The 71883-nt window shown below is 46.1% G+C and overlaps 2 protein-coding genes and 1 long non-coding RNA gene across 3 annotated transcripts; 2 read left to right on the forward strand and 1 right to left on the reverse strand.

Moving 5' to 3' along the window:
* Window positions 1-4462: 4462 nt before the first annotated feature.
* On the reverse strand, window positions 4463-16862 carry LOC126525750 (UBA-like domain-containing protein 2). The gene is made up of 3 exons (XM_050173673.3): window positions 15949-16862; window positions 15755-15823; window positions 4463-9603 (listed from the first exon to the last, which is right to left on the reverse strand). The coding sequence occupies exons 1-3, from the start codon at window positions 16054-16056 to the stop codon at window positions 9331-9333; spliced, it is 450 nt and encodes a 149-aa protein (XP_050029630.1). The 5' UTR covers window positions 16057-16862; the 3' UTR covers window positions 4463-9330.
* Window positions 16863-16978: 116 nt separating this feature from the next.
* DCTN5-p25 (Dynactin 5, p25 subunit) lies at window positions 16979-26861 on the forward strand. The gene is made up of 6 exons (XM_050173669.3): window positions 16979-17161; window positions 17261-17329; window positions 17415-17533; window positions 20333-20444; window positions 21665-21767; window positions 26703-26861. Exons 1-6 carry the CDS (start codon window positions 17114-17116, stop codon window positions 26804-26806), a joined length of 555 nt encoding a protein of 184 aa, XP_050029626.1. The 5' UTR covers window positions 16979-17113; the 3' UTR covers window positions 26807-26861.
* Window positions 26862-35036: 8175 nt separating this feature from the next.
* On the forward strand, window positions 35037-39203 carry LOC126525761 (uncharacterized). The gene is made up of 2 exons (XR_011889946.1): window positions 35037-35209; window positions 38933-39203. It is a non-coding gene; the product is annotated as an uncharacterized lncRNA (long non-coding RNA).
* The last annotated feature ends 32680 nt before the right edge of the window (window positions 39204-71883 follow it).

Consider the following 71883-nt stretch of genomic DNA (forward strand, 5'->3'; position numbering starts at 1 on the left):
TGTTGTTAGATCATGCAGCATGGTGCTGGTAGGGTAATACGTTTTATACGTCTTGTCAGCTTTGCGTAAATCACTATGCCGCGAATGCGTTTTTAAAGAATACTAACTGGCTTTAACCAGCTGCGCTGTATCGACACACGCATGTTAAACTTGGGCCTTACGTTCTAGCCTGCGCCAAAGCACCAGCCGTCGAGTTTCCACAGTCTATCGCTTGCTGCTTCTGCTTGATCGTCGTGCTTGAACGAAAAGGCGCTGAATTATAGTTTGCTTTGCAGACATGTGCTGCTTGGTCGACCGAGTTCATTGATCGCACACAACAAAACTGTCGTGGTGCAACAAGTGAAAGTTAACTTATGCTCAGTTCATACTGCCGACAGTTCGAGGAAGAATTGCGCTGTAGTTCGCGTTCACCGACACTCGCAAAAGATCAAGAACGCGTCAATTAAACAATATGTGCAGCGTTTGAGCTCAACATGTCAGGCCCACAGATGCAAATTCGAAGTTACAGCTGTGTGTCGACGTGCCTGATCCCCGAGGTACTCGAGTGCTGCGGTTACGGCAGTCCTGAGAAAATAACTGCCACGGCCGTCTTCACATTCAATTTCATTTTTAATATTCGAAGGGAAAACGTGCTTCCTCGTAAGAAACCCAGCTGATTGACTGCACTGTTGATCGACTGCATTTGGCAGTGCGTCGGAATTACCGGAACTTACCGGAATTACCGATATTTTGACAGGAACGGAAACGTAACCAGAACCTTACTTATCATTTTCCTTTGGAGTGAAACCGAAATATTTTTTGATCGGTTCATGGAGGAAAGTCGGCCATCCCAAACAACCACCATCAGGCAACGTATATAAACACATGTATAAGCATTTGTATGTATCTCAGGGGTCCGCATATGCGCGTATCTCAGGCAGGGATAGTGCGGGCGATAGCCGGTCGAGCGCTCCACTAATCTAAGCCTTCCGCTCGATGCACTATAGCAGTTCGGCATCGTTGCAAAACACAGGGCTTGCGCGCTGTAGAGCTTATCATTTCGTTTTCTACGGGGGACAACGCTTTGTTACCGAAGTTTTATCGTTCAAGTTGGTTTTATCGGGACAACCACCTCGCCTTTCGCCGCGGGTACACTCATGCTTCCGAGATCATGCTCGGTGCCTTAACATGTATACAATTTTTTTTCTCTATGTAGAATAAAGAACCGCCTTCACGGCACTGAGCATGGTGATCTCAGAATTCATAATCCACTTATTGAGAGAAAAAAAAGCTATATTTTCACCGTTACCTTGATTCTAAATTTTTTTACATGCGAACCAAAACCGTTAACCGTTACGGATCATTGTTTTTTTTTTTTTTTTCGTTCCAGAGCATAATCGGAACTGAACGTTTTTCAGTGGAACAAAACTGAAACCAGAACGAAAAACATTTCGTTTCGACAGCCCCGCCTTTCCATCCTGTAGAACATTTTGACATACTTAGATGAAGTTTCCTTGTTTTCACCAAATTTCGTGGCCAGGAATTGAGACCTGAACGCGCTCTTTATAACGTGGCTCTGACGAGATGCGCAGAATATATCCATCGGTGGATCTGCCGGATGTGGAGCCCGCGTTTTCGCTTCTCCTCTGCTCAGAATTTCCATAGCGGTTACGTTGATTTTGTGGTTCTCGGTTACAACTCTGATGATCTCAAAACCAATGCTGGCCGTTTTGATGACGATCGACGCGGCGAACGACCTCGGCGAGCTGGTGCGCAGTGCAACCTTTGGTGAAGAAATAACCGACAGCTGGTATCATATATCTATATATAGGCTACAAAGACGAAAACACAGCAGTGAGTTCGCCAGATGTTCACCTCCAGCTGCAGGAGCAATTGGTACTCGAGGTCAGGACCTAGATCGACATCACCACCGAACGCGTCCCTTTGTTTGTGGTATAGTGCAGTTTTCGTTTAATTCTCATCTCGTCATCAAGGATATAGGAGGTGGTGTGTCCAGACTCTCAAGCTCTAGCTGCTTCCAGGCGGGGGCTAACCAACTCGCTAAAACCGACTTCACCGGACGCAGTACCGAAGTATTTTTGTTGCGCTGTTCTGGCGCAAGGTAGCTTGAGAAACTCTTCGCACCTCAAGTATTCGTCCACTTTTGTTGAGAGGTATCGCAGAAGTATCACGAGCACCCGAGCACGAACTTCCAAATTTTTGAAAATCATTTTAACAAAATTTAGGATCTAAATCGAAATTCCGCTTCCACACAGTCACTAGAATTTGACTTTTCTCTCTCAAATGCGACAAATTCCATTAAAAGCGGTCCAGGGGGTTATCTCAGAAAAACGTTCTTGCGTTTTACATGTGTTTGAATAGGCCGCGTCGGAGGTGGGCTCAAGCTAAAGCTTCCTCTTAAGTCGACGTCCTATTTTGCAGCTTTCTCTGAAATCGTACTACTCCTGAAAGTGCAAATTAACTGCCGAGAGTTTGAAGTTAGCGCGTGGGCGCATCCAGTTCTAGGAATTACCTCAAGCCATGTTTCCCGCAAACTGCCGTCGACAGGTATTTCATGAAAGGATAGGACGGGATGTTTGCATTACATTTTGGCACGCAGCAATAAGGCATGATGACATGCAGTCTTTGTTGGACACGACAAGTAGAAGGATTCACATTTAGGAGGTCTTGAATTGATGCAAAATGAAAGATAAACGGCGCTGGAACTACGAGCCGCCATACAACTAAACAAATCTTGCCCCGATCGAAGTACGGCTGTCAACTCGAAATCCTTCACGAACAAACTGACGCAAAGGAGCACGTCTGCTAACTCCAACTGTTTGTCGCAATATTGGCAAAGCGCGTTTAAGAACTGTGTGGACCACTTCCGAAAACTTAAAAACATGTTTCACGACATTTCTTGCCACAAATTGAGATTTCATTTCTTTATGCTAACATTCAAACAAAAAATGTCGCATAGCCTGTCGTCGCTCGGCTCCGCGCGACGCGCTTCCCACCTCCCGCAGCCGACGTCGTCTGCTCCGCAACCATTCCGCTGCCTCCGAGATGGTAACAGATACCACGGTAATCTCGGAGGCCGCTGCAAGTGTTAGATGCAGCCGTGTTACGAGAGAGACGGTTAATTAGATGCACAGAATGGAAACGAAAAAGAACGTCGAGATTTACAAGAATGATAAGAAAGAAATTAGCAGGGAAAAATCTATACAATAACACAAATGGCAGCTATACTATACCATATAACACAAAGGCCTTAGCTATTTGAGGCTCGAGCCGCGGTTGCCTACGGACAAAAACATGCCGGAGCAAATATTCGGAGACCACTCATACTAAGCACATCCTAATGAAATGCGAAGTGATTCGCCCAGTGAGAACCGTAGGTAACGTAAACCTTCCAGAAGCGCTTGGGTTTAAAGTGGACGGAAGCGTCAACCGGTCAGCAGTCGAGATAAGCAAGTTTAGGAAAAAAAAGCAGGGAAGAGATTGATATGATCGGATCTCGTAGTCATGGCTAGCGGTACGAGGCAGATTTTGAAGGGAAAAAAGATTAAGTGATGTGTACAAAAACGCTAGATAAGAAACATGTATTGCATATACCTGATTAAGTCAACCAGGCCAGGTGATATGACTAGACGCTCGTGTTTGTTTCCTTTCTTGTCCCATCCTCGCGCAGTTCACCCAAAAGTTGACAATCTTTCTCCGCCCCATTTCAAAGGGGTACTATTAGCTCATCATCATCATCGGAGACGAGAGAAGATAACTTTTCTGCCACGGAGAAAACGATTCTCGGCATTTTTTAGTGAACCAGCCTTATGATAGAGAAAACAATAAAAGTTCGTTGCCGTGCTTTGTTTCTGGTGCTCCCCGTTGCACACATTGTTGCCATGGCTGGAGAACTTGCAAAACGCGTGGGGAGAAAAAAAAAAAAGCGCGCGAGCATGCACGCACGCGCACACACACACACACACACATACAAGACAAGCAGAAGCCACTCCCCCAGTCATTTTGCATAGTTAGAACGGCCGAATTTACTGTTCATGGCAGGAACATGCACTGTTCTTGCATTTCTACCAAGCTTCGGAAACCGTGTGCTTGAATCACATCCCAACATCCTTGTGCTGCCAAGTTTGCACAAAGTACAGGCACCAGGTGCAAATGTCCAATGGGATTCACTACGCAATTCTGTTTGGTCAGCATGTACATGCTATCCCAGACAACTTGCCACTAGTAAATTCAGCCACAATTTACTGGTTCCACAATTTACGGTATCATTTCCTGACAGCAGACTTCAGAATATGGCTAAGGTCGATTGCAATTCGGCACTTGCTGTTGCAGTCATTATGAACATTCCACAGTATACTGAGAGACATTTTAAGGGCAATAAAATATTCTTTTGAAGACAAGTCGCTTCATGTAACAGGCTGCCCTGGAAGCATTGCCAAAAGAATTACTCATGATCTTCAAGTTCATGGTGACAAGACACTGTCTTTATTCAGTCAATGAACACTCATGCATACGTCAGTCCCAGCACAACAAACCCTTGTCCTATGACAGACTCTTGAGAGTCAATAACAAAAACAAAATAAAAAAAGGGGTTAAAACAGACAAACTGCCAAGCAGCAGTCTTTTTTTAAGGGTATGACTATGTTTCACTGGACACAAAATAGAGTTCAGCTCAATAAAATATCTGCATCATTGAGGTGGTGGTCACTTAATCACTCTTTATAACTGAATTGCGCCATGTTACACTATGTGTATATATAATATGTATAATATCAATATCGAGACACACAATATTGCTTCTCACATATATCCATGGTTGTAACATCCGCTCGTGCAAGTAATCTATTGTTACCGCAGACGCCAACGTACGCACAATTTCCCCCAGACAAGGTTATGACGTCGCGACAAACCCAGTTAAGAGAAGATTTGTTGGCAACACAACGACAGTTCCTGCAAAAAGCTGTGCGAGACATGGTTGTCAATTGCTCCAAGGCACATAAGCACACTGAAATACTGAGAGAGAAAAGAACTGACAGTGTGACGACAATTGCACATTTGCGAGGGGAGCCGGTCGGTCTATCTACAAGCCAGCCGATGCAGTTACATCACTTCGACAACACACAAATCGCACTGATACCAATTTTTTTTTTTTTTTTTCAGTCCACAACTCCTGCCACAAGGGTCTCTCCAGGGGCTCCAAAAGGTTCGAGGCTTTTCAAGTTGCCCAATGTCATTGTCTGTGAGGCCGGTACTTGATGATCAGACTTCAAGGTCATCGTTCATGCAATAATGATAAGGCCGAAGAACTCTTTTTGAGAAGTTTCCAGCAAAAGCACAGAGTCAATCAACTGGACATGCTGAATTTCATTAAGATGCGTTTGTATTATCTCCATGCAAAGAATGCTCCTCCACTCCTGGGAAGTGTAGAGACCAGCCAAGTATGGTGCCAATACGATATGCCAGTAAAAGCGGCATCTCTCACATCAAAGACGCATGTCTGAAAGGAGCGTCCAGAGTTACAATTGCACACCCAATAGGACGTTGTTCTAAACAACATCAACATGCTGTTGCAGGTTTGCTGCTGACATGAGGAATATGCACTTCATGGGACCGAGTTGCAGAAAACTTGCAAATGGCATGAACACTTGAGGCAGCAAGCAGCCGCATGCACCCCGTGTGGCACGAGCAGAAGCAAAATCGCCAACACTGGAGCACCACACAAACACCAGCATGCGACGAGTCATTGGGATTCTCTGGAAACCCTCTTCTAGTACAAGACAAGCTCCCGCTAGCACAGAGTGGAAGAGACAACACCAGCGGGTTTGGGAGCGGCATGCATATGCAGCAGTCTGTAGAAAACCACGAGAGAACAATCCCTACAGGAAAAAACTAAAATAGTAACACTACTGAGCAACTCCGTGGGTGAACAGCAAATGACCCCCCTAGGCTAATTGTTCACCACTCTTCGCATGCTATGGAATAGAGGGGGAAAAAACTTTAGTAAGAAAAGTTCCTGCCTCCTGTCGTGCCTTCCGTTGGAAAAGAGCTGGATTTACCTCGCTTTGCATTCACAACTCTGCCAATACCACTGTCGTCCTAGCAATACACAAAGCCGCGTTGATGCCACATTGAGCCAGAGCCAAATATGTTGCAGGGCCAAGCAAGTTTATCAAGCCACACAAGCAAGTCTGGTGAAACAAAGCCCCATGCCAAGGGCTAAATGGCCACAATGATGCAGGCATTTGCCATCATCTGAAGTTAAGCTCGCAGAACAACATTGAAAAGAGAGGAATGAATCGTGCAGCTAGCAGGCACTGCAAATGTGGACTGAAATTCTGGCAAATAATCTGGCTGGCAATAACCAAGAAACTTTAAAGGCACACTAAAAAAAAAAATACATTACATCGAGCTAAACTTATACAGTATTCGTCTAGAAGTCTACCATCATTTTCTGTGTGCTTTGTTGCGCAGAAAATTGCCGCTGTTGCTCAATTTAAGCCGCCCATGTCAAAATGAGCAAGTTGACTTGACCTTTCCGTGACCTCCCTCTAAGTTGCTGTTGTCTTCTAGAAACTCTTTGGCATTTCACTTGCGTGAGGCGCTGAAGCTATCCACGCTCTGCAGCTTGGCTTGGATTCAGGTTGCTGGCGCCCTTGCAGTGGTGGGGACGTAACAGCTGCCCTCTGTGAATCAGCCAGAGTGATGTCCCACGAGAGGTACCATAGTCCACCACAGATGGCGCCACTCCAATTTTCCATTATTGCCATTTTCTCCCTTACAAAAGCTCCGTTTTCAATACGAATGGCGAATTTGTTATGACAACAGCCTGATCTTTTAATCGAGCTCGACCCAATATATTCCTTTGGCATCTCAAGTCAAGAAAGAAAGTGGCCTCAGCGTGGCGACAAACTGACCTTGGCGAGCAATAATTCACCATTCTGCTCCACACATCCTCGTTTGGCTTGTTCCAAGTTAGTGCAAACAACTGAGCTCCCATCACCTTTCTGCAAGGTAGCATACTTTAAAAGGCTGCACTTATCAGCTCATAAACATGTAGCAATAGATTACGAGCCAACTTGTTATCACAATTCCAGTCATGCTTTGGCATATAAGCTATGAAAGGCAAGTTTCCCCGACAGCCATGCACTACGAGAAGAATGTTCAAAGACTGACATGCTAATACAATGAAATCGTGCCACCCAATAATCCCTCCACAACGGCTCTTACAAACACGACTGCCTAATCAACATAGTGTGCTCTCATCTCGGTGAAAAGGAATTAAAAAAAAAAAAGGGAACGCTAGAAACAACACTTCTTGCTTGCTTTCATTGCGCGTGCATGCCAGCTCGAAACGCTTCTTCGGTATATCACGATACAAAAGTTGAAAATGGGTTCACTTTAGGCAATGCAATCACTTCCACAATATTTTGCTTAATTATCACCAAATGCATCGGCACCTATGGGGGACATTATTCTTGACATGTTGCAGAGCACAACATTGGGAATGCTGTCACCTACAGACGCCACGTCCAGTGCTGGTCGGTTGAAGTGATAGTATCCCCGAAAGTGATCCAACTGAGAATACAGCTACAGTTGTCTTGTCACTTGAGAAACGAAACGCACCAGTGGATGAAAAAAAAGGTGATGTGCATCGTCATCCTGCTGCAGGTTTCCAAACTAGAGACTCATCTCGACCAACCACGTGTGCAGCAACGAACTTAGGGAAAAAAAAAAAAAAAGAAAACGACGTCGGGCACTGTGCATCCACGGTTCTTTTTCGAGCACTCCACGATACCACCACGTTCACAAGATCCTTCAAGTGATGAACAAAAGATAGTTTTTAAAAAGGGGCGAGAAAGGGAGGGGGGGAGTTTGCTTTCTGCAGAACTTTCAAACAAGCAAATGTGTCGTGGGTACATGCAATTTTCTAAGAAAAACTCTTACAAGTGTTCTCAACAGCTCTAGCTTCCACATCTAACACACCACACTCCACATCTGGCCTTTTAAGTCTCTGGGTAATGAGAAGGGGAAATAGGGCATTGAGTGATAGAAGATTTGGTTCTACAACTGCAGCATGTCACAGTCCACATTTCTGCTGTCAGTGACGTCCGGGGGTTGTGCGTGCTACTTCGCAGGTTGTGCAAAAGTGGGACTCTTCGATTTGTCATCCCAAACTGCCCAGGACTCCCCAAAACACTGCCCCATGCCAACGCTCCCCATCTGAAAGCAGTGCTTTTGGGCAGCCTGGGACAAAAAATTTAAGGGACTTAGGGCGGAAGCAAATGTTGCCCTGAGTCACCAATTCTGCGATGCCAACTACTACACTTTGACTGCGCTAGTTTAAACACCATAGGTGGCTGTGATACCCTTACAAACTCGCTGAGAGTAGCTGCATGAAAGAACCAAACTTCTTCCTCAGCTTCTGACCCTATTCGAGCAACCCATCTAGTCCAGAAACAAGCGCGCTTTCAAGGGACACGTCGACATCAGCACTCCGAAGCAGCGGGTGCACGTTTGCAGAATACAGAGTGTTCGGCCGTAAAAATAACATAAGTAGAAAGCGCCTTGGCTTACGACGTTATTTTCAAAAGTTTGAGAGAAACATCCCACAGTACCCAGGGAATTAGTGCATCATAGCACTTTTAAGAGTCCCTTGAAAGCACAGATTTTTCTGACCTGTTGAATTTGGCATCCAATTTAGGTAAAAGGCGTTTAGAATGTTACAACAGTTCAAGTAATTTGCTGCAGCCCATATCATAACATTACAAATACCAAATCGGCTATTATAAACCAGCAGCGTTGAATCGCTAAAATGATGTACAATCTCAACGTGCCGCCAAAAGGAATCCATGCATTGAGGGCTCCGAATACCTTTGGTTGTAAAATGGCAATAATAAAAGGTTTGACTCAGGTGTTGCATCTAATACGCAAGCCTCTGGTGTTGGGAGACTAAGAAGTACCCTCTTCTAATTGAGCCAATCGAAGAAGACTGGATGGTAATACAATAAAAGCCAACAAAATGTGCCCAGGGGGCACAGCTGCCCATCAACACGCTTTACACACACGCACACACCTCTCCAAACTGAACGCCACCTTCAGCAATTACCATTCCAACATCCGTACCTCAGCGAGTGCCAATCCCCCGCGTTCACAACCCCACCCTTCCTCGAGCCTGCGGCATCGCCGATCGAATGTCCGGACACGTGCTCTGCCGCTCATGCAACCACGACGAAGCAATGCTGCACAGAGCGCATCCCGTCGGCGCACAGGCCCGTTCTCTCCCCGCTCCTGTGTTGTCGAAGGGACAAGCCACTTCCTCCACGCTGAAGTTTACCGTTGAGCTTCCATGGACGACGAGGAAGGCGAGGTGCTCGCCTGATAGCAGCGGCCCTGGGAAGAATGGGGAGGCATGCCGCCGCCGCCACTCCGCTGCGGAGCGTACTGGCTTGGCGCACCCATGCAGCCCTGGTAGCCGCCCTGCAGCGCCGAGCCCTGCATGGGGCTAGGCACCGTTGGAGGGGTGGCGGCCGAGAGCTTGGACAGGGACAGCAGGGTCTCGGGAAAGTTGGGTGGCGTTGCCGGCGTATTGGCGGGCGTGCACATCTGCGAAGAGGCAAGAAAGTGGCATTCACACCTTTGAGTGTTGCCTTGGAAAGCGCATACCAAAAAAGCTAAATTGGTGCGCACCAGAGTCGTGGAGTAGGGCCCTCCATTCCACTCTATTATGGGGAATGGAGATCCTCCATAATGCCACTCCTTTCAACTCCCCCTAATGGTGACTCTCCCACCGCCATCACGTAGTGAGACTAAGTTACCCCCTCGTATGTGAGAAATCTGGCGAGGAGCGTCGGGCGGGGGCTCGGCGTTTGCAGCTGCACACTTGATAGGGGAGTGTACAGGGCGCGCAGATGCGGACACAGTTATAAAGAAATTCAGTGCACGAATGGAAAACATGGAAAAGTGAATGCAGGACGAAACCATGAAAACGGAATCTTGCATGCTACGAAGTCTACAGGCTAGCGTAGACAGAACTGAAGAGCCGCTAAGATTAAAAAAAAAAAGAAAAAAGAAAAGCAGAACTTACAAGGCATGGAAGAGCAGACAATACATAAAACCTTAGAGCCGCGTCTGTCAGAACTCGAAGCTTACGAGATTAGGATCAACCGTAAGTTACAGGAATTCGCTGAATGCTCGTGGACTAAGACAACCAGATTGACAGACAAGATGGGCCCCAGTCAGATTGCTTTTAATGACACACTTGACCTGAGCATAGAACAACAAGGACTGACCTCTCCCAGTTTGCAACATGGCTCGTCAAACTAAGTTGACAATATTACAATGGAACTACAGGGGTTTTAAACAAAAGCTGGAATCCTTGCAACAGTTTGTGGACTCTCTAGATCTGAGGCCGAATGTAATCATGTCAGCTGCCACAATTACAGGACGTAAATGTGGCAGCAGGTCCCACAGTACGCATCAAACTAACGCTTCGACCTGCTTACTTGTATACAAGGACACTACGGATTTAATAGAGCTCGAACTAAATGCTGAAATATAATGTGTTTATTTCTATTCTCCCTAACACACGTTCCAGTAAAGGCGCATACATGCTTAATATATACAGCCATCCGAACCACAGGACAGCAGCCTGACGAAACCTTTCAGAAAACGGCGCAAGCTGCAAAATCCAAGTCTCTCATTATAGTGGGGGATTTTAATGCATACAGCTTTCTCTGGGGTTGCAACAATGAGAACATAAAAGGCAGGAAATTGGCAGCATCAATATCAGATATGGATCTTAATATTCTGACGGACCCGCAGCATCCTACGAGAATAGGCAATAGAGTTTCAAGAGACACATTCCCCAATTTAACGCTAGTCAAGAATGTTAAAATTGGGAGTGGCAAAATACGCAGGAAGCCTTAGGCAGTGATCACTATATACTCCGAATTTGCCTAGACCACAACAACCATATTAAACACAGGGGACAAGCCCGGCTTGCGGATTGGTCGCTTTTTCTAGTCTCCAAAAATCCTGAACTCGCCGATAGAAAAATATGAGGAATAGGCTGAGTCATCACTAGCTGCCAGAGAGAGAGAGAGTCGCGAGAATGCTGCAGACCTCAGACGATGCGGACACCCACCTGTTCCACCTCTGGGAGTCCAGGAGAGGCCTAACCAGTAGATGGAAGCAAAAACAACTGCAAGCTTAAAATCAACATCACTGAAATCACAAGACAAGCAGAGGAATACATGTGGACCTTGACCAAGAATGACTGGCTAGTCAAGTGCGAATCACTGAGAGGCGGGCATGGCATCAAGTCCATGCGGAGCCTCCTGCGATGCCTCATCGAGCCCAGCAAGACTAGGGGAGAGCAGCTGGTGGCAGCCCTGACGAGCAAATACCCCTGTACGACCAAAGATGATGTGCCTGTGTTGCAGCATCAAGGCAAGGATAATCCAGAACTCGACAGAGACTTCCAAGTAGAAGAAATACAGGCGGCACTAGTACTGACCATTAGAGGAGGTATGGCGCCAGGACATGACAAAATTAGCCTGCTTGCTTGCCAACATTAACAAGTAGATGCTAGGCCACCTGACTGATTACATCAACGAGTGCTGGAGAGCTGGCGAACTGCCCCTGGCGTGGAAAGTGGCAGACGTCAGCATTATCCCTAAACCAAGGAAAGAGGTAAATATTAACAACATTTGCCCAATTTCGCTCACTTCATGCGCTGGCAAGGTGATAAAGCAATTTATGCCAGGCTTCAGCATATTTGGAGTAATACCATTGCATGCCCCACACCATGTTTGGCTTCAGGGAGCACCTATCCATGCATGATGCACTGTTGCAGCTAAGATGGATGTTACAGACCCACCCAACAAATGCAATAGTATAGCCATCTTAGCCCTGGATCTCAAGGGTGTTTTCAATAATGTGAAGAACTCAAAGATCATGGGCAACCTGCGGAAGGAGGACTTTTAAATGCGCCAGACTTTCTACGAGACGGCCAACCTCATGTAAAAATTGGAGATGTTAGGTCCCAACCAATCCCTATGGTCACTAAGGGTATGCCACAAGGGGCAGTCCTCTCTCCTCTGCTCTTTGATATTGCCCTTATGAATTTGCCAGAACAACTCGATCGCCTAGAGGAAATTTGGCATGCCCTCTATGCAGATGACATCCCTGTCCGGGTGACGAAGGGCAATTTGGGGCAGATGGAAGAGGCGCCGCAAATGGCTGCCTTGACGGTCTAAAAATATGCTGAGTAGTGTGGACTGCGCATGCTCTCCAAAAAAAATCTACACTTCTAATCATGCGCAGATGAGAAGATGAAGCCTTGGTCGAAATTAGGGTGCATGAAGCCGCAATCCCTTAAGTAGAGACAGTGCATATCCTGTGACTACTGGTTAACAACAAGGGTGTCAATGCAGCAATGATTACTAAACTCCGTACAGCATGCGAACAAGTAATGTGAATGATCACTCGTATCACCAATAAGATGAGAGGGATGATGGAGAACGACACTCTTCAGTTGGTCCAAGCCTATATACTCAGCCGAATAGTGTACGTTGCTCCGTACCTTCGGGTGGGGAGGTACAAGTTAAACCATTTCTATGTCATGCTTAGAACAGGATACAAGGTGCTAGGACTGTCGGTCAAAACACCTACAGGGCGCTTGTTGCAGTTGGGGTGCACATTACAGCAGATAACTAATTGAGGCCCACCTATTAAGTCAATATGCCAGATTGGCAGGAACGAAAATGAGATGCAAGGCGCTGGAGGCCTTGAGTATCAGCTGTCCTTACTATACGGCAACAAGACAAGACATTCCGAAGGAGTGGCGGAGCAAAGTTTGCGACACTGCCCCTTCCTAAAAACATGCACCCAGAACACGGCCAAGCAAGCAGGAGGGCAAGAACCAAGAAGACAGACCAGATCTATTCTAAATTACAGTGATCCTTTGTTGTGGATTCTGCGGGTCTGGTAGGAGGGATCCCCCTCAAGGGCAGACGATCAATGGACATTGTGTTCGGCACAGGGAAGATGCAGAATTGGAAGAGGTGGCGATCGCCATCACAGCTTTGCATCCCAATTTCGAATGCATTTGTAGCAGTGTCGATGTCGAGGACGGTGCGGGGAATTGCGGATGGTTAGGTTTGCCAGGGCATTGCCTAGGAAGTGAACGCGGCCCGTGGCTCAGACCATGAGCAACTGGCGTGAGGTGGCCGGGAGATTGATCCGCCAAGGAATGACCGTCAGCTAGTGCCTTCTACTCAGTAAAAATATACTCCCGTTTATTGTGGCTCATCATCCTAACTGATTTTGCATGCCACACATCATTGTGGACTCAAATTGCATATAGAAATTACATGCAGGGCCGAGCTGCACCGCTAGCTTGCAGGATCCTAAAACAATCTGGAGTCTTCGCTTTGCGCAAGGAGCTGATTTGGGCGCCAGGACACAAGGGCGTGGAGGGAAATCAGCATGCACAGGCTGCTGCCCGAGCTTTTCTCCCCTGGGGTCCCTCCTCCTCCCTCCCCAAATACTCGGACTTCTCATTGCCATTAGTAACTTATGCATATGTATTGCAGCACTTGCGCTTATTGCGACGAAAATACCTGGGCCCGCCAAGGGATTAGATAAAGCAGAACGTCCTTTACAGAGACGACAAACTATGTCATTTAATAATCCAGTCAAGCTACATGCTATCGAGCCACAATTCTTGTCAGCCAAATGGTAGATTTTGCGGGTAGAAAGCAGATTTGTACGATATGGTGTGGGCCTTTCAGGCTAATAGTGCCTTACGACACCGCACAACAGCCAACGTGGGAAGGATGGGAGGTAGCCCTGTCCAGCTAAACCCTCGAGAACCAGCAAGCCCTCATGAATGGAGCCAAGGCGGCGGCCTTAGCCAACGGAATTCCGGAATGAGAATCCGACCACCATTCTCCCAACTCCCCTTTTCCTATCAATGAAACATCTTCACCATCATCATCAAACGTCCTAAACATCTTTCAATTTAATAAGTGTCTGCAGTGCTTGGCACTGTGTATGAGCCTTTCAAACACTGAGCTAACAGCCAAATATGAACGCACTTTCTGTCAAACATACGAGGACACCGCTGGACGATCTAAACCCTTTACTGGCTCATTACAGAATTCTCTATTTGTCCTGTAATAACAGTCAAATATCAAAGACTGGCATTGAAATATGAGAATGGAAGCCGACAAGACCTTCACAGCCAGTCAAGTGGCATACGACAGCAACCAGCATGCATAAAGGAAAACAAAACAAACAGGAAGGTGCTTATTTTTTTATTTATTTTCTGCATTAGGCGCTGCTAGCATAGCCACTGACGGGAAATGCTACGTAAACGCTGACATATGGACAAACGAAACCTCTAACACGTCTACACCGATAACACACACGAGCATCTTCCAAGCGACAGACAGACGACCAAACAGCAAATACGCTTTTCCTGTCAGGGCACGCAGAGAACACTCTTGTGAGTCACCTATCTGCCGCCCTTCGGGGGGGGGGGGGGGGGCGCAAACACTGCAGCAACAAACAGCTGCATGGATGCGGCGGGTTTCAGTTTAATTTCCAGCTGCGGGGCAACAACACATCCACAGCTCAAGGCACCTAGATAGCAGACTCAGCCGAGCAATCTCGACACCGCAGTTCGCAACACACTTGTTTCCTGTTTGTGTATTCATTGCGACAACCACGACGGAGCCGCTTAGCCAAATGCAGCAGCTCCATCGAGGTAGATAGCATCGAAACCGTCTGGTAAACGTTGCGTAACATACGCTCCCCCCTACCTCTCTCCCGGCGAGTGAGCTTTGCAAGGTCATGAAAGCACGCCGTCTAGGCGTGAAAGACGCCTCGTCAATGAAAGAAAATGACAAAGAGCACGTTGGTAACAGTGCGCTGTGCCTAAGCGAACAGCGCGAAGGAACGGTTTCGACGACTCGACTACCGTTGGCATCGCTTTTTCGAAGGCCTCAGCTTCGTCGACCGTCTGTTTATACACGAGTCGAAGTTGCATGCAGACGCACCGTTGTTGGCCAACCGTCATTGCAAAACCGAAAACGCCAGCAGCAGCAGGAAAGCGACGGTACACCGACATCAGACGCATGCGCGTCGGCGTGCTGCTCGTTTTTGCTTTTGTTTTTCTCTTTTTACCGCTGCGCTCCTTACATTTGGTCCGTTTTGCGGTGCGACGACCACCGGCGGCAGTTAGAACTTGCCAGCTAGCGTATGAGAAAGGGAGATCCCTACAGTAAACGCTGACACACACGAATAAAGTAAAAACAAGAAACGCCGGCGTAGCGCCGTTGATTATCAGCGAGCTGGCGAATGACAGCGCGCGACGGTGGCTGTCGCAAACAGCCACATTTTCCTTTTTTTTCACCGCACGCGTCACTGATAACAAAATCGGAGCGTGGAAAAAAAAAAGATATCCGCCGAAAGGCCAGGCACGCTTGTGTAGTCTGGCTAGCTCCTAACGGCAGCTGGTGACCGAGTGAAGGTTCGATGGTGACTGGCAAGGGTTGAAAAAACGGCGAGCCATACATTCGCAGGCGACGCGAAGCTGCGGCTTGTACGTCGATAGTAGGAGGCGAGGGCAAGTAAGAGGAGGTGGGTAGTCTGCCGTCGACTGTCCACGGGGGAACTCGTGGTGTGAAGACAGCGCAAGAGAGTTGCGTCATCGAAAAGTTCGCAAAGACAGAGTTTCCACGATGCTTACCGAGCTAAAGTGGCCCGCTGGGTGACAGCCAGGTACAGCCGCGTCTTGGAAGAAAATGCTGAGCGCCGTCTGCGAAATGAAAGGGTCGGGGCGAGTTGTGAAGGAAGCGTTCCCGTGGCCATGTTGATATGGGAGGGAGGGGGGGGTAGCAGAGCAACGATTGATTCTTCAGACACACGACTACACCGACTTACCTCGAACTGCCAGTGGGCAGCTTGAAGTAGCTGTTTGGCCTGGTCCCTCGCGCATCCAGCTGCCTGCGCGAACTGATTGATCATCACCTGCTCCCGAAGGGAATCCATAACTGCGGAATCCCCGTACGAGACGACCCCCACCGCCGCCTCCTGCGCCGTTTTTCGCCTCGCTCGAGGGTCTTCGAGGTGACGTCAGGCAGCTACGCGGGCTCCCATTGGTGGCGTGCGATCACTGGCTGCGTCGCTATTGGGTCGCCTCGGCGGGACCGTTTCCGCTTCCGTCTTCGGGCTCAAAACACAGCTTGGAAGTGGGCTCTGTTTGTAAACAAACCCCAAGCAGGTGCTTCGGAAGTTTTGTGCCCGCGTCCGTTGAGCGTTCGTTGAAACGCACAACTGCTACTCTGCGTTTTAGCAATTCACCCTTGTAAGACGGGTTGAACACGCACGTGGCATTAAGGGTATTTAATGCTCGATCGCGTTGCTCTCATCAGTTGTGCCCCAGCGGCGTTTTTCCTGAATGCGCTCGCGAGGTTAACGCACCGGAACGTAGTACTCGCGTGATGCACTCTTTATTAAGCCTAATACAGGCTGACCACGAGAACGCGCGCCAACAGTACCATTCGGCTGGCTGGTAACTTACCTATATTATTCGTTCAGTGACGCTCATTTTGACCCACTTAGTTTTTCGAGCAGTAGTTTGACGCATAATCACCATGCTAAACATAGCGGAAAAATTCGGTCATATGCGACTGTTCATAGTTTGCAAGGTTATGGTTATTGAGAACGCGCTCCCGTATAGTTTCTACTTTTTTTACAGCGTCGTAAACATCCAATAACGTTCAAGAAAGCTGATGTGCATCATCTTGCATGTTTGATTCTTTTTTCCTTATTCAACAGCGTCTTGTAATGCAGCTGTAGAGAAATGACAAGTTTGCCCCCTGAATCAGTACAATGAACAGCGCCATCGGTACAGTCGCTATATTATTTTTCGGCTTTGGCTCGGATTGGACGGCCATCAATGAATCCCAACATGGCCGCCTAGAGTTGTTTTCGCTTCCCAAGCAGATGGGCGGCGGTTTGTTCCACGGTTAATTCACGCCGATTCCTAACTCATTTTCGTTAATAGTTTCTCTCAAAAAACAAGCATCAAAGACGCAAGCTTGAAATGGATGTCGTTGACGTCTGGTACAACAAGCAAGACTACATAGAAACCGTGAGCACCCAATGCTTTTCTGTGGCGTGTACTGAGCTACATGTATTAATTTCTTCTTTCTCTGTATTAAATCATTGCCTCATTTCGTGCGTGTTTCAGGCTTCCGGAAACAAAGTGAGCAGGAACTCTGTTCTTTGCGGCAGTCACAACATAGTCCTCAACGGAAAGGTGCTCTTTGCTTTTGCTTTTTATTGATGCTTCGACTTCGTAATGGTTGGTTAGCCGGAGAGCTCACTTTGTCGTCCGCTCGCAGACAATCATTCAGTCGGAATCCATCATACGCGGGGACCTGGCAAACGTCAGGATCGGCCGGCACTGTGTCATAAGCAGCCGGTCAGTCATCAGGCCGCCTTTCAAGAAGTTCAGCAAAGGGTAGGTTTCTGGCAGTTTCGATTTGGCATGGTGTACTGTGCGATTCACTTAAAAAAAAAAAAAAAAAAAAGGGAACACATGAGCGTACAGCATGTGCAAATTTTTCTTTGCGGGAAGTGTCTGCAATCCCCAGCAGACGACTTTGGGGTTGTTGGCGTTGACACCTTTCTGCGCACTTCGGCGGCAGTGCGTCGACATATAGCTTCGGCCGGCTCCTTCAGAAGGACTTTGCTCTACAAAGTACCGGCTTTGTAGAGCAAAGTGTACCCTTTAACAGGTGTATCCATTAGCGGTGCACAGCGCCCTAGCTCTTGCTGTGTTATTACTTTCAGCAGAAAGTGTTTCGTGTTGATAACCCAGCAGATTGTCCGGCCCTCGAAGTCGCAGTTAGGTCGTGCAGTCTACTGTATTTTGTGCAGATTGACCTTTTAACATGTGCGCCGAAACACACCGCGCTGCTAGCGATCGCTGTAGGTCGGTGATGTGTCTTTTTGAGGGATCAGTGACGTAGAGTAGAGGGGACAGGGTATTTATCGCACGTTGGTAGTAAAAGAAGAAGAAGAAAAAAAAATATCTTGCATCTATGAAATTGCAACTCAGTAATTATGGGTCATGACTAATCTTACATTATGTTGCGAAAAGCCTTTGAGCTCTCCGCATGCTTACATATTTTAATTGTAAATCAACATGTTGCACATCTGTAATGACTCGTGCGGTTTGACCTTAGATTGTTAATAATAAACAGCGGAAAAAAGAAAAAGACTCATGCTTTGATATTATAGACAGATATCAAGTACAAGTTCATTTGCTGTATGACCGATCTCGCATTTTCATGAGCATAATGTTCTTTGCATCGTTACGTACAATTATTCACCAAAGTACCTCATCCTAATTGGGCAGCTTCCATATAGAAATTGAGTGCCACCTAATTTTATGAATGCATGAATTTTAAAGCTGCCCATGTATGTTATGGGGACATCACACCGCCTTTGAACACTTGTCTAATTATCACATCGGTCACCATCTTTGATTTCTTTTTCTTGCATCGTGTTCCTCTTCCCCTCCCTAAACACACACCTACTGTGTGTAAGACCTGACTAATTTGTATTGTCCAATATTGAACCATTGCTGAACTGAAAAAGAAAAACCCAGGGACGGTGCGAGAAAGTGCGCCTTTGTCTGCTGGCTACTGTACTGAATTCTATAGCAATATGCTTTTCTCGCTATTGATCATGCCAGTTGGGAGTCACTCAACGCTCGGGTGTGGCTGTTGTTGTCAGTTCATTTGCATAATGGTCCTCAAGGAAAGGTCATTTTTGCACGTTACCCACTGTTGGGGCTCAGCAGACATGGCGATCTCCTGCCGAGCACGAGTTCAATCATTCGTACTATCAGTCTATCAAATCATTTATCTTCTATCCATATAGTAACAGATAGAGCAGCTGTACGAGCCCAGACAGCTTGACGAAGCCAGATCCCCCCCTTATTTCTTTCTTTCAGCAGTAGGACAAGCATATACACATGACACACTTGTTAAGAAAGATTTGTAAAAGACAAATAACTGTAATAAAACAAAGAGAAAAACTAGTATAGGCACAAAGAAATGTCACAAGGAACCTAATGATGATAACAAAGTGATAATGAACAAGTGTCACAGTATGCGTAAGGGTACAGTGCTACCGTGCAACATGATAATTGCCTCGCACTTATGTGATGGGGTTGATGCCCAGCCATGGCGGCCACATTTCGACGCGAGCGAAATGCAAAAACGTTTGTGTGCTGCACTTTAAACACATGTTAGAGAATCCCAGGTCGTCGAAATTAACCTGTACACTGCCTCTCCCTAGATAACTTGGGCACGCGACCTCGCACGGCCCCTGCCACTCCCAGGTATACTCACTTTGTGTCAGTGCACTCTCTGCCTCTCCAGAAGCACGTCGCTCACAAAACGAAAAAGAAAGAAACACTGCTTAGGTTTTCCGCGGCATCTAAACAGACGAAAACTTGTAAGTTAAATTTCCGACAGCAGGTGGAGCAAATGCCTGCGTGCTCTAGCGCCCCATTTTGGCAGGGCAACCACGGTGAGCCAGTGTGGCAGGTCCCTCTACACCTTGACAGGTGGAAGAACTTATGAGCAGTTTACAAAGTCTGAATTGGGAGCAAGTAACAACAAAGGATTAACTTTTATGTAGCATGAAAGTCTACTGAACCAGCACACGAAACAAAAAAATGAGCAGTGAAAGGATTTTTCTGGGGCCTTCTACTGTGGCATATCTCATAGCTTCACTGTTGCTTAGTGACATGACATTTAACCTTGCATATTAATTAACTAGGTTTTGCACATTATTTATTTATTAATAAAAGATACCTTACAGGTGCCTGGAGTCTGTGTTTAAGGGAGATGTACAGGAAATGTCAAGGGTAAATTATTCAATAGCATAAAAATCACAGTTCCAGTAGCATTTTTGTTTATTTATATGTTGGGCCTATTCGAAATCAGACAGCTGTGTTCCAAGAGTAGGTTGCTTGGCATTTTTTCTTGTGGTGCGGTTAGCTTCAATGTAGCAGTCATCGAACACGCTGGTTGAAGCAAGAGCTTAGATTTACATATCACTAATTGCTGCTTCACTAGTTGGTCCGCACTTTGTTATGACATGAAAGATTTGAAGAAACGACAGGACAGGTTTCTTGTCCTGTCGCTTATGCACATAGTTTTAGTGTCTTTCTACGCCCAAACTCAAGTTCACACTTCACCTTTATGACACTACCACTTACGGTTTCTCCTTACTTTTCTTACAGTGTTGCCTTCTTCCCACTTCACATTGGTGACCACGTCTTCATTGGCGAAGGCACCGTTGTCAATGCTGGTCACGTCGGTTCCTTCGTCTACATTGGGAAGAACTGCGTCATTGTGAGTCATTTGGCCATGCTGTCTGGCATACGAAGTTTTTTTTTTTTCAAGTTCAGACATTGAATCAAAGCGTCATGTAAAGTACAGGTCATCAACTTTAACGGAAACACAGCATTTTCTTTCTCTTCTTTATTTATTTTACTTCAGTCGGGGATAGTGCACTATTATGGTGGGTTACATGACAGATGAAATTGTATGGAACAAATTCGATTCACGGATAGGCAAGGAAACATAAGACAGCGGTAAAATATACGAATTCAACTCGCATCCTTGGCAATCCACGTGCAGTGCTTTACCAATCAAGCTATCACAGCACTGTCTTTTCATTCACATTTTCTTGAGTGCAGTTAAAACTTGATCAAGTGAAACCCACTTTTGCGAAGTTCTCGATCTAACGAAGCAGTTTCCATTCTCTGGCAGGTACCCATAGGGTTCAATGTTGTCATCAACCTGAATCAACCAAGCTCTGGCCACAAAATCGGACTGCATGTAGCTGCAGAGAGGCACCAGTATCAAAAAAATGTTCACCTCTCTGTGACATCAGGGAAATTGGCTAACATGATTGGCTGCTGCATTTATGCAAAAACTCTTTGAGCTGCACAGTAGCATAATGTTTCCTACAGAAACTATTAGAGCAATATCTGGTGTCAGTGTCTATGAGAGCTGCAATAATGATGATTAAGCCATCAGGGAAATTATGGGTATAGTACATGGATTTGCCTTAACTGCGTCCTGCTGGCTTCAGGTGGCTTTGTGACTTTGAAAATTGATCAGAACCAGGAAAACATTGCGCTCTAAATGCGACAGGTTGCAATGGTTGTTCACGTGAACAGTGCTTTACTGCTTTGGTCTATTTAGAAAGGTATGATTGCTTGGAAATATAGACAAGTAAAGGCAGGTGAAGCTCTGCCCTCGAGCGAGGCATTTATGATGCAGGCTTTATATAATCGTTTTTGATACAGTAGTAAATAAGGAGACAAGAACATCTGAAGTAAAAGCATGAAAATTATACAAATTCATGTACTAATCATAATTCTCCATGGTAGCTGAATAATCACAGTGGTAGTCACAGCAGCGTATTTTCTACTTTGTTTTTAAGCTGTCACCAACTATGGGTACCGTTGGCTTGCTTGTGTGGCCTTTTATTGTCTCGCACTTGGGAATGCTGGCAAGGAGAGTGAAGCGCCAGCAAGTTGTATCTGTTCTGCGTTTTTGTCCAGGGACGGCGAAGCGTGCTCAAGGACTGCTGCATGATCGAGGACAACACTGTGCTGGCACCCGAGACTGTCGTGCCGGCGTTTGCCGTGTTCTCTGGATCACCGGGCAAGTTGTGTCTCGTTCTTCTGCAGCGCCGTCTTGCTGGTTGGTTCCGAAAGTGCTCGGCTCCAGACGTCGAGGTGGACAATGATGCTCAAACTAGCTCCTCTCCCGACTTTCATGAGAACTATAAAAAAATACAAGCTGTGTTCTTTTTGTCCCAGTCTGGCTTCTTGATGTTGATCTTGCTGTGAAGTTGCGAGGGACACAGCAGTGCTTACAAGTTGTTCATGGTCCCTCGTAACACATTGTGGTGGCTTAGGGACGGTGGTGGGCTGCTGTTGGAGAACGACGTTGCGGCTTGATTCCTGGCCGCGGCTGCATTTCACTCACGCGCTTAGACTTAGGTGCACGTTAAAGGTTGGTTGGATATTGGTTGTGCAATCGGTATAAGGGAAAACAAACAAACACACAACATCACTGCTAACAGTGCGATGTCACGTGCTGCACAGGTATGTGACTTCATGGCGACGTAGCGATGTCAAAGCAACGGCAACAAAATTTTCACCACTTTAATAGACGGTGAAGGCTTCGAAGATTTTGTGTTCGACTTGCTCAAGATAATTATCTAAAGATGCTTGCTCAGCAAGCGTGGGTTTACAGTTACATTTTTTTCGGTGTTTGGCTCGATGACTGCTAACCGAACCTCTCACTGAGTACACATGCTCTCGAAGTCTATCACGAATACATTGGTCCCTTTGGCCGACGTGGCGACGGCTTCAGAACAGTGGTATTCTGTAGATCAATGCACTTGTACTTCCAACAAATTGTTGCTCATGCATCTTTTTTCTTTAGGTTTTGGCAGATGTTAAAGAAACTCAGGTGGCTAAATTCTGAAAAATCTGGTACACTACATGGGGGCGTCGGATGGCGCTCAAGGGTTTAATATTGGCCACTTGCCTGCTCCCGAGTTCACATACTACGTGAGGCCTGCGGTAATAGTGTGGTCCCCATCCACCGCAGTCCACGCTCCCACGGACAAATCTAGGAGCACATGTACAGAGATACCTAAAAAAATTGATGAGAAAGCAACCACCGCAGTAGCCCAATTGGTAGGGCACCCTTCGCATAATGTGCAGGTTGTGGGTTTGGCTCCTGCTGGAGGCAAGCTTTGTTTTCATCCTAGTTCATTTCACTTTCTCTCATCGTTTTTACATTTTCATAAGGAAAAAGGAAGGCGGTTAAATCTATCTATGCTTTCTTTCCTGTCCTCTTTGTAGGTTGGTTTCATTTTGTTGGGACCAACATAAATCAAGTTCCTCGGTTCCTGTTTTTTTTTCCATTTATTTCATACAGGGAGGTGATAGATGAATAGATGCTTTTCTTGAAACACATGTTTGAAGGACTAGTGCATGAAGAGGGTTTTTTTTTTAAAAGCCAATGTGCGCATGGTAGATCTGCAGCTGAGGTGTCACAGTACAGACTCATTAGAACTGAAAAAAAGAAGAAACAAAGCAAAAAGTAGTAAGTGCAATATCCAAGGGAGGGAGCAGATGGCAATGTTAGTAGCCACACCGAGGATCTTTTACAGTGGCATTATGTGAATTTTATAACCTCCTCAGTAAAAATGAGTGGTCTTGTTTGTGTTCCGAATCCCATTATTAATGTTGAAATAAATATGAATCATCGATCCTTAGAATACCGCATACATAACAGCTTATCAAAAATCATAGCACAAAATTAAAGCGATTTTACACTAACGGGATTGAAAGCAGTTTCATGGATGCTTGGCTTTCTCTAGTTGCGGCTTAGTCCAATCAACAGTGTTGGGCAGTCAGAATGTGGATCTGAAAACGTATTAATGTGAGCAATAACGGCTGCTTTGATGCTCTTCATCTTCAAGACACACATTAATGTCATTAAGGGTTCATGCAAATGCTTGTAAAAGCTTCGTTCTATTTTGAGGTAGTGCAATTACGTAGTACTGTAGTCTCCGATTCCTCTGCAACATCTTTCAAGCTTGGGTGCAACTGCAATTTTTTTTCTGTGCTTGTAGCCGTGCTCATGGCAGCGCGTGCTGCTGTTACTGCCATTGCGTAGCCTGTACAAGCTTATTTGACTCAAAGCCTCATTTCTTGCTGAAAATAGCTTGGAAAATATGCCCGTTTTCACGTACAAGTGTGTAACCAATTTGATATCGGTGTTGTAGAAGCTACATTAATATAATATTGACTTGTTAAATTGGAAGTAATGCATAGTCTTATGCAAATTGGGCTTTAGCAAAAGTCAGGTCACCAATGTAGCTATCTTGTGTAGTGCGTTAGTGAACATTAATTTAATAGCTTTAAGTGCATTAGCTTGTGTTGTTTCTGTAACTTTTGTACCTGCTTCTACAAAGCTGTAAGCTTGGCATTACACTGTCATCCAAGTTCACAGGTGTAAAAACCTTTTTTGTTAAATGTGGGACTCCAAATCAGTAGTTCTGCTTTCGTAAATCGCAAGTATCTAACTTGATTTTCTAAACCCGAGAATTGTCATCTGAATCAGTGTAATGACTATCCAAGTACTTCTGCTTTCCCATTAGTATATATACCTGAGTTGAAAAGCCAATGTAGCATTGGTGGTAAAAGAAAGAGGCCTATGGTGGATAGTAAGAAATTAAGGATGAAGTGACAAATACACACTGCTGTTAAACTCAAAGAGAATTTGCAAAGATGTGCCAGCCAGCGATGTTCACTAATTCCTGTGAAATTGCGGGGGAGGCGAACTTTTTTAGCATCGCCGTCCTCCCTCGGGAACTGAATTTCAGAGCCTGGAGGCGTGGACAGCAGGTGCAGTACAGTTTTGTGGGCAGAGCTTGTACTGAATTCTTAAAGTCCTTTTCACATTTAGCAGGCAACGTTGTGGAGGCTATGCAAGCACTAGTGGAATCATACAAATGCTAGTCTGCACGTTTCACTGTGCAGCCTGTTTTTTTCCTTGTGAGGCCTTCTAAGGAATAACTATGTCATATAGTACATTACAACTTCAACTTCTCGACATCAGATTGCATATGATTTGTGCACTTCCGTGCTTCCGGTATGCGATGTTACATACCATGTCTGGGTCGTGACTGCAAGAGGCTGTGCTATGGCTGCTGATTGCAACAATACGTCTTTTGGTGGTAAATAGATTCAGATCTGCAATGCTTTCTATACAATAAACACGTCATATTCTGCGAGGTAAAAGTGTGCGACTTACCCCTGTACTCAGCAATGCATCTCAACTTGAAGTCCATACTTGACTTGATCTAAACGACGCCTGGTGTATGTGCCCGAGACACTCATTGCGTTTACTTGGCACATTCACGATAGGCATCATTCAGATCAAGTCAAGCATGGGATTGAAGTTACGGTTCATTTCTGAACACGGGGTTAAGAGGAAGCCTTACCTTGTGAACAACTCTTATACTGTCTATTCCAATGCATACAAACGCAGAAATTATTTTGTTATTGACTGATTTGATTGAAATTAATATAGCTTTAGAGAGCAAGTTAGATGCTAGTCCCTGTAGGAAGCAGAACTTTAATTTAGGGCCTGCAATTTTTTTAACAAGAATTGCCCGACATTGGTAAATTTCTGAATACTAGAAGTCTGAAGTTTACGAACTCATACCTCGGCACCAAAAACAGATAATGCAGTTCTCTAAACTGTATCTGTCAGAGCAGCTAAAGCGGACCTATTTGACATATGAATTTACAGCTTAAGGGGACACGCTTCTCGAAACCAACTTTTTTTTTTATTACTTGCACTAGAGGTTTCAAAATTCAGCCAATTATAGCGTTTTCTATGCAGATTTCAAATATGTCATTACTTTTTGTGTAGCTGTTACAGTGTTTATGTGATGCACAATGGCAAAATATAGTCATCCTTGTCGGCACTTTTTTGTATACGTACTAAATTTTTACAAAAAGCATTGCGCTGTAGCTTGTTTAGCTCTTTGCAGATCATTAAGTGCCAATATCTAGCCAAACAGCATATACATTTACTAGAACTATACAAAAGATTATTACACAATAAAATGCCCACAAAATCACTCTATTTTGCCATTGCGTGGGACATACCACAAGAACTATAGCTTAGCGGCTACACAGAAACAAATCACATATTTGAAATCTGCTTGTAATGCTCTATAGGTGGGTGGATTTTCAAATCTCTGGTACAGATATTTAAAAAAAAATGTTTTTTCAAAGAGCGTCTCCCCTTAAGTGAAATAATTAGTCTATAAAAGTTTTGCAATAGTCTGACTTTAAAGTTAGTTGTATACTTCAGAGAGATGTACTATACTGTATATAAATTTTGTATGCTTCAGTTATTTTATTAGGTGCAGTTTAAATAATTGTGACATCATCCCTCATTGCGAAGTTGTAAACTCAATTGTTTTTTGCAATTTTCAGTAATGTGTATCAGAAAAATTGACAATGTAAACAATAAAACCACGTCCTACAGCCTTTAGATTTTAACGTTTTCTTTTACATGCAACAAACCTCATCAAATTCGGTGCAGTTGTTGCTGAGAAAAACAATATCTCTGTTCCGATGCATTTAAATAGAAGCCCCCAAGCTAAGGCTCGCTCTTAGTAATGTTGCACCGAATTACGTGATGCACACTTACAGTGTCTTTCTTTCATACGTGGTGCTCTATATTTTGGTCGCAAGTGCGAGCAGTGAGAGAGGGGTTATAGTGCTGCCTGCTGTGTATGAGACACGTTATCAAGCACATTCTCATTGTAAACATTTTTAGCTCTCATGTATCGGTTTTCTGTTATCATTTGTTCAGTGACGCCCCCCCCTTACTCAATGCTTCCCTTGGGGCCTGTAAGGTACTTTCAAATAAATAAATAAATAAATAAATAAATAAATAAATAAATAAATAAATAAATAAATAAGCATAGAGTAGTCTGTTGTGGAGTATTAGTTGTTGCCCCGCTAACTCTGTGAATGTTGTTATTGTTCCTTGTAGGGCTGTTCACTGGTGAACTCCCGGAGTGTACACAAGACCTGATGACTGACTTCACCAAGGCGTACTACCACCATTTCAGGCCGTCAGAGAATGCAGCCAGCTAGTGCCAGATACAATTGTATTTTACATATTTAAGAATAAAAGAAATAATTCTGCAAAGTTTTGCTTTCTGTGCTGCATCCATCTTGTGTAGTCATTGTGTAGCTGTACCTATATGTTTGTCTTTCTTTTTGTACATTTCTTGTTTTACACACTGTTATGGAATGATTATGAGTGATTCTCTAACCCAAATTTTTACTGTGGTAGTGATACTGCGGGATGTAGAACAACTTGATGTGTGTTCGGCCCTTTATGTTGCCAACTGTACGGTAATACCACTGTTGAGAATGGATGTAGTTAGTGGGCTTCATTGGCTGGTGAACAAGCTTACGTTGACATATTGGAACTTGACCTGCAATGCATAGCTTCGATCTGCATCTACGTCCACCACCTGGCCTACCATGAGCTGAATCGGCACTTTATGTACTGCCTGCGGCTTGGCGTGGCATTCATGAATGTCTATTCATTCTGAATCTGTAATGGCCGACGGCCAGGCTTGTGACATACGTGACCCCACGTGGACAAGCGTCTGTTTTTGTGTCTGCCCTTGCTGTGCTATGCAAAATGCTCTTGAATAGCTTAGTATAGGCAGAACAAACAATGCTCTTTGTTGGAGGAAAAACTTATGGAGTGGCACTCCGGACCGACGTGCACAGGTTGATGTCAACCAGGTTGTGCTTCTTGAGGACATATGGACTAAGTGACAGGCTACAATATTTTCTCCATTTTCATTTGCATTTATCTTTTTTTCTATCTTCTTTCTTAATTTCCTGGCCTGCTATCACAAGGCCACTGAAAAACTTGAATTGCAAAACAACCTTGTGATACGAAGTGCTTGATCTGAAAACCAGATAGCATGCTGTGTTTAAGTAGTATACAGCTGGTAAAGGAAATATGGAAGGACGAGCAATTTGGGCATTTGCCTCTCAAGGCTGTGCGGCTATACCTCGCGCATTTTAATAATGAAAGTCAGTCGGTTGAAAGTTCAAAGTCGGCTCTGTGAGATGCTATATTGTGAAGGGGCAACCATGATAGCGTTGCGCACGTTGACATGTCGCACTATACTTTGTCCGCAACAAATCCATGCCAAAGCCAAGATACTACATATGGAAGCCTGCATCATTTGATGTATGCTTGTTTGAAAGCTCCTACCATGAACGCCATATGAGGCATGGATGATAGTATGTGAAGGTTTATACTTATATATTTCATGGCATAAACATTCACTTATGACATTTACTTATTTTGATTCATGCAAGAAGGTCAGCTTGATTAAATGTGAAGTGACAATTAAAAGTGCAAACTATAATGATGAACATAAGTCTCTTATTCCATGTTCCTATGCTATGTTGAGGTGCCGAGAAAAAAAAGAAAGAAAACCCAGATGTTTATGGAAAGATTGGTGCGAAATTGAAATGTTCGTGTCACGGAGTTAATCGGTGTCATCATAATGGTGCTCTGAATGCCATAGATATGGTTAGTTTTGGTAAAGCACTGGATGCTTGTTTGTGTGAATGCACACAGGGTGTCGTAAATTAAAATTTTCAATAATTGGTCTTGATAAGCTTTCTTCATGTTCATTGTTGGTCATGATACGCTTGGGCAGCTTGCTCCTTTTTCAAATATTCTTACTTTCCTTAAAGTCTCAACAGAGCTTGTTGACTAACAATAACACTAAGCGTAGTGCCCTAAAGAGGAAGCTTTAGCTCGGGGCAAACTCCAATTTTTCTATTCAAAAACATATAAAATGCAGAAATGCTCTCCCTAGACAACTGGTGGATGAATTTGAATGAAATGTATCGTATTTGAGAAAGGAGGCTATATTATAGTTACTGTAGGAAGTGGAATATTGATTGAATATTGAATACTGTGGGATGCTTTTTGCTGGCTGTTGGTAGAACAACTGGTCAGGGTGTGTGACCTGGTAAGAGCCCTATAGTTCGCGTGCTTGGAACACCCTGTGGTCAGAGTTAGCCTGGAGGCTTCAGGGGAAATATTAAACCTCAGATTTTGTGCTCTCGGTGCCCTTCTTGAGGGCCACGGCCGAGTATGAGGGCCCATGTTCCCACAGGAACTCGCACTTTCATCAAAACTTGCCGAAAATCGGTAAGTAAAACCAAATTGAAGCACAAAGTTACAGATCCGAGCAATCTGTACCAAAAACACACATTGCAGTTTTGTAAGCCTCATCTGTTAGTATCTGAAATGGACGAATTTGATGGATGAGTGTACAGTTTGCATAAAATTGTTAGTGTTCAAGAGTGTTTAGCAGGAACCCGCCGTGGTTGCTCAGTGGCTATGGTGTTGGGCTGCTGAGCACAAGGTCGCGGGATCGAATCCCGGCCACGGCGGCCGCATTTCGATAGGGGCGAAATGCGAAAACACCCGTGTACTTAGATTTAGGTGCACGTTAAAGAACCCCAGGTGGTCGAAATTTCCGGAGTTCTCCACTATGGCGTGCCTCATAATCAGAAAGTGGTTTTGGCACGTAAAACCCCATAATTATTATTATTATTTAGCAGGAGTTTTATCAGAAAGGAATGATATATTTCAGAGAGGTGTATAAATACATATGTCTGTTTTATATGTTTACTAGGTTCAGTTTACAGAATTGTGATGTTCTTCATTACTAAGAGTCGAAAACTTGCTACTTGGGTTTCTGTTCTGATTTTGAAATTGTAAAGGTTCTTTTTACGATCACCTAAATAAAATAAAAATGTGCTTGCTACAATCTCTAGATGTTAATGTTTTCTTTGAAATGTACTGCATACCAATGTACGGATTCTGAGCAAAATTATTTCTCTGTGTCATGGCATTAATCGAGCTCAACGAAAACGAGCTCCCTCCACTAAGGCTTACATGTGAATTTAGAATTACAAAAAGATTTGGAGGATGCTCAAGCTTCGTATTTAAGACTGATTGCTTCTCACAACTTCCTGGAAACTGCAGCTTATGTAACCCTAGTGTTTACCGGGAAATGCCAGTGGCCGAACGCTGTGCTCGAAGGCAAGCTTTCTGGTAGAAACACGGCCTTTTGCGTGGGCCAATCCTGGAGGTTGTGCACAGCCGTGAAAAAAAAGAAAAGCCTACATTTTCAGGTTTCTGTTAACTTTTCATTCTTTTAATATTTAAAGCTCAGAAGATTTAACATAAAATGTATGTGCTGTCGGTGTTTGGTTTTATGACATTTATTTGTGGGCTGTCATTGTCAAAATTCTGAGGAATAACTGTCAAGAATGTAACTTTAGTGATAGAATGGTGTGGCACCATAACCCGCATATATCACATGTCGTACAGCAAGGCGTGGCATATACATACACTTATATATACATATATATACACGGAAATTTTCACTCACGTACAATGCTGTTGGCAGCGACACCGGGCCCTTAACGCTGTCGCGTCAAAAAGTTCTAGTAATACATTCAACCATGGTGTTCATAGAATCGCTCTGTAGACTGTAGAACAAATATATACCGCAATTCTTATACATGAGCTAAATCTGACTGCATTCAATGAAATGGTGTGTTCGATCTACTGCAGAACAAGCTTATGTGTGGAAACTAGAATTTCTACTGTGACATCGTTGAAGTACTCGTAGCTAACCGACTGTAACAGTTAGGATTTGCGTAGTATTTTTTTCAGCTAATGTCCAAGCAGCTAACATGCGTTGCCCGTACTTATCAGGTAGTACCCTTCAGCGATTTTACGACATAGGACACTCCAATTTCGCCAATTCTTCTTGAAGCACGCGTGCGTTTTTGACCTTGATCATTTTCCCTTTTGATTATACTTTTCATCTTACCACGCGATTGAACGTCGGCCGTCGCAGCGTGTGTTGTGAAAAGGGAAGCAAAATGTGCTGCCGTTTATCTTGGGAGAAATCAATGCCGATTGGCCCCCACTACTTCCGACAGATAATGTTTTATCACGTCATAAAGGTCCCAATGTATCGAGAACACTGAGAAATGGTAGACGTGAATGGGATTCGAACGTACGGCTTTGAGGTTGCGAAAACCGAGACTCGAATGACTGTGCCACGGAACGGCCCCGGGATACAAGTATAATTTGAACTATTCAGCGCTTTCGTCTGTAGGTTCCAAGCACGCTGTAACGTTCCGAACCAGTCGCAAATAAAAAAAGGAATGTTATGCCGCAGTCTTGAAAGCAGCCAAAGGGGCTGCTCTCACTATCATATGCGACAATCGTAGATTTATTCACAAATAAACGGCTTTTGAGCTCGCGAAGGGAGATCTCAAAGCAGCTGGTTGTGAAATCTGGTATTCGAACTCGCGTCCTCCTAATCGCGAGACCGAGGTGCTATCCACTACGCCACAAGACAACCACTACGTACCGTCTGCATTGCTGTTTAGTATAGCTTGTTTTGCTCGCACTAATTGTAGTCGCCAGTTGTCCCCGCAATCGCCTAAGCTCCCCGTAAAAGCTGCTCAAGCCAGAGCAATGGTGATTGCAGAGCGTTTTCATGCTTTCCTCAGAGAACATTTTCCCATAGAATAAAGATCGAACCATGATCGAACTTTCCTACCTAATCGCTTTGGCTTGCGGACTTTTGGCAAGCCTCCCCATCTACCGACGAGAAACGAAGTTTGTTTTAGGCTTCGAGATTTGTACTGCATATACTAGCTTTTAAGTCTCAGAGGTCATAAGCAGATGTCGATTGTTCTGGCATATCCCAAAAGAGAGCGAGAGAATTCTAACCAGCAATCTTGTTTCGTGAATTTTAGCGGATTGCTGCATGTTGCATTTCAATTAGCTTTAGTTTACTTTGTGATGTTACCGACATTTGCAGTTCTTTTCACCTGCATGCCTCACGTTGTAAGCGCGTGTAATCCAGCGACGAAGCTTTCGGTGTTCGGCGCTCCACGCGCACTTTCGGATCTATCACTTTCAGTGCACTCTGATTGGCTGGTTGACCAAACTTTGATGAACTAATTTACCGGTTAAGCAAAATCGCCTGAATCCGATAACGCCCCGTGTAGTAAGTCATGGGAAAGTGAGCCCAAAACACGTCCATAGGTTTCATACGAGGCACGCTGACGTAATCGAGCTGTTGAATCTAGATGTATTATAAACATAATGCGATGTTAATTACGACGCGAAGACACGTGAACACGACTGAAAATGTCGCCCTATCGTGCCGAAAAATTTTCGCAACCAACGTGTTCGCGTTGTATTTAAAACCTACTATTCCTAGGGAAAGGAATGGTGGCGCCATCTGTCATTGATAATCGAAACACGATGCACATATTGTCTCACCGGAGCAATGACAGACGGCGCCACTATTTTGGTACTTATGATTTAGTCAATAAAGACTTTTCCTCCTCCTCCTCCAATTTGTAGGAAAAGTGCAAGTACAGCATAGCATTAAACAAAGTGCATAGCGAAATCCTAAACCTCTTACATTAGCGTAGGAACGACCAAGTCGCTTAAATGGGTACTGACATTGTTTTCCGGCAATTACTTTCTTGCGCTAAATGAAAGACCTAGACCTCTAAACCATCGAAAAAAAAAAAAAAATACACGCACACATGTCTCAGAGCGCCGTCAATAATTTGATATAACAGCGTTTCTACAGCCAGGTTCGGTCTCGTTTCCCGGAGGATACTGTGTTGTGACGTCAGGACACAGTACGTAGGAGCAGGACATTGGCGATGTTTTGACACTCGCTCCTGCTCGCCCGGTCGCCTCGTATGCTGCTGCTCATCGTGAGGGCCGGTGTAGCCGCATAGCGAACGGTCGAGCGAGCCGGAGAGAGTCGCCAAAACGTCGCCATGTCCCGCTCCCACGTGACCACATACTGTGTCGTGACGTCACGACACACTATCCTCCTGGAAAACGAAGTCGAAACTGGCTGTAGAAAAGCTATTACATCGAATTCTTCAGTGCGCTCTTAGGCTTGTGACCACTTTTTCAAGGGTTTAGAGCCCTAGGATGCGTTCATTTAACGCAATAGAAAAAAAAAGAAGAATAGTAGAGAATATTATGCCAGTATCCCATTAACCAGAAGTATCTATTCTAACATTCGGGAAGCGACAAGGGAAGTTATAGGCGTACACTTTGGAATAATTGTGCCCCCTTTGCGGCTTTTGTAGTCGTCTGTCCTTCGCGCGTTTCCTTTCTTTAGCGCTCTGTACCCGCTATTGTCCTGTCCAGAACCCTTTGTCACTCTGACACATGCATGTCGTTCCGGGCGCCCCGCTTTAAAGGATAAGAAAGGCGAGGTACGCGAAATGACAATTATTGTTCATTTCATTTCATTTTATTTCCTTAAAGGCCCCATTGAAGGGGTATTACATAAGGGGTGGGTTCATACATACATAAAAAATTGAAGGCCATATTTTTATTACAGGGTAAGATAACTTGTTACGGTGTTTAAAAATGTGCTAGGACAGGTTATGACTGTGATTTCGTTGGAAAGGCCGTTCCAGTCTGTTGCTGCTCGAAAAAAGAATGAAGACGAAAAAGTGACAGTGCGTGTACGTGGGCGCGCGACTTGTTGCGCGTGACCGATGCAGCTGGATATGCGTGCCGGGGGGAGAATGTATGGTGCTTTGCCAAGTGAGCTGTAAAAGACCTTGTGAAAAAGACAAAGACTAGCAATGCGGCGGCGAGATGCGAGAAATGATAAGCCAGATTCTGTTTTTAGTGCCGATATACTGATGTTGTAGGAGTACTTAGAATGAATAAATCTTGCAGCTCGATTTTGAAGCGATTCCAGTTGATTGATGAGATATACTTGATGAGGGTTCCAAATGGGGGATGCATATTCTAATTGCGCCCTGACGAGAAACTGATGGGCTAGTAATTTTACATGTTGAGGGGCATGGCGCAAGTGGCGTTTTAAAAACCCGAGTGTTTTGTTAGCAGATGAAATTATGTTCATAATGTGCGTTTCCCAGGTTAAATCACTACAAAGGGTTACTCCGAGATATTTGTAGGAAGGAACTAATTCAAGGTTGACGTCAGCAATTTGGTACGAGAAAACAAGTGGATTTCTGCGGCGGTGGAAGGAGACAGTCGGCGGTGGGAGACAAGATAGGCCGTGAAAGGTGCAAAGTTTTCCTAGAGTGCATATTTGGTTTAATTAAAATTATATTATGGGGTTTTGCGTGCCAGAACCACGATCTGATTATGAGGCACGCCGTAGTGGGGGACTCCGGAATAATTTGGACCACCTGGGGTTCTTTAATCGTGCACCTAACTCTAAGCACACGGGTGTTTTGGCATTTCGCCCCCAGCGAAATGCGGCCGCCGTAATCGGGATTCGATCCCGCGACCTCGTGCTTATCAGCCCGACACCATAGCCTACGTGACATAGCTTTGTAACAGCCAGCAGGGTCATTTATTGCTTAGTATCAAAGGAAGTGTCTCTGTCAACAGGTTTCTCCAAGCAGTTTCCCAGAGATACGCTTCAAACTGAATTATACAATGCAGGCAATTAAACCGCAATGATAGTTATCAATGTGCAAGGTAAGTTTCGAGAATCTTCAACCACCAATCCCCGATATACGATTTGGATGCGCATGCGTGTAAATTGCGGTCAACTGATAAAGAGAACACATGTGGGTAGATCACGCGTGAATTTTAACCTGTATAGCCCCGCTTTGCAGCAGATGTGGTTGGTGGCGCTGGTACCCTTTTCCTTTGTGCATCTATAGTTACTGTATTTAACTACACGCCCGTACATCAACACAGCTTCAGCCGACAGTTGCAGATGGTTAAAGCTGCACTTTGGAGTGATAGCTTATTCAGTAGTGCATGGACCGCACTGTACAAATCCAGAGGACACACATAGACTTGCATGGAGCGATATGTATGCTTTTGCTGCTTTCTTTTTCGAATAAGCTCCTCGTAGAAGCGGTATAAGTGAAGGCCTCTGAAAAGAGGACCTATGTATAGAAAGGAAAAGAGACCACGACTAGGGCGTGGGATACTGGAGGAGGTACACGCAATGCGCATCGCATGGCTTATGCCGATCAGACGCATCCAGGAAAAAAACAAGAAAACAAACCATAAACCTTCTCGAATGCACTTATGGGATGCTGGAAATAGTCGCCGGCGAAGGGCAGACGTACGTCGAACATCAGCCTTAGTTTTCTGCTTTTTACTGCACAAGAAGTGATTTCTTTTTACCTCAGCTATCACGACCGGTCCTGCCATTTCACGGTCAGTGGCTTGACAGAGTGATAACCGCGCGGGCAGACAACCGGAATCTGTAGCCATTGGTATGCGCTAAACCCTTTCCGCAAAGACCGGACCAGGGGAGGCCTATAAAAGCGAAATCAGTAGCTGAGCATCGACTCCTTTGCTCTTCGTCATGAAGCCGCAAGCCTTGGCCGTAGTCGTATCCGTATTACTCGCTGGAGCTGTGCTCTGCCATGCCCAAGGTAAGCTCGGCGTAAGCGCAAAGCAGTGTCCTCGTCACGATCTCTGTAACTGGGGTGACAATCAGGCTAGCTTAATGAACGGTTTCTACGAGGCACCTTTGCCAGACTCGCGAAGCGTTGAAGTTGACAGGAGTCACAGGACTAGCGCTGGGTTTTCAACTGTCGTTTTCACGGGGAAAGGTTGCTTTTCGACCGTGAATGGTGCGCATGCGTGTGCAGCGCGACACGAAGTTGACGCACCGACGCCCACAAACGCTATATATACGCTCCATGTAGCTGTCGCTCTACACTAGCGTTCGCGACGCGCGGATCGCGGAGCTCCTCGCGGGCTGGCGACGCGTTCGAGTCCGATTTGCGCCTCTTATTTCGGAGGCCATGTCATATTCCGTACAAATACTCCCTAGGTAGTACTCCCGCAACAGCTGTTCCAAGTACTCCCGCAACAGCGGTTCCAAGTACTCCCGCAACAGCGGTTCCAAGTACTCCCGCAACAGCGGTTCCATTGGGGGACAAGCATTGTTTGAGCTGCGCGTGAAAGGGCCCTCTTTTAGCGCATGTAACCAATTTGGCCACGTGACACGAATACCACGTGACTAAGTCACCTGCGCACCCATCCGCTTTCGCTATCATTAACCAGCGCTCCATTTGTTACCTTCCGTGGCGTAGCAGAAACACATTGAGCTAGCGCCCACAGGGTTATGCTTATGCGACTGCGCGCCAAGAAGACTCGCGCGCGTTACTAAAATAAAAACAGTAAACAATTACTATTACGATTAGTTCATTCAAAGTTTTTGTTGACTACAGCGACCACTGCCCACTAAAGTAAAATGAATAACTAACTATGCAGATCCCACGCACTGTGGGCATCGATGTAAGCTAAGCATTCTGTGCTGGTTGCTTTGATTGACGACAATTAGCAGTGATGTTGACGGCGAAATCTTGATTTCTTCAACATTTAGTCTAACACGAGAGTGGTGAGTTGATGTTAAACGTTACCTTCAGTGCACCACTGCTGTTTGTCTGCGTAGTGCACAAACACAAAGGGAGAGGTGTTTGCTTGAGGCGTTGTTGTGCACCATAATTCATAACCTCTGAGAGGGTTGAACATTGTCATTGCCTCACATGGCACATCGTATCGGGGCAGAAGTATTAAACCTGAATTGGATTATGGGGCTGTACGTGCCAGAACCACAATCGGATTACGAGGCACGCCGTAGGGGCGGACTCCGGATTAATTTTGGCACCATGATGTTCTTTAACGTGTCCCAAATCAAAGTGCACGTGCGTTTTCTATTTCGCCCCTGTTGAAATGCGGCTGTAGCGGTCGGCATCAAATCCGCGACCTCTAGCAATGCCATAGTTGCAAAGCTACCGCGGCGGGCACGGAAGTGTTGATTTGACGGTCTACCACTTCCGTAGTGTCTCATGGACCCTGCGGTGCGCTTTAATTAACGCAGCTCTGCTTCTATACGCCTTGCGTGAGTTGCCCGCTTGACATATTTGCATGGTGTTTATTTTTTAGAAATAGCAGCAACGTACTGTACCATACCTTGAACTTAAGCTTATGCAGTTTCTCCGCAACCGCAGTCGTGCAGTAATAGGGTTTCCTTGCCTTCTCACGGCACCTCTACCCCCCCCCCCTCGTATCGGAACTGCATCTTCTCCTCCCTTCTCTCTACAGTTATATCTACGTCTCCTCTGGACTCGATGTTTAGTAGAAATGGAAGCGCTGCAATTTCTGCAATGCTTTTGAGAGAGGTCACGGATAATTACAGCTGTCAAGAGGCAAATGAGGCGACGCCCAGGGAGCTCCAGAGGGCATTGTGCACATTCGACGCGGAGGTAAAAACGAGTTTCTCTCGTCGCCTTTCTTCTCTGACTCGCTCCTGTCATGTATACACACGTTCTGAACCACCCCCCGACGCTGTGTGCAAGACAGCAGCAGCGGGAAAGTCGAAGGAAGAGGCAAAGAAAGCTCTTTAATAAACGATTGTGCTGAAACAATCGACGATAACTGTCAATATAAGCGAATAGCCCGAATGAACGAACGAGAGAGAGAGAAAGAAAGAGAGAGTGTTTGAACGTTCTTTCTGCAGAGTCAGCCCGTCGACCGACTAACAACGAGAACTGCCGCAAGAGGCACAGGAAGCTATCTTTTTTAAAAATAGTCGATTACTTTTACGCTACTTTCCACAAAACATCTAGCGTTTCACCGACATAGCAAATAGAACGAGACGGCCTGCCCTTTTACTGCTACTTTCACACGTTGTTAATCGAACAATTGCTTCTCAACAGCTTGTCGTTTGTCGTCCCTCGTTTTTCTCGTGGAAACGTGAGCAGCGGTACTGAAAACCCACGATGTACACGCCAGAGAGAAAGCGCGGTATTGTAACGCATGATTTCCCGCACTCCAGGTCAGTGTAGAGTTGCCGCCACATTTAAATGCTCAAAGCTGCGTCGATCGACACAGCTTGTCTGGTCAATCACGTATGTTACCGGTTACATGCAATTACCCGCCGTTGTAGTTTAGTGGCTACAGTCACATGTAATTGGTTACTCGAAAAAAAAAAAGAGAAGCAATTAACTTATAGTGAACATTATCGTGTAGGAATGTAAGCGATAAAATATAAATTTGCAAAAAAATTGTCAAAACAAAAAAAGAATAATTGATTACGCCCAACGTGTTACGTAAATATGGCGCAGAGTCATATACTGAATGGCGCTTCAGACTTTCTTCTTGTGTGTCATTTATTTCCTTATACTTCACCTGCGCGGTACAGTCAAGTGGCTACTGCGTGCATTCGCTGCCGAGGTCGTGGGTGTGATCACGGCCGCGGCAGCCGCATTCTGATGGGGGCGAATGTATAAAAATGCTCGTTTGCTCATATTAAATCACGCATTAAAAAACAAAAACAACTCAGGGTGTTCGAAACTAATACGCTATGCCCTATATTACAGTGTTCCTCACGCGGTTCTGCCATGGTTTTTGCGGCTACGCCGCTACTACACGGCCCGATATATAGCAGTGTACAAAAGAGCGCAGAGCGAACTGGAGCGAGTGCCAAAACGTTCACGACGTTCTGCTCTCACACGTGACCACCTTCTGAATCGCGACGCCATGACGCATATAACACCACCTGAGAAGCGAAGCCAAAAACTGTTCGTAGAAAACGTTTTATAGTAAATTATTCAGCGTGCTGAGGCTTGTCAGTATGCTCTCTAGGGTCGCGAAGCCGTAAACATTTATTTACCGTCAGAAAATAATAAAAATTTTAGAAATGATAGAAAACTTCATCATCGTCATCATCAGCCTGGCTACGCCCATGGCAGGGCAAAGGCCTCTCCCATATTTCTCCAACTACCCAGGTCATGGGCTAATTGTGGCCATGTTTTCCCTGCAAACTTCTTAATCTCATCCGATCACCTAACTTTCTGCCGCCCCCTGGTACGCTTCCCTTCTCTTTGAATCCAGTCCGTAACCCTTAATGACAATCGGTTATCTTCCCTCCTCATTACATGCCTGCACATGCCCATTTATGTTTCTTGATTTCAACTAAAATGTCATTAACTCGCGTTTGTTCCCTCACCCAATCTGCTCTCTTCTGATCTCTTAACGTTACACCCATCGTTCTTTCCATAGCTGGTTGCGTCTGAGAGAAAACTTATGTGACTATTATTTTTCAAATGAGAAAAATAAAACAGCTTTTGTTTAACCTATTGCAGTGCCTCTACCTGGCTTTCCTCGCCCGACCCGATGCGGACCGGGCGAGGTGCTGAAACAGTGCCAGAGCAGCACGTGCGCCGAGTTCAACTGCGCCGACCCGAGGCCGCCGACCAAGTGCACCTACGACTGCGTCACGGGATGCTTCTGCGCCGACGGTTTCTACAGAAACAGCGCCAAGCGCTGCGTACCCAGGCATCTCTGCTCGTAAGCCCTAGCTCAAGAACGAAGGAATAAAAGGGACTGACGCCCACCCGAGACCGCTTCTCTTCACTCATGCTTCTCCTGTCGTCTGTCCGGACTATTCTTCCGACGTCAGTTGGACAGAAACGACGTCAGTCTGGTTTCCCGAAGCTAAGCTGAATTCATCTGACTACCGCTTCGTTCTGGGCTTTAGTGGACTTGTAACTTTCAAGGCAACTAAGCAGCAACACCAAGTCATTTGAGGCAGCTAAATTACTATTTTAGAACTATTTTAATTCAACAAATGACCAATTCACAAAGTTGAACAAAATGGTCAAACTCGCTTATCCTGAATTCCACTCCAGTACCGGTCGAGAGCAAGTATATGTGCCTATGAAGCCCTAGAGATCTGAAACTATACTTTTTTTCACACTTGAGTATTTTTGGGCAGGAAAACATACCGAAATTTGATGGTTAAGTTCTTTTTATTGTGCGGAATACTAGTCCTCCTTCCCCTTCACCATCGAAACACATAAATGTACCTTAGTTATCGCTGTCAAAATCTGTGACGTCATGGGGGGCCGGTCCAAGATCACGGTGGCGTCACCGCTCCCACTGGCCTTTCGCGTTTGCATCTTTTGTGGTTAAAGAAGCCTCCACAAGGGTTCTTTTGCCATACCCTCCACCATGTGAGCATTAATATTAGCAAAAATTCCGCGGACATGTCAAGACATGTCCGCGGTGGTAGAGTTGAAAGCAAGAGCATTATAATAAAGTTTGTCCTGAGCAGTCCTTTTTGTGGGATACATACGCACTTTAGTTAGGACCACTTACCTTTAAACTGAGAAGCAACGAGTAATTTTTCCCAGCACAGTTACTTTTTCAGTGATTTTGTTGTGGCCGATTTCACCTGTTTCAGGAACTCCTCTGGACGAACTTGCTCGAAGAAAGTGCCGCTCTGGTATAGGACGACGAGTCCTGCCACAAGAGGGCGACACATACACTGCAAAATTTATTTTTCTGGTGTGTATTTTTTTATTGTAATCTGGCACCGCCTTATCCTTCGACACCTTTAAAAGTTTTCGCGAACTGAACATATTTTGCGTAAAACTTGAAGGAACATTCGTAAAATGTACTCAAATTCGTAAATTTTACACACAGTTCGGGAGAACCAGCACATATGATTATTGCTATTGCAGGAGCGTAATTTACTCGCACCGTTTAACTCAAATAACAACGAAGTTTCACTTGGGATGAATTGACTATAAATGCCCAGCGTATACTCTCAAAGTAATCTTGGCAAAGCCGCTGGTAATTCACTAATCTTGTTATTAGCAGCTATTAAATAGCGCCTATGCAGACGACCCGTGCATCTGGCGGCAAAGCGGCAGCGATTCGGATACGGCGAATATATTGAACAATTGTACGCAACAGTTGAGCTCTCAGTTATTGCGCCACGTTGCGCCTACGCAGCCAGGCGCATTGCTCGCGCATCATTTGCGAGTTGACGGGCGTCTCTCTCGGCGTGCTTGCGCCCGTCATTTTGAGCTGTTGCGAGAATGCCGATGCGTAATTGCGTGGTCGTCGGGTGCTCGAATGCGTACTCGAGCACGAGCAATGGCTGTGCCGTACACGACGCTGAAGTAGAGGAAAGCCCCGAACACATCTTTCCTGTTCCAGCTCTCGGAGCGACAGCGTGGACCGCGGCTCAGCAGGCAAGTGTGACAAGGACCAGCCAGCTTCCACAAAGCATGTAAACTGCAGTTGACGAAGCTGCACAAGCCACATTTCAGCGACACAGTCACTTACCCATAGAGATATGCCTGGCAAGCGCTTTCTCGGGGTGACTATAAGTACTAGGTTCAGCGATGGCGCACGAAAACCAAACTGGTAACGTTCAAAGGCAAGTTGCATTCAAGGGCGATATTCTCGAGCGATTATTTCCGCTGGTGCGTCATCTCGAAGACATCTCGTGCGTCACTTCGAAGTAGACGAAGGAAATCCTTTCTGACACAGCGCGAGAAACGAGCAGGAACCGCATGCTGAATTTGTCACGAAGGAGAACGCGACGCGGCCACTATGGTGTAAATTCGGCGGCAAGCCATGCAGGAATGCAACTCCGCCAGAGCGAAATGGGCGAAGCTGTATCACGGCCGCAGTCCGGCCTGTCTGGCCGGTAGTTAGCGCACATTTAGCACCAGAGCCATAATGATCCTCCCTAGCTCGGCCTTGCCAAGCCCCAGCTACTTATCGCCCTTTACTACAGATGACCGTAGTTGTCTGATCGGTCGACGAGTCCGGCGCTTCCAGCTAGCGTGCCAGGTAGCGGCCGGTGAAGTCGGATATATCATGCCGGAGACGCTAAGAACGGTAAAATTTTATAGTCTTTAAAGGAGCCTAGACTACACCTCGGGCTTGGTGAAATAGCATAATGCATGGGTAGCATAGGCTGCTGTGTACATCTCAGCCAAATTTTGCTGCCGTACGCGTTGCGTGGAGCTCGCAAACGGATCGTGAAGTCACCTTCCCTCACACGCTCTCTTTTCAACAGAAGCTGTCCTCCTTACTCTCTTAAGAGGCACTTCAAAAAACTTTTTATTTTTAAACAATGTGAATAAAATTTGCACAGTGAATGTATTTTCGCCAGCTCATCTTAAAAAATTAACGACTTTTTATATGGTAAATATTTTCTATGATATCCAAAACAGGGTGTTCTTTGTTTAGGGCCTAATTGGCTAATTAACGGAAACTTACACGGCAATGTACAGACACGGAATCGATTCTGAATGTTCATAGTGTGTCGTAAGCTATAAATAGTTGTTTTAGACCAATTTGAAGTGAAGTTATACGTTGTTAAACTTAGTCATAGCATATGTCGAATTTGGTAGCTTTTTATATAAAGGTGGGTATTATTTATGACTAAGCCTGAGAACATATAACTTCGCTAAAAAATAGCCTAAAACAAAGATTTATAGCTAACGACACACTAGAACATTAAGCATTGATTCAATGTGCTGGATGTTACTGTGCAAATTGCTGTTAATTAGCTCATTAGGTCCTAAAGAAAGAACATCCTCTTTTCGATAACACAAAAATATTATCATGGACAGAAGATAAATGATTTTATGAGATTAGGTTTTAAAATACATAAATAGTGCAAATTTCATTAAAATTGTTTAAAAATAACGTAATTTAAAGGGCCTCGTCGCCGAAGGAGGCAGGGCTTACGCTTTATTTCGTAATAAACGGATTCCCGTACACGACTTCTGTTGGTAGCGGCGGTCAGCTACATAACGAAGATACCGTGGACGACGCGGGGTGCCGCCACGAGTCCACTGGCTAAGCGCACTGCGGCTCGATGAGGACAAGCGTGTTCGGCTGATGTTTAGGGAATTGTAGGCGCCAAATTAGTAACCGCGGCCGCCGCGGGGTGCCGCCACGAGTCCACTGGCTAAGCGCACTGCGGCTCGATGAGGACATGCGTGTTCGGCTGATGTTTAGGGAATTGTAGGCGCCAAATTAGTAACCGCGGCCGCCGCGGGGTGCCGCCACGAGTCCACTGGCTAAGCGCACTGCGGCTCGATGAGGACAAGCGTGTTCGGCTGATGTTTAGGGAATTGTAGGCGCCAAATTAGTAACCGCGGCCGCCGCGGGGTGCCGCCACGAGTCCACTGGCTAAGCGCACTGCGGCTCGATGAGGACAAGCGTGTTCGGCTGATGTTTAGGGAATTGTAGGCGCCAAATTAGTAACCGCGGCCGCCGCGGGGTGCCGCCACGAGTCCACTGGCTAAGCGCACTGCGGCTCGATGAGGACAAGCGTGTTCGGCTGATGTTTAGGGAATTGTAGGCGCCAAATTAGTAACCGCGGCCGCCGCGGGGTGCCGCCACGAGTCCACTGGCTAAGCGCACTGCGGCTCGATGAGGACAAGCGTGTTCGGCTGATGTTTAGGGAATTGTAGGCGCCAAATTAGTAACCGCGGCCGCCGCGGGGTGCCGCCACGAGTCCACTGGCTAAGCGCACTGCGGCTCGATGAGGACAAGCGTGTTCGGCTGATGTTTAGGGAATTCTAGGCGCCAAATTAGTAACCGCGGCCGCCGCGGGGTGCCGCCACGAGTCCACTGGCTAAGCGCACTGCGGCTCGATGAGGACAAGCGTGTTCGGCTGATGTTTAGGGAATTGTAGGCGCCAAATTAGTAACCGCGGCCGCCGCGGGGTGCCGCCACGAGTCCACTGGCTAAGCGCAGTGCGGCTCGACGAGGACAAGCGCGTTTGGCCGATGTTTAGCCCGTCGGAGGTGCCGAAATCGGAAGTCGTGGCGTCTACGTTCACAACCAAAACAATATTTTAACTGCGCGCCACGGTGACAATCAGAAGGCGGAGCGTTGTGGACACGCCCCACCGTGCCGTAGCCTTCGCAGGGCAAGGCATTGAAGAAGGAACGGGGAGCACATCGGAGGCCGTGTTTGATTGCCAATAACTCCGCTTCTGCTGAACGGATTGCGGTACTTTGTGCGGCAAAGTATTTCTGAAATAACCTATTTTCACTTCGAATGCCTTTCTCCATTTCCATAACGAAGTGGTTTAGGACCCCTAAACGTGACCCGCAGCAACGCGGCGATCAGTTGTAGCCGCAGCGCTAGTGGACAGGTGCATGGCGAGCAAGGAGCTTTACATCTCTTTGGCGGCATGCGAGTGCTTTTAGAGCGCAGCTCTTTGGCGTCCGTTCCTGGGTTTCGCGTCGTCGTCGGCGTTGTCGTCGGCCTCGTAACCAGCTCCGCCCCCCTTTCATCCCCCCAGCGCTAGCAGCGACCGACTGATACCGCTGGATGCCGCTGACGCCGCTAGAGAGTCAAGATAACGTGACTGCATAGAACACCGTCGCCGCCATGCAGAAAGAGGAGGAAAGGGTCCCCCCCCCCCTGTTCCTGTGTGGCGGATAGGGTGCTCTTCAGTTGCCGACGCGCCGGTTATTTCACGTAGGCCCCGGCACGTCGACGAATACGTGACCACCTTCCCACGGCTAGACCTGGTTCTTAGCGCTGCGGAAGCGAGGGTATCATATTGTTTGTGTCGGCATCGGCGGCGTTGTCCCTGAAACCAACTCCGCAGCTGGGGTTGACTCACTATCGGCGTCAGCGGCATCAGTCAGTCGCTGCTATCTCTTCCCTCCTCCCTTTATCGTGTTGTCCGCTTGCTGCGCGCGCTTCTGCCCCCATCGTTTGCCGCTGGGTGTACACGCCGCCCCCCTCCCCCCTCTTCCTGCGAGTCTCCGGTTGTCAAAGCGCCGGCTCGAACTTAATTCCTTTCTTCGCTCCTCCTCCAATGCAACCCCTGTGCGGTGGCAATCAGAGAGCCAGATCGGTGGCGGCGGATCTGTATATGTGCACCACCCGAGCCGAAATTGCCGCTGCCGTTCGCCACTGCGAAATTATCTGCCAGTTCTTTCTGAGCCATGAGCGAGACGACCGATGGACGTCCTCCGTCTGCTGCTGCTGCTGCTGCTGCTAAACGAGCTGCCAGAGCAGAGGCCCAGCGCCGTCGCCGTCAGAATCCAGAGGTGCGTGCCGCCGAAGCAGAAGCTTACCGTCGCCGCCGTCGAGATGATCCAGGAGTACGCGTCGCCGAAGCAGAGGCTAAGCGCCGCCGCCGAAAAGACCCTGCCGTTCGCGCCGCCGAAGCGGAGGCTCATCGCCGCCGTCGAGAGCAACCAGCAGTAAGCGAGGCTGAAGCAGAAGCTCATCGATCACATTCTGCGCCATTCCTCTGTACTTTGCTTTGCTGAAACCTGGATGGATCCCGAAGAGCCTCTCGAAATCATAGATTTCCTATACTGCTGTGGTGCTCGCAGAGACCACAACAGAGCGGCGGGAGTCGCTATCTACTTGCGCACAGGTCTCTCTGCAATACCAGTCGAAATGTTTGGCACGTCACATGAAGTTGGCGAACTGTGCGCCGCAAAGTTGCCCAACGGCTTGCTGGTAGTAGCTGCCTACTTCGCCCCTACCGCACTCACAAAAGACGTCGTGCACTTCCTGCAACTCGCATTAACCGTCCATCGATCCACACCGATGTTAGTAGTGGGGGACTTTAATGTTGACATAAAGACAAACAGCAATTTCCTAACACTTATGCGGGAGAACATCCCGTTCCTCTCGCTCGTAACGCGTCCCACGGCTGTGACAACCTCGCGAGGCACTTGTATAGATCTCGTCTTTGAGAATCAAGCATTGGTGTACCAAGTCGAACATATATCAGTCTATTTCTCCGACCACAAAGCTTCCTTCATGACTGTCAAGAACTGTTAGTGGAGTCTTTGTTAAAGGAATACGTGTGAAAAATAAAAAAAAAAATTCTGTGATAGCGCATACATGTGTTGCTCGATTTCTTTGCCTCAATCTATCGAAAAGGTGACACAGCTTATTTGCTGCGCTCAAATTTCGCATTAGGAAGTAACGTAATCGTCGGTAATTTTTTGGTTTGTCGAAGGCGCAAACGCAACACGCTCGCTTTAGTAAACGTGAACAGTACGCTGCTGGTCAGCCAAGCTAGCGCGCGATGCACCCTGTTCCAGCTGCTCCGGCGTGCGATAGGACATGTTCTAGTTTCACGCCAGCCATACTGGACTGTACAAAGTACAATTTTCGCCGATGTAGCCTAACTACGCTACGCGTGGATCGCGTCCTCATTAAGCTGGACTCTACCGTACCTTTAGCTTGGCCACCCGAACGCGGTCGAGAATTTCGTTGAACTTGGCCTTTAGTACTCCTTTGTAGTTTTCTTTAAAGTCCGCTCTTAGACCAGCATGTCAAAGTTTGAGAGGAAATAACTGAAGTGGCCGTTATGTGAGCTCATGTCCTTCTAGTATAATTCAAATTTTGCGTTATGTCCAGAGAATACTGTGCAGACGAGACGTCGTGCTTGTACAAAAATGGAAATATATATATGCACAGAGGAAAGACAGTCGCACACTGACTTGGGAAACCGAACACAACTTTACTGCACTATCATTATGTTCTGGTATTTATAACAACAGGTAAAAATTTAAACTAGCGCATAGTTTAAAATCCTCTGTTTTAGAGGGCAGGCGCCATTTCCCTCTCCACCCCGAGACGGACGAGCGAGCTAACAAGAGATCGTGCGCTCGTTAACTCACTGTCGCTCGTGCGACGAGTTTGACGCCAGTTGTAGTACTTGCATGGTGAAAGTTTGTACATTGAAGTTCCTGAAGCAGGAAACAAAAAGAGTCTGCGAAAAAGTCATTCTGACATGAACAGAGTGCGTTGCTTGTCAGACTTTGCTATCCCAAGTTCAATGCACCTTTTTCGCTTTGTTATGCGCAAGCGCATACGTTTATTCCAAAATTAATGTGCCCAGGGCAAGCTTAAAAAAAAAGAGAGAGAGAAATGCGGTGCTTCCCACCCTTCTCTCTACCACGCTAGTTAAGCCGGCTGGCATAATCAGCGTTACATGCATTGAACGCAACCACGTTGTAACCTGACGGTGCACATGCATGACACTCGCGCGACTTGTCTGTACTTTCGCAGCCGGCGGTCGGTTGGTGTTCTCAAAACTGCGCCGCTTTTCGAGACGGGCACCGCTGGGGATGGTGCACTTCCTCTGCGGTGTCCAAGACATATATGGACAATTTACGAACGAGCGTATGTAACGAAAGGCCAAGCAGCCGCCTCACTGTGCGCGTTTCCATATGGGCTAACACGAACACAGACACGGTCGGCGGTGTTGGCATACCCGTTGCGGTGTGGAAGATTTGTCCAATTCACCGTTGAGCACACGTATGTAACGGGATACCTGGCCGCAACCATATCCAGCTTTTCTGGACACGTACCAACTAGCGCCCCAACCGGCCCCGGCACGAAGCTAGCGCGTTTTCAATGGAACGAGCGGGTTTTTCGCGAGCAACAAAAACTCCAGGTCGATTATTGTAAAAGACAGGTGACAGACATGCTCTGGAAGACAATCCACACGAGCCAAATGCAGTGATCAGGCTGTGACAAACGAGAATTCTGTTCCCAGAACGGCTAAAGACTCAGCAATGGAAGCCTATGGAAACGACGAAAATTTGTGCTCTATTTTCGAGACAAAAACGGCACCTGTGATAAAACTACGGTGTCTATTGCAAAAGTCGCTGCAGCGTATGTAGTCCGGAGACTCAGCTTTCGATCGATGTCTATCTCGACTCTCTACACAGGGCGTAACACTGTTCCCAAAAACGATTTTTGAAACAGTCGTGCAAGTTCACGTGGTATCTATAAAAACCCGAGCGTGTCACAGGTGGAAACGTTGCAAGCCACGGCCGAGTCGTTTAATCGCTCGCACCTGTCATTCCGCGTCATGATGGCTGCGGTTCGATGCTGTGCCGCGTGATACCATTTTTTTTAACGGCACGCAGGACTGAGTTCGACAGTGTCCCACTATATGGCCGCAACACAAAACTAAAGATTTGCTATCAGTGTTGGTTTTTTCAGGAGTGCTCTTCAAATATTGTCTATTTTTGCTTCCTAACGTACTAATTGGTTGCTTATTTGTTAAGTTATCGCTTTTATTATCAGATTTTATTCCTTGTTACATTAAAAAAATATTATCGTCTCTTGCAGCATGGACATACTCAATAATTCTGGATATTTCACCTTCACCATCCTGTGGAATTTCACGGCAATGCACATGCGTAACTGAATGGGCACGGTTTTAAACGATTTTATTTCTATATAATAGCCGAGTATCAACGAGCTTCAACTGTCTGCGCCAAGAGGGTAATTCCTTGTAGCAACATATGCATTTATGACACTTAGTCGCAATATTGGTGGTGCGTTAAAGCAGTATTTTGGTCGGGGATGGGCGGTTATGTCACACGACAGGAAGAAATAGTAGTACACCCTCTCAGCAGAGGGCACATTAACTTGAATAAGTGCTAAATTTAAACCGTAAAGCGATTTATTACAGCTGGAGTTTTGAACGGTAATTCCAGAGCGAGTGTCAGTCTGCTTGCACGCGCATGTTTTTGTGAGACAACAGGGAAGGAGAGGGAGTGTATATGGGTGTGTACACCTAGAGCATGCGTGCGTGTGCACTTGTATTTGCGTGAGCGCGCATGTTTGTGTCTCAGTATTTGAATATGCGTGCGCACGAGTGGGTGTATGCGTGTGCGAGCATACGCGCGTTAGTGTGTGCATGCAGTTCTGTGTGCGTGCGTACATTTTCGTTGATGCGTTGGCGCGTGTAAATGTGTGTGCGGGCGAGCATTTGTCGTATCTTTGTGTGTTTTCGTTTGTGTGAGTGTATGCGAACGTGCGCGCGTGTTTGTGCTTGTGCGTGTGTGTGAGAGAGAGCTTGCGAGCATTTCCCCGCTTACACCTACCTACTCTTGCGGATGAGTGGGATGTAGAGTTTATTTAAACCCATATTTACATCTAGGGGGCAAGAACGAATGACATTGCATTGATAACATTATCTCTTTCTAAAAACGAGATAAATGCAAAAAAAAAGAAAACGCAGTTCCCTTCTACTCTGAAGAAGTACGACCAGCGAAGCTGTGTACGTGGACCCCTTAATGGCGAACGGCACCTCCGCTGCAGGTCGGCCCGGCATTGCATTATCTTCGGGATCGGCCCACGTATGTGCAGTGCTTAACGCCTGCTTCATCTCCGCAGGGGTCAGCATGGCATTGCACTATTTTCGCGATCAGCCCACGTACAGGGAGTGCTTAACGCCTGCTTCACTTCCGCCGCGGATCAGCCCGGTATTGTACTATCTTCGGGATCGGCCCAGGTACCGGGAGTGCTTAACGCCCGCGTCACCTCCACCACGGGTCAGCCCGGCATTGCACTATCTTCGCGATTTCGTTCTACACGCGGACACAATAGTGGGGAAAGTAGCCCTTAAGAGGAAGCTTTAGCTAGGGTGCTTCAATCTAAATACACGTAAAAGGAGAATTCGTTTTTCTCGGCAACCACTGCAGCAAATTTAACGAGGTTTGTAGAAAAATTTAAAATCTAGTGACTTTTGGTTTCGAATATTCCATTAGGTCATCATTTCTTTATTAAAAGTTGACAAAAATGGCAAATTTTCAGAAAACGAGACTATCAGTTTACAACTCTGTTTTCGGCAATGAAAAATGATATCGCAATTCTGTGCATTGCATCTAACAGTACATCTAAAGCGGACAAAATTGATATATTACACGTGAATCGCGAAGAATTTAGTAATATCGGACTCCTTCAGTGCTTTTCTGGTCACGAAACTCCGCTGTAACGCTATGGGAGAGCTTGCTATGTTGCCGCAGTTGCTACGCGGTGGCGCTGGGAGCACGGGGGGGGGGGGGGGGAGGGAGGCTGACGGGCTTTAGGTGCGGGCTAGACGAAAGCTGCGCGCTGCGTCAGTTGGTTCTTTATTCTATGACTGGGTGCCCAAGTCGTCTGGCAGCGTCCTCGTTTCAAGAGATAATTTGTTGATCTGTATCGCGTCGCTTCGGCTGCAGAGGATGAGGACTAAGGTATCTTTATTTTGTTTGCCTATAGGGACGCCGATCAGCGGGTGAAGTGGAAACGTGCAATACCGCGACAGGAAGCTGGCGGCTTTACGTTCGACTCTCAACACGTCAGAGTGAGCGAAAAAGATTTTGACACCACGGACGTTGTTCGAAGCGATAAGTTCATTGTGAAAGGAAACGCTGTGCCCTTGCTCGGCGCCCTTCCTTGGCGCCGTTCCTTGGTTGGCGAAGGGCTGCCCGTGTACTAGGCACCACGGCAGAAATTGTGAATTTTTTCCCAGATGCCGTCTGCACTTCTTCACGAGGGAAAAGAACAAACTTGCACGGGCAAGTAAGTGCGCAACATGCCCAGCCGGTGGGGGCAAGAAAGGGATGTGCTGAATTGCTTCCTTAACGGTTTCAGCCATACAAACAAGCAGCAGTTTTTTTTTTGACTGCTTTTTCTCAATGCGATAGATAGTTGTAAAAAAACGCATTTGCCTCTGTTCATTCGCTATTATGTCCACCATGTTCATGTTTCTATCTTTAAACTACTTCATTAGAACTACTTCGTAACCTGATATTTTTTTAGATTCTTTCCGTCATATACTCTTAGACAAAGGTTCACCCTTTGGGGTGTATATCTGCCGTACAACAATAATCATCCGCCATGCTTGCGTTTCCTTTCTTGAAAACGCCGCGCCCGCTACTTTCCTGTTGGGAATGCTATGTCATGCTGATAATGTGCGTTACTGGAAAGTATCGGGCTCGCCGCGTAAAGGAAAGGAAATGCGGAGACAGATGACGATTATTGTTGTGTGGCAAAAAGGTGTAAGTTTGCTTAAGAGTGTATTATGTATTTTGCATTCCTGCTCAGTCTACTGCAATTTTTTTTGCGCAACAGTGTCATGTTCACGGAATGGAATGAACATGGCACTTAATGAAATGGTATTAATGGAATGTGCCATTATACAGAAGGTTGTGACGCAATCCACATTACTGTCTCCTTAGCTTGACATTTTTTGGGATATTTTGCCCCATGTTATGTGTTTCACGTTCTGATTAAATCGGCAGTGCAGCAGCGTCATGCTCGTGAACACTTGTGCTTATTTTCGTTTAGGTTATAGTGACATGACACATGGCGTCGTTTCCAGTTAAGTCTCCCCAGTGTAGTTTTCATTACGCAATTTCAACCCGTGCAAGTGTAGTCCGTCCAAGCAAAACACGATGTCATTATGAAGCATGCCAGATTGGAGTGGAGGGGATAGCGGTACTCGTCCCAGAAGGCGAGACATTTGTGAAAACGCAACCAACGCGCGAATAAGAGCTGCACGGGTGGCCTTGCGTAGCTGCCCAACGTGAAGTGAGACGCACTTTCGCTCGCGCAGTGCCTACGTAACATAAGCTTGTCAAGGTTACACGTTGGAAATGAACAGTCGGTGGTTGCAAACTCGGAGTTACGGCCAGGTTAGAGATCAGCGTGTATTCACGCGACACACGGACGTTGCCTTGCGAAAGCTTCGTCGTTCCCGCTTTGAAATGTTGCCGACGCTCTCTCCGATAGGTTGCAGCAGAACGAAGTTAGCTTTTATAAACTGTAAACGCGGAAAACCTAGTAGCTTTTCTGTTTTGTAATGCGGCAGAGGCAAGCTCCCGCGGCGTACAGGGTCTCCTTGCAAATAGCGCGATCGGCGCTGCTTCAAGTCTCGCTGCTAGGCTTTAATTTGCGAGTAGTTGGCGAGTTTCTTAGGTTCACACAGTGTCAAAAGCCCAAGAAAACGACCTATCCTTAAATAAATGATCTCGCGCTCCTCTGCCTGAGATAAGGAACTGCGCTGCAACGACGCATACATTCAATATTGCTGCGTCGGCACAACTGCCTCCATCGTAGCCTTGTTATCTTGCAAAGGTAGGCGAAAGTAACTATTTCACGCGTACATGCAATAATCGCATTGTATGTAAGGCGAACTATGAGTGGTAGTAGAATGTTAGCCGTTTTATTAAAGATAAACAATTGCTTCAAACCGGTACAGAAGTTTCAGCCGAGTGCGGTGTGCGCGGACACGGAACGCCCCCACGCTAACAGCAGTGACCCTAGCGGCAGCTTCTGTCCCTGTGTAAAATAGGGGGGGGGGGGGGGCGAGTTTTGTTACCAGAAAAGCATTGAAGGACACTGGTAATGTGGAAATACAGCTTTTGCAGAACCCTTGTACCCAACGTAACGAATTCATGTAAGAGATAAATCGACATGTCGAATTTGTCCCCTTTTAATGATCTAGTGGATGCCGTTTACAGAACCACGTTATCTGTTCTTGATGCAGAGCTAATAATTTGTAAATTTCATGCTTCTATTTCTTTTTCACTTCCAAATTTTTGAAAGTATTTTACCGAAATTCGAGCCCTAAATAAACATTCCGCTAGGAGTTACCTCTCTCTCTCGAATCCAGCAAATTTCATTAAAATTGGTCCAGGGGTTATCTCAGAAAAGCGTTTCTGCGCTTCACATCTATTTCAACAGGCCGCGTCAGAGTTGGGCCCAAGCTAAAGCTTCCTCTTAACGGCTTCGCTGTAAAAAAAAAAAAAAAAAAAAAAGATAAATGAAAAAAAAAAAACCCGCCTCAGCCGTCAATATCGCCGCCCCCGATTTCATCACGATGGCACCGTCACCATCGGCACGGCTGCCTGAGCAGCTACCAAACTGTTCACTTTCGTTATCTTCATTCCCTCGGCGGCAACGCATTGTCGTGATGCCGGCGACGTGCTAAATATGCACCATCATTGCGTCATGCATCGCTTCTGCGACCAAACAAGCTTTCGGCGGCACACGTTCGTTGCTATATCGACAATAAAAATTTAAACTGCTTGCCTTCGAAAAACAGCGTGAATAAAAATGGAAAGCGGACTGACCACAAGGAACATACTATTGATGACAGCATCAAAAAAACGCTAGGTGCGGTCAGGTTGACTTCACAAGTTTGCAAAGATTGACTGACAGGCTAGTTGGTTCATTATCGCAGATAGAACAGTGCTTCAAGTTCTTAGCGCACTGTGTGTGGTTCCTCCTTTGTGTCCCGTCTTGAACCGCTGTTATTTCTGTGACCACAGACGTTCGTTTGCTTCGTAAGTTACGCCTTCCAAGAGCGTTTACTTGGAAAATTTTCGTTCGCATGGCTCTTACGGAAGCATGTTTAATCAGAATTTCTGCGCTCGGCTGGATAATCTCGAGGATGAGCTCCAAACTGCTCATTTTCTTTAGCCACCTAAGACCGATTATTGAAAACTTAATTAATGTAGCTTTGTTAATTACGCACACAACTTCTCAACTTGCTCCGGATCCAGAGGTTGCCAATCTGAACACTCGAATGATAAAATTATGTCACCAATACTCGTATTGGTTTAATGGTTTTGTTTGGAGCAGTTAAAAGCAGCCGGCATGACGGTGCTGTATGATTCTTATAAAGCAATTGTGAAAGCTTGGACAGGGTTATCTTGGCGCAAATCAACTTCATGAGCTTAAGCACATGTGCCCAACCGTGCACTCCTGCCTTTATAACTGATTCTCCTACATTACACAAGAAGGATTTCAGCGCTACGGTACATCACACAAGGTGTGCGAAAACATTGTGTGCTCTCCCGGTTATATTTCTGAGCATTGGTGGTATCAGGCTCAGTTTCCTGGCTTCATCAGGAATAAAAACAGCTGCCTGGGGGAAAGCATTGAATACATTTTCAGTACTTTATAACATATGAATAAGCGCGGATATGTACGTTGGAACGAAAAGTAGGGAAATATTAAGATGAGGGTATTGCTGCATATATTTTGGCTGTGTAATGTTAAGATCTAAAGAAAATGTACGGTGACTTTGGGACAATTAATGCTGGCATGAAATATGAGCTCCGACGCAGTACCCGTGGTGGAACTGGCCCCTGGTCTACAGGGCTACATTGAACCAAGAAATGCTGGTTTGATAAATACCAATAATTAGAAAGTGTTTAGATCTTGAATTTTTGATATGTCGGCTCCACTGTATAGTCTTGGGGCCCCTTTTTACCACGAGCACTGTGTTTCAGCTAATGTTCAAAGCAACTCTACCCTAATTATATTTTTTTTTGGGGGGGGGGGGTTAATTTTCTTTAGCTTCTAACCACTGTTCCAAAGTTATCGTTTAGATCAAGACGTGCCTGCAGGTGTTTCTAATATCCAGTATGATGTCACAGAATCAATAGCGAAAGAGCGTTACCTTATCAGATTGCGCGAGTGAAGCGAATACTGGCGTACATTCTTCATCACATTTAAGGACCCGAGATTACGTTGCAATGTACGGGCATTACCATCTGATGAACCGATGCCTTGATCCGTAGATCAGATTCAGAAGAAGCAGTACTTTGCGTGCAGCAATCGTTGTGCTTTGAGTGTTATTTCCTTTTCCAGCGCAAGCTCACCTTATAATGATTTATATTCGTGACTCACTCTTTTGGAACTGCCTTGTTCTTCACTCGCTACAACTTGACAGTACCGACGTGCTACATCTTCATTGAATGAATACTGGGAAATGGACTAGGACATTTGTTGGCATGTGCGTTTACAGGTTTACCGCAACAAGTTATTTTTCATAACTTACTTCTTAATTTAGGAGGCTGTACAAGACAGCAACCTTATATTAACAGGGTGTCTTAATAATACAGAAAATTTAAATGCTTATTAGTCGGCTTTCACCTCATGGTAAGGAATTTCAATAAAGATATCCTTATGATAATTAAAAGCCCATCCGCTTGACAACGTTTCATCTGAGTTCCCCCTTTGCAAGCTGATACCGACTTAAAGGTGGTTCGTATCGTGGGCGCTTGACATATGTCCAACCGTAAAACAAAGGGTTATTCCGAATGTTTCATTTCAGGAAGGCGAGCTACCCTCCTGCCTTTCACTTCTGTTCGCAAACGTGCATAAGACGAAAGTGCCGCGTCAAGAGCGTCGTTAGTCCAAACCCATGAGCTACCGTAAGTCATCTCGTCTACATCGCTGTCATTCAGGCTTAGATGAGAAATGTATATATTAAATCGACGCATCACGAATCCGAAAAGAGCAGCCCGCGACCAGTCCAGCTAGGTTTCTTCCATTGCGTACTTCATCCTAGCGGCTAAAAGTGGCTCACGGAGCAAAGCACTGAGTGTGGAAGTGGCAGAGAAGGTGCTCTATATACTGTCTCGGTAGACAATGTGGAGAACAGACAAATTCCGCTTATATTTCTGCACAATAATTTTAAATAGTGGTCTTCCTTCACGCACGTTGATAACCGTGACAGGAGACTGCTTTGTGAAGCAACTTCAAGTACTGTATATGTCATACTCAAGGGTGTACCTGGCCCGGTGGCCAGTAAATGTGACGCAATATTGCGAGCAGCTTCGGCCATAGCATGCTAACGGACGACGACACAGAGACAGTTTTCTCGATTCTTGTGTAGTTACTTTTGGATCAAGGTGCAAAACCAACATATCCATGTATACTTAAGCACATCTCGATTTGGAGCTGCTGCGGTAGCCCATGAGTGCGGATAGCAAAGCCGCTAGGGAAATGATCGGGGTCACCTTAACGAAATCGATAGGCCAAAATCAAAAGCCGTCCACGACAGCGTGTCTCGTAGACGCTGTGCGATGTTCGGACGGTAAGAATGTGTGCCGACTGAAGAAAGGCTGCCACGGAGTGCTTCTGACGGTTACCAGAGGTTACCCTAGCTTGATTACTCCGTAGCATCAAAAAGGAAAACAAATAAAAAAAAAAAAAACGTATCATAAGCCCAGAATCAATCATCACTCGTCGCGACTAAACGTACCTTAGGATGACAAGTCATTTCCAGGCGACGAACGGTTACGCTTTATCAAGAACCTTGATAACGCTGGCGCGACAAGCATTGTGGCGAAGTTCACTGCGCAGGGTTAGCTTCTAATTATTTTATTTTTGTTTTGTTGACGTCATCATCGCGTCCCTGCGGCAAGTTTTAAAAGTTTAAGGTCGGTACGCCACGTGGTGGCATTCACGCGAACGAAACCCTCGTGTCCAGAAAAGGAGAAAAGCTGGATACGGTCGTGATCGAGTAGGATTCTACTGTACGCCCGGGGTTCGTGGCTCGCGGGGCGATTTGTGTGTTGGCGGGGCATGCCATTGCACCAGGCCGGCTGCACCGAGGTGTCTGAACCTCGAGCAAGAGGGCCACGTGGCGTTCATTTAAGTGATGCTGGTCTCTGTGTTCCAAAAAACCGGACTAGTAAAGGGGTTTGGACACAGTGCGTATTGTTGATGGTCCCGTCCACTTTAAAAGAAAACTGACTGGTAGAATGTGAGCGAAGATACCTAAAATAATGTTACCGCCCCAGTTCGCAAGGGTATTTAAAAGAGTGTTTAGAGATGAGAGGGGGGAAGCGAGCGAGCCGATAATCGGCCACCGCTGGTCAATGCATGCGACTTCGTCCTAATAAACTAGTCTGTTTCAAAGTTGGGCCTCCCTGAATGCAGAGTCGCCGAACGCCGACGACCTATTTGAAGAATCGTCTGGCTGGAGGACCCGGAGCCTAAGAAACTGAACTACCTTCCTTCTCAGTGTGGTGTCCGTGAGATCGTTTTAGAAATTTTTAATTTGCAGGTTGGCATGTATGGCTTTAAGGGTGCAATCAGACTAGCAGTGATTACTCGTCTCCGCCATGTTCTATGCACAGCCTCCTCCGGCAAACACACACACACAAAAAGAAAGAGCAAGCACGTAGTATAATTAAACTCCCATAGAGAAAAAAGAGGAATAACTTTCTTTACCAGTTCCTATTCTCTAAGATTCCGTCGAGCAGTACATACAGGCGAGTAAATCTCGGGACCAGACTGACCGTCTTTAGCGTTTTTTTAACTACAGCTATCAGTAATCTACCGCTAACACGCGCGCAACCACTCCCCCTCCTCCTATACGCAACACACGCACGCATTCGCATCTACGCAGGTACGAGAGACACGCAAACCCAGACAGGATCATGCATGCATGATACATGTAAGTGCCCCCACCCCCCAAGAACGTGCAAAATAAAACCTTAACCGAACAGTGCATGACATGATCAAAACAGCAAAAAAAAAGAAAAAAAAACAACAACAGAGAAACGAACGCTCGCTTTCGCAACACCATAGCCGACAGCGGCACGCCGTAAAGACGCTCATTAATTTCGCACCCGCGATCGAACCCCGCTTCGGCCTTATCGTCGCCGACCACCGCGATCTCCAGCACTCGTGACTGAGCGCCTTGGCATTAAAGCCCGCTCTTCAAAGTCACCCTCTCTCTCCCTCTCCACTTTCTCCTCTTCAGTTGACCTTGCCTTTGAATGCTCACATAGCGAGCTCCTCCGGCGAGCCATCGACAGCTCTCGCCTCGCACCCGCGGCGTGGGGGAGACGGATGTGTTTTCAATTATAAACACCAACTCGGGTGGCACGGGATTTCCTCGAAGACTGCGAAACAACCGTCCCGGCACACTTTTTTATCTGGCCTCGTCCATGCACGCCGAGAGAGATCGCGTGCTAACTCGCATTCGCGCGTATGCGTGTGCGTCGTCGTGACGGAAGGAGCTGTACGGTTCCCTTTAAGCAACAGCTGAAGCCTGGCCGCATCCTTCAAAGCCCACCCCTCTTTAAGAGAACCCAACTGGGACGCTCGCCAGGAGTGCATTGACGAAAGCCGCATTGACAGAGCCACGATCTTGAGTTTGGCGAAGGGAGCCGACAGCACGCGAGGTCGAAGCTCGGGTCCAGTGTTGTCGGAGAGGACGGGTGCGGGAAGAGCAGTCATGGGGACCGCGTGGATCGTCCTGGTGCTTCTTGAATTCCTGGCAGCCTCCGATGTCTTCGCACTGCCTGGTAAGTGACTGAAATGGTCGGGTACATATTACTTTTTGTCGATGCAGGGAAAATATGGCTGAACAGTTATAGCAACTTTCATTTTGATCTGAAATGTTAGAATCTAAATACTGCTATCGTTGGATTGCAACGCCAAAGAATACTTTATTAATGGTATCAGAGGTGCTTTGCATATGCCTGAACGAAGAAGATTGTTCATTTTCATTAAAGAAGACTCTCAGTCGATATGTTTCTGTTCCTTTCTCAGAGTGCGTACGACCAACAAGGAAACCGCCTTGATAAATATTTCTGTCAGACGAACTCGTTTAGATAAATAAAAAAAAAATATCTTGTGGAAGTCTATTGGTATAATCATAAAAGGGACACTGAAGAGCAAAGAGCACTAAAAGGCCAAATCGCTGAAATCACTAAAATCACTCAAATAATTAAAATCGGTTCAGACAGCAAAGCACTGTTTCATAACCTTTTTTATTTATTCGAGGCAAACAGAGTCAGTGAGCAAAGTGAAGACTGACCTTCTCGTCTTCAAAACTTGAGCCGTAATTTACTAATGCAACTTACCTGCTTATTCCTTTTTAGTGTCTTCTAATTATAGGAAAGCCCCCCAAAATTTATAAACGAACCATTGACTTTGTTTCGGTTAAGCACCTGTAGCCACCCAGCGTTTGGTCTAAAAAAACCTTTTTTTTTGTCCTCCATATAGCATGCCACAATACAGCGCTACCGGACTTAAATTTCTTTCTGCTGGGTATAGCACTTCTTTTTTTCAGGCCCGTATGCTATTCACAGCATAGCAATAATATTCATAGCAAGTTCTCTGTACTGCACCCTATACTATTCACAGCAAGTTCACATTCAAATTGCGTAGGGAAGGGCAGAAGTTAATGGCTAAAGACTTTTAGCAAACCAATTCTTAAGTGAACGTGCTAGCGTAACCAGGTAACTGTTCGTCATCTGACCATTGTCTGATTCATTCATGGGGATCGAAGTCCCAAAATCAACACTGGCACTACGGAATATTCCGTCGTTGATGGCTCTAGAATAGTTTTGACTACTCAGTGTTGTTTAGCATGCACCACGTACCCGCGCTGCTTACGTCACGTGCTGAAGAATACATAAGCTTCCATGAACTCTCTTTCAACACATTGTGAGCAAGGCTTCCGTAGAGAAGCCGACAGGTCTTAAAGATTTATTCATTTTTAATACTCCTTTGGTCGGTGTCTGTCGTTTTATTGCTTCATGTTTCATCCCGACCTCACGGGCTTCCATCGAACCCTCGACTTCAGCATGCGCATAAATCTGAATACAGGACCGACTTTGCGTTTTGCCCCTATCAAAATGTGGCCGCCGTGGTCGGGGATTGAACTGGCGACCTCGCGCTCAGCAGGCGAACGCCATATCCACTAAGCCACCCCGGCGGCTAGTCCGTCCATTCACGTGTAAATTGCAGAGGTCCCTGTAAGCCTTCCTTGAGTCATAGGTCTGACCAAGTTTGACAGCAGGTTCTCTTCGCTTCGACAGCCTATGGGACTCAACCTAGTTTCCTGCTAAGCCTAGCTGAACAAAACAGTCTGTCCCATTCCTATCTCCCTGACTGGCTTTTTGCAGCTATAGCGACTGCTAGCGGGAACTTAACTCAAATACGAGGCTCTAAGCCGTAGAAACCCCAGAGAAATTGTCCATTTGGTCCTTTAACTACGGTTGGCTCAAGAACGAACCCGATTGGCTTTTCGCTAGTGTCTGCTCTCTCTCTCTCGAGAGAGAATGAGTGAGTGAGGGAGCTGACTGAAAAGCAGAGGTGTCAGCCTTGCCTCCTACAGAGCTTGTTGCTTGAGGTGAGGTCATTAAATTGACATGAAGGAGACAGAAAATTGTGAACGAAAATAAAGCATAAGAAAACTAGAAAAAATCAAAATGAGATAACGAACGTCCCCAGGCGCCCTCAAGTTGTCTATGACAACTTTTTGCCTAGAGGACCCCCAACATATTGTTGGAAATAAACTGAACTGAACTGAACTGAACGCGGTCATGGAAAATGCCCGAAGAAAACACGTACACTGCATATTTACAAACTATATAACTGAAGTATATAACTGAAATCGTCAAGAATAACGAATTTCTCATCACCAAATTACACATGCACCACCACTTCAGGGCTAATTAATCGCAATAACGTGCATTATCATCTCCAAAGGCTGCGAAATCCTGCCTGATTTTTTTTTTGCGCCTTTCACCCGTTCACCCCCCCCCCCCTCCCTCGCCCTCCCCCGTGCAGTGGGTGAGCGCAACTATTTGATGGACGCGCAAGCAAGCAACCAATATAGAATAGAATATAGAATATAATTTATTGACAGGAAAGACAGAGAGGTCGACCTGAGCTTGTGCGCTCTAGTTTGCTACTGCAACCAAAAGATAAGATGACAGACTTGACTATCGTAGAATGCTGCTGCCTCGGTGAGCGCGTTTAGAGCCGAAAGAATCACCGCTGCTGTCTGTTTTCTGCTGTTCTCAGCCGCAGATGTGAGCAGCGGAGAAGGCTCGTTCCCACAGTGCGGGCCGGGAGAGGTGTTCAAGGAGTGCGAGAGCTCTTCGTGCGGCGAGCTATCCTGCGCCCAGCCCGAGCCGACGGACGAGTGTACGCGTGACTGTGCCTACCAGTGCTTCTGCGTCCACGGCCTCTACAGAAACAGCCTCGGCATCTGCGTGCCCCTTGCGCAGTGCGACAAACCCAGGCACTAAATGGCAAAAAAAGGACTCATTATTGTACTGCGCGAAGACAGATCGTGTTCGTTCTCGCTGATCGCAGAAACCCACTTTCCATGCTCAACTCTTCTGGTGACCGGAGTTTGGAAGCTTACGGACATGTTTTCTTTTTCAGCTGTGTAAGAACATGACTATATCAGAGCCGGCTATCCCAAAATCTGAATATGTTACTGATGCAACAATGAAAGATAAAAAAATAATATATAAAGAAACAACATATACATGCGAAAACAAGCGCGCAATAAAATGTCTCTAGAGCCATCAGCGCAGAAAACAGTTAGGTAACTACAGCACGATCACGTATTGCGCAGGGGTGAAATGGTCAGCACAAATATCTACAAACAACAACAACAACAACAACAACAACAACAACAACAACAACAACAACAACAACAACAACAACAACAACAACAACAACAACAACAACAACAACAACAACAACAACAACAACAACAACAACAACAACAACAACAACAACAACAACAACAACAACAACAACTCTGGTGCATTTGCTGCTTGCTCAACCAAAATTGAGGTACGCGATTTGTTAATATGCCCATTCGCAGTTGCGAAAAATATGGGGCCGTTTAACTACTGTGCCCATTAGTGTGCCAGCTATTAAAACGCAGTGCCCATAAACCCTTCGAAGCCTGGGGGATAAAAGATCCTGGCACAAACAAAATAATTATGGTTCCTTTTGGCATTCCTTGCTGTCTGATTTTCCTGTGTATATGTGTCACAGCTTTCTTTTACAAGAAGAAAAATATGTATATAATAAATGTTACTCGATTCCTGGCTTATGTTCACATGAATCAATAATGGCGTTAGCCAACATGTGACGACACGGTGGCGCCGATGTGAAATCATGCCGGGTGCATTTGACGAACGTCTAACGGCAATTATGTAATTCGCCACGAGACAACATAAATTATCACATGCGCCGCTAATGCGGAATCGAAGTTGTCAGTCTGAAAACTTGTGAATTCTGTATTTGCTGTTGTTCACTTTCATTGGTGGCTTACGAGTTCTTGCGCTGCTTTCAGCACTTCTTTTTGTCATTCCGCGTCTTGTTATATAGCACGTACACTTGTTATTTGGGCAATTTCCCTGTTGTTTTAACAAGCTCAGAGAGGTCGTTTATTTAGTATGAAATTTGTCTAAGTTACAAGGCCTGTCTAGAAGGTATCCGACCTTACTTATTTTAGAGCAAACCACCGGGCGCAACTTAGCCACACTGTGCGATGTCGGAGTAGGGTTTGTGATCTGTTTAGTCAGCAGGTGGCGTGCCCTTCAGTTGTGTCTGCTCTTGTGATCGAGCAGTTGTTTTGAATAGTGTCATCTCATCCACGAGCGAATTTAATTGAGAAAAAGTGACGCGGTGAATTGATCAAGCATACCACATAAATGTATGCGCAAAGCTTGGTAATACCCAAGCAGACAGAATTTAGAACCTCCAAACAGCATTTGGAGATGGCATTGCGGTTCTGAAAGAGATGCTTACAACTGCTTCAAGGAAGGCCACACATCCGTGAAGAGTGAGCCGCACTTTAAGATACCTTGAACAAGACATAATGAAGCTATCGTTTATGAAGTGAGAGCCGTGATAATGAAACTAGTCGGCCAGTTGCTATAGAAATTGCGTAGCTTAGAATTGCAACAAAAGTGCCACGAATATACCATTTTAAAAAGAAAGTGAGCACGTAGTGAGTGCCTGCAGCACTTTGCAAGCGATTTTCACCGAGATAATTGAAGACCTGGAAGCTACAGCAGCGTAACGCCTCTGTTCATGCAGATCAGCGATTCCGTCAATTTTGGTCCGGCAAAGTACTTTGTTGATTCGACAACCGCTCTGCTCTCCAGACATGGGCCCGTGAGCCTTTTGGCTGGTCGCAAAAATGAAAGGCGCATGAAAGGAACGCGCTTTCCAACTCGAGATGATACGAAGGGCAACGCCACTGCCCCCCCCCCCCCCCACACTTCCCGAGAAGGGGTTTCAGGACTGGTTGAAGAAGTGAAAAGATTGGGAAATGGGTGCAGGGCAGCAGCAGGAGCGAGCTACTTTGAAGGGGATTAGGACAACGAAAGCACGAGACGATGCTGCTTCCTTTTTTCCGGGTGCATTGTCGGTTTCAGACAGGCCTTGAAGTTTTGTGTTTCAGATCACATCGACAGCACGAATGAAGCACCGAAGAGCCCAACTAAGCCATTAGCGACAGTAATAATACGCGAAATTTCTAGCGCCTCATGTGAAAGAGGCATATCTACAGCAAGTATGCTTCTTTGCATTATTCTAGCACTTTTAGAACTTGCCTTAGTAAATTGTTCGTTACACATATAAAAAATACAGAAGGACGAAGGAAGCAGCTGTAGTTTATTTTATTACGACCGTACGTTGCCATAGTCTATTCGCATGTTCAAAATAACACTGACAAAAGCAGCGTTTTTCATGTGGCTGCTGTCATTGCTCTTGAGGTCATGAAATTGCCGCACGTGGCGGAAATAGGCACAAATTCACAGTGGGCATTCGGTTGCTTGAGAGGGGTACTTGTGCCACTGACCTCATGTCTGCAATGAGCGATCAAATTGAGGTTTCATTGGAGCACATTGGAAAAGACAGCAGAGATCGGCGATTGCTTTAGCTCTGAACTAATTTACTGAGAAAGCAACATCCTCCCATAGCGAATACCCGCATTTTGTTCGTCTGTTTGAGCTGGTTGCCCGCTACTTCGTCAAATAATTGCATTCACTCGCTACGGGGATCAGTACAAGAGCCCAATTGTTATAGGGCGGTTTGTTAATAGGAAAGGGTACGGTAGTGTAAAAACAGATATCATTAAAGCAAGGATTAAATATATTTGTAATATTATTTGAAAGGTAACTAAAATTGTGTAACAGAACATAAATAATAAAGTATATTAAGTAAGTTCGTTTGTTTTACTCTTTGTGTTATACGCAACTTGCTTTCTGTATGACACAGTAATACATGTTCGGGAATTCGGACAAACTTAAACACTGCCGGACTCTCGATGTCTTATTCGGCTATCTCCTTGTAGATAAATCCCATAGATTTACAAAAGCTATTAGTCGCAGTTAAGGCAAAGTCTCATGCTAAACTTTTTCTTTTTCGAAGCGGGTCAACATTGTACTGTTTAAATATATTTGATTAAGGTAATCTTGGCACATAATGTATGTTTTTGTTTGTTTTGTTTAAGGCAGTCATATTTTTTTGTTTCATTTGTTCAGTAGGACAATGTCCAAGTGCCTACATGCCCGACTTGACTGCGGCGTGGCATTTGGATCGTTACACCGTTTTATAAATTCAGTTTTTGTGTAAATTAATACTTAGGTTGCAGGTGAGAAGGCAGTTACTGTGTTAAATAACTCATTGTGAAGGCTCGCGGCCTTGTTTTGAAGGTACCAACTGTGACCTTCAATTCGGTTCTTAGGCAAATACTTCCACTACAACTGACGTCACGACCAACATGACGTAGTGCCATCTACGAGATTTGAGTGATTAAATTTCTCTGTACATTTGCAGTACTACTGTACAGAGCACTTCGCGCCTGTGAAGACTGTTAGATACTGTGTAAATTACTCGGCGTTATCGCTGCGACGTGACTGTTGGCGTTGACATTGTCGGTGCTGTCGACGTTTGCCACCGAGAACCACATTCTCGGTGCATCCTCGATTGTGGGTGTGTGCCATGTTTGAGGCTTATCATCATCGCGGTCATGTGCGCCTTCCTTGTGCTGGCGATGTTGTTTTCATGAGCATGGCAATGAAGAACTGCGTGGCACCGCCAACTTGTGCAGACAGTTTTTATGCGACGTGCATAATGTAATTCTCGTTCGCTGCAGTATTGATTGTTCAGGCCTCCGAAATACACTCGCAGACGCCCCTGCTTTCAGAGTCAGTGTAGAGCACGGAAACTGCTGTCACGGCGTCATCCGAGGCGTCACCTTTACCGACGGGCTTGCGGCGTTTGACAAAAAACTCGTCAAACCGAGAAATCCCCCGGCGCTGGGCGCCAAAAAAATCAAGAACACCGGCACCGTGGTGGTGGTGTTCGAGGGTTACCGGGTGCCAAATTTTGTCTCGTACGGCGGCACTATCGTCAGGTGCACTTTATTTCGCAAGAAAATGGACGTGTGTTACAGCTGCGGCAGACTCGGGCACCACTGAGACGTCTGCCCTTCGCCCAACGACGCCATCTGCAGAGGATGCGAAGAAGCAAGCCCCGAAGCTCAGCGTAGGTGCGATCCCAAATGCAAGCTGTGTGGAGGCGACCCCCTTACCGCCACCAAGGAGTGCAAGCGACGATTTCAGATGCCGTATCTCGTCAAGCGCAGACGGGGGGAACGCTCCCGCGCCCTCAACGCCGAACATTTCCCGCCCATGGAGGGCGCGAATCAAGCCCCGGCAAGCATCGCCTCAACGCCGATACGTTAACAGCCGTTCCCGGTCCAGGGGGAGATCCAGGTCTCGTGACCGCTCCAAGGGTCCAACCAGGAGCCACTCCATCTCCAGGGCCAGGTCGAGGTCAAGATCCCGAGTCCGATCCAGATTCAGGTCCAGATCCGGTTCCAGGGGCCACCTGGGTTCCCGAACCCAGCCAGCATCCGGACCTCAGCCTGCTTTCACACGTTGCGGGAAGCAGCCGACCTTCGCTTGGACCGATCTGGCACATCCCAAGCCCGGCGCCAGTACCGATGCTGCTCCGGCACCTCGTAACGACCTGCCCTCAGAGTAAGCTAGGGACGCCGAAGTCATTCGCTTACGCAAAGGGAACGACGGCCTCAAGAACACGATCAAGAGGCTAGTTAACGAAATGGCAGAGATCAGGAAACTCGTTTCGAATGTGTCGGGTAACGGTGTGTCAGCCAGGGCCACCGAGACTCCAATCCCAGCTCTGGTAGGCGGTACTGCGACGTTCTCTAAACGCAGGCCAGTAGTCAAACAAACAGGTGAATCGGGAGAGTTGTCCACAGAAGTCAGCGAGATTAAGCAAACTATCATTGGGCTGGCTGACGGCCTCAAACAGGTCCACGCTAGCGTCAGTTGCCTCACCGGTAACGTTCGCCAAGTTCAGGTTGCGCTGGGAGACCCCAACAGGAGCCTTGGAGCTCTCGCAGATTGCATCGACGCCATTGAGGCGCGAATGGCTTCGTCCGCCTCCGTTGTACAACCACTGACTGTTCCCACGGAAATAATTCTGAATTTTGTCCAGACTGTCTTTCTCACGCCCGAAAAGTCCTTTCAGCACGAACATAGCAAACTTAGGCTGGATTTCACGGCAACGCCCATGCACCGGGAGTCACATAACGCAAGGAGCCCCATCCGTGCACAAGGGCGTTTCAAGGGCGTTTTAATGGCGAGCGGGCTCGTCGCGGCATCTCGTGGAGGCCGCGTAATCTACGTAGCGCATGGATTTCAGTTCCGATACTTTATGGGTATAAAGTCCTAATAAACTGTTGATGTGAAAAGTGCATTGACGTTTCCAAAGCCGGACTTTAGATTTTCAATTCCGGAAATTTGTGGGCTTACTGTTGTTATAGACATTTGACGGCAAAGGTGCATTGACTTTTCTAAAGTCGTACATCAGACCGTACAATGAGACAAGCCCAATGAACGCACTGTCAGACAAGTTGACAAAGCACTCAGCGAGGTCCGAAGAGAGGAAGCGTTGTGCTGTTTCATTTGTGCCATCATGTCACAGAAAAGAATAGCAACATTTTTTCTTCACTTGCGCCAAAGTATCCATGTCAAAACACTAAACCCAGCAAAGGTAACTACGTTCTTATTTATATTTCTACTTTGACTTTAATTTGCGAGGACACATTGAGCCTCCTCAGTTTTCTTGTTCTAGCTACCCGCGGGCTGCCAGAGCCAGCTAGAGCGCATGCGTTTTTCTCGTGTTGCCCTGACAACCGCGCGGCGCACTTCGGTGTGCATTCGCTTTTGTCTGGCCGAGTGAATTCTTGCCTGGCAGAGTTTTGGACACTTTCTGGCTTGCAGACGGGTAAAAGAAACAATGGTCACTAGCCGCCATCACTGTGGGGACTCGACGGATTGCACCGCGTTCGCTTGAGCGACACGTCTCCGGAAAGTCTTCCCTCGCCGGTGTAGGATACGGAGCAATATGCGTGTGGTTATATGTGGGCCAAGCGTCTTACATTTTCTTCGATATTCCTTCGGTAGCCACATTAGGTGTCCAATGTAGGCATTCGATTGTGGCCAACACGCTTTCCTTGTGTGTGTGTGCTTTCTTTTTCATTTCGGTGCTGCGGCCTCATAAAAAAAAGGACATTGTTGCGGCGCAGCGAATTGCCGCATGGGGAAAGTTTGATTTCGTTACTTCTTTTGCGGAAAGTAAGGGGCCACGTGACGATTCTGTGACCTGTGAATCTATGATTGCCAAACGTATTTACTTGCCTTGTTTGATGCATTATATACACTGACTTTTTCTTTTGTGTGTAGAGTTATTGGGTGCTGATACGTATATTTAAATATCGTATTGCAAGGTCTTGTGTATAAGTGCAGTGAACTTTGTTTCCAGTGACACTTTTCTGTCCTTTATCAAGCTGTATATTCGCTTTTCTAATGTAGGAGGGCGAGTCAAATGAAAGCGAGCTAACCCACTCCGCGCAATAATGGTTCGGTTCATTATCTGCGAGGAATGCGCGTAGCACACAGGCATCTCTCATTTAAAAAAGTGACACGCAGGTGCAAGGATAAATGTTCTTTAATGCTCTCATGCACTGGGTTTAACATGGTTGCGTAACATGATGGACGCTCCAAAAGTTGAACAACGTTTTGTCGTGAGGTTTTTGACAGCTTTTTGACAGCTTTTTGACAGCAAAGAAATTAGTCGCAGTATCGCTGCCGTGTACGTTGAACATTGCATTTCATTGGCCACTGTGAAGCGTTGGAGCAAATGGTTTATAGAAGGACTTGAAAGCTGCAAAGACTATCCAAGACCGGGACAAAGCCACCGTGCAATCACTCCCAACGCAATTGCAAAGATTGATGAGCTGGTTAGACAAGAACACAGGATAAGCATCGATGAACTGGCAGAGCGTGTGAACATCAGTCACGGTTCGGTTCACACCATAATTCATGAACATCTCGATTATCGGCTCCTGTGTGCGCAATGTACGCCCGAGATTTTGAACCACCGCCAGAAGACGGAGAAGGTCGGCGCTGCCTTTACTCATCTGATCCAGTATCACAATGAGGGTGACGACTTCTTTTCTGCAATTGTTACCGGGGATGAATCACGGTGCTACTAGTAAGAGCTTGAACTTCGCAACGCTTACAGTGGAAGCACTCGAATTCACCACACCCAAAAAAAGCAAAGGCCGTCATTTCCGCCGGAAAGGTCTGTTTTTGACTTTTTTTCGATAGTCAGGGGCCATTACTGATTGAATTTGCTCAACCTGGAGATACAATCAGCCGTTTCCGATATTGTGAAACACCGGATCGGCTGCGTGCCGCAGTCAAGAACAAACGACGTTTAGCATTGACGAATGGGGTCACCTTGCTCCACGACAATGCCATCCCCACATCGCTGATGTGGTTAACACAAAATTGGCAATGTTCAAGTGGGAAACGCTGCAACATCTGCCATACAGCCGAGACCTGTCGCCTTGCAACTTCCACAATCTGGGGCAACTGAAAAAAAGAACAGCTCAAGGGAACCATATTCATGTCGGGCTACCCCGTGAAAGAGTCACAGTCTTTTTGAAGCAGCAACCCAAGGTGTTTTATGAGACGGGAATCACGCGACTCGTTATTCAGTGGGAAAAATGTCTCAATGCTCATGAAGACTTTTAAATGAAGTGCCTCGTTTGTCATGTATTCGCATGGGCTCACTTTAATTTGACTCACCCTCGTATATTTTGCAGAACTTCTGCATTTTATATGATCTATCTGTTGCGACTATGAGTTCGGTGCAATTACTCACAATAGAGGACCGGTGACAGCTCCTCGTGCGCAATACATTGGAACGAAGGAGAGCATCATTGAGGTTCTTCCTGGCCATTGCATATGTACAAAAATGAAAACAAGGTTCTTGAATGACAAAGTTTCATTAAAATATTTGTCTTTAACTTCTTAATTTCACGGTGTTTACATTTTTCATATCAGCGGCATGCATTGCTTTGCTAGTTTCGAACTGATGTAGTTCTAAAGTTCGTGTGATATTTCGTTTACTTAATAAATTGAGAAAAAACATGGAAGCATTGATATCAATTATTTCGGGCAGGATTTTTGTGACATACGAGTATATTCATTCATGAATAATACGTATTTGACTTGTCTAGACAGCGCGTAGCGTTCAAAAATGCATTTGGAACTGATATTCGTGTATTTGATGCCTCGACAAGGTATATAAGGAGGAGGCCGAGCTGCAACGTGACCCCCCCCCCCCCCCCCCCGAGCGACATTTCTTGCTACGTCACTGACTCCTGTTGCTAACCCACTAAAAAATTGACCGTGGTTGCGTGTCGTCCATGACGACAATGGTCATTATCAGCTTAAGAGAAAGAACGGACGGGATGTGTGGACGAAGCAAACCCAGTTACGAGCTCTTAACTGCTGTCGCAGTAAGGAAAAGTACATAGAGTTGACTCCTTTCTTCTGTCTCTGTACTGACCTTCCCAAGGTCAGTACAGAGACCCTTTTGTAAGGAAGGGTTCAATTGTGTGCACTTTTCGGTACTTTTCCGCATTTCTAGAAACCGTGCCTTTGTCATTAATGTAATGTGCATACTTGAATTGCGAAAGAACACGGGGACAGATGAAAGGAAGACTAGACAAGACGAGTGCCTCGTCTTGGCTGGGCTTCCTTTAATCTTTCCCCGTGTTTTTTTTGCGCTTCAAGTCAAGTACGTCACAAACTCACCCAACGTTTAGCTCTTATAGCGTAATGCGCGTTCTAACCTCTCTTTTTGTGGCAATAACCATTATTCGGACACTTGAGAGGCATTTGCGCCATCGGCATCGCCGTGCTTTCTAAGTATCGACAGCACATGCGCCTGTACCACTTGATACTTGTACCAGTGTATGCGACCAACAGTGTGTTGTACTGTTCTACTGTCCCCAAATTAAGACTGCTCCGAAAGTAGGCTTTCTCGCGGCACCAGTATTCTGCAAGCTTTTCGCACAAACTGCACCATTTCCTCGACAAGAACGTGCTGCTTTTTTTTTCTTTCAAGCATATTTATTCGTTCCATTTATTCGAGTATAATTTTACCACTGGCGTCCCTACAGTAGCGAATCTAGCCTCATACCCTTAATACACTGTGATGCGCCTAAAAGATAGTTACATATGTGGAACTTTCATACGCATACGCTCAAGGGGTGTGCGTATGTGTGCGTAACGATCGTAACTGGCTGCTGTGCCCTAATTCCATATTTAGTGTGCCGACAAGTAATCACGAAAAAAAAATGCAACAGTCTCTATTTCCCGCAAGGCCGTTTCCTGCGTCCGGATTTAGTCGGTCATTGTAACAAGGCCTACAGCTACATAGGAAGTCTGTAATAGGTTCTATAAAAGGTACATACCAACGCATTGGTTCAGAAGTTCGCGTTCAACAGGCGACAGGTGCAGTATCTTACCAGAGGGAACACGTTACTCAGGACCACTATGAAGGCTGTTATGCTTGCCGCGATGGTGCTTGCAGTTGTTCATGCTAATGTAGTAGTCTGTGAGTTGGTTTCGTACGTTACTTCATTTGGCCGTTTCACAACTTTCACACCACTCTACGTTACTTCTGTTTTCATTTTTAACCTTCGTGCCGAACGTTTTTTTTTTGAGGAGGGCTGCGCTAAAAGATTGTATGAGAAAACTTATGAATGTAACCCTGCATCGTGCACCAATTCGAGCTAGGTTCTGCAGTGACAGTCATCTTGAGTTCATTGGCCAAAGTCCGCATGCAGGTCACTGCGGAGGCCAGGTTGACGGTCTGAGAGTGGACTACCGGAAGGGTCATGCGTTTGGACAAGTGGCACACAATGTTGTCTCGTGTTATGAGGTCGTACAGTTGGGGCAGGTGGCATAGTTCTTCTATTCTCTGTTATAGAAAGAGTTGGTTTTGTTTTACTTAAATCACGGAAATTGTTGCCTTGCGAATTTAAACGTGCTGTTTTTGTGCCATCATTTCGACTCTATCTCCATGAATGCCTATGTTACCCCTCCCATAAAGATTCTGTCCTGCGGGGCAATTAGCTGTTTTCTTTTACGTATCATTATTATTTGTTCATTGTGTATCACTGCAAATCTGAATCAACATCTCCTGTTCCAATGATTTCTCCAGGAGATTAACTTGACCAAGAAAAACGTCAAATTGAAAAGTAATGAGAGGTCACAGTTCCACCAACTTGTTCCTTAATTATGGGGTTTTGCGTGCCAGAACCACTTCCTGATTATGAGGCACGCCGTAGTGGGGGACTCCGGAAATTTAGACCACCTGGGGTTCTTTAGCGTGCACCTGAATCTAAGTACACAGGTGTTTTCGCATTTCACCTCCATTGAAATGCGGCCGCCGTGGCCGGAATTCTATCCCGTGACCTCGTGCTTAGGAGCCCAACCCCAGCTCCAACTTTCCTTACGTAGTTAATTATACAGAGCTGGCCGGGCCTCAGCGTCGACCTTTCCCTCGACATTTGATGCACTTCTTTGGCAGAAAACTACGCTTCTGAACAAATTCAGCATTCCCTTCTCTTTGGTTTTTCGCAGACCGACAATGCCAAGTCGGCGAGGTGTACAAGACGGGCCAGAGCAGCACCTGCGGCGAGCGCAAGTGTGGTGAACTAAGTCCAAATGTCGTCAAGGCATGCACTTACGACTATGTGAGCGGATGCTTCTGCGACGACGCTTTCTACCGGAGAGAATTGGACAACAAGTGTGTGCTCCAGGAAGATTGCCCATAGCGCCTTTTCAGCCGCGAAGAGCCGCTGTTGGGGAATATAAGCGTGTGCTCATGCGAAGAACGCGAACTACTGGAATAATAATAAACAAATAAACAGATGAGTGACAGTCCTTCAATTCATTAATCGCAGAAAGCGCGAACGGTGCAAACTAGAGAACGAAGAAAAAGATTGCTGCGGTCCATGTCCCGATGAATGTTCACGTTAATGCGATTAATATTGAAACTTTGTAGTGACGCTCCGTATCGCCAAATTCCGCACTTTTCTGTAGCAGACGTGTTCAATTTTCCTTAACCAACGTCTTAATATTTCCATAGATCAACGCTCCTCGCACAACGCATGCTATGTATCCGTTGTGCTGAATTATTTCTCCACGCCCGGCTACTTTTGATGCTGACTTTCTTTTTCGTTGCTCTGTGGCTGACTTCCTCAATTTTTGTGCTGGCGACTGCACTTCTTGCCTCTTGTTCTGCTTCTCTATCCGAACACCTGCCCAGTGGCGCACGGCCATTTCTGAGGACTCAACGATATTATTCACAAGCCTTGCGTCAAATGTCCAGTTGCGGATGCCCAATGGCCCAAGTTGTTTTTTCAGGCACATACCGAATCGCACATACCCAGTGGGCCAAGTTATCCATCCTTGTCCAGTGGCCCAGTGAAACATGTCTGGCTGCGCATATACAATGACCCAAATTGTCTATTCGG

This window comes from Dermacentor andersoni, chromosome 8 (assembly GCF_023375885.2).
Source record: "Dermacentor andersoni chromosome 8, qqDerAnde1_hic_scaffold, whole genome shotgun sequence".
Taxonomy (NCBI): domain Eukaryota; kingdom Metazoa; phylum Arthropoda; class Arachnida; order Ixodida; family Ixodidae; genus Dermacentor; species Dermacentor andersoni.

What these genes read in the sequence shown, in the direction of transcription:
- LOC126525750 (XM_050173673.3), bottom strand. Translation starts at nt 16,056, where the DNA reads ATGGATTCCCTTCGGGAGCAGGTGATGATCAATCAGTTCGCGCAGGCA. An exon ending in CTGCCCACTGGCAGTTCGAG is followed by an intron (nt 15,824 to 15,948) that starts GTAAGTCGGTGT and finishes TTCATTTCGCAG; the next exon opens with ACGGCGCTCAGCATTTTCTT. An exon ending in CAGCGGGCCACTTTAGCTCG is followed by an intron (nt 9,604 to 15,754) that starts GTAAGCATCGTG and finishes GCCTCTTCGCAG; the next exon opens with ATGTGCACGCCCGCCAATAC.
- DCTN5-p25 (XM_050173669.3), top strand. Translation starts at nt 17,114, where the DNA reads ATGGATGTCGTTGACGTCTGGTACAACAAGCAAGACTACATAGAAACC. An exon ending in AGCAAGACTACATAGAAACC is followed by an intron (nt 17,162 to 17,260) that starts GTGAGCACCCAA and finishes TGCGTGTTTCAG; the next exon opens with GCTTCCGGAAACAAAGTGAG. An exon ending in CGTGTTCTCTGGATCACCGG is followed by an intron (nt 21,768 to 26,702) that starts GCAAGTTGTGTC and finishes TGTTCCTTGTAG; the next exon opens with GGCTGTTCACTGGTGAACTC.